Source organism: Carya illinoinensis, chromosome 15, assembly GCF_018687715.1.
Source record: "Carya illinoinensis cultivar Pawnee chromosome 15, C.illinoinensisPawnee_v1, whole genome shotgun sequence".
Taxonomy (NCBI): Eukaryota; Viridiplantae; Streptophyta; class Magnoliopsida; order Fagales; family Juglandaceae; genus Carya; species Carya illinoinensis.
In genome coordinates this window covers 9,638,952-9,699,899 of record NC_056766.1, presented here as the reverse complement: position 1 = coordinate 9,699,899, position 60,948 = coordinate 9,638,952, and the positions used below count along the sequence as shown (strand labels likewise).

The 60,948-nt window shown below is 37.2% G+C and overlaps 3 protein-coding genes and 1 long non-coding RNA gene across 4 annotated transcripts; 1 reads left to right on the top strand and 3 right to left on the bottom strand.

The window, feature by feature from the left end:
• Positions 1 to 1,591: 1,591 nt before the first annotated feature.
• LOC122297733 (uncharacterized acetyltransferase At3g50280-like) lies at positions 1,592 to 3,233 on the bottom strand. Its single transcript, XM_043107872.1, has one exon. The coding sequence runs from the start codon at positions 3,040 to 3,042 to the stop codon at positions 1,684 to 1,686; it is 1,359 nt and encodes a 452-aa protein (XP_042963806.1). The 5' UTR covers positions 3,043 to 3,233; the 3' UTR covers positions 1,592 to 1,683.
• Positions 3,234 to 14,402: 11,169 nt separating this feature from the next.
• On the bottom strand, positions 14,403 to 22,482 carry LOC122296036 (polyadenylate-binding protein 2-like). The gene is made up of 9 exons (XM_043105421.1): positions 21,819 to 22,482; positions 20,342 to 20,460; positions 19,297 to 19,953; positions 19,125 to 19,202; positions 18,966 to 19,055; positions 15,952 to 16,089; positions 15,324 to 15,500; positions 15,026 to 15,229; positions 14,403 to 14,905 (listed from the first exon to the last, which is right to left on the bottom strand). Exons 1-9 carry the CDS (start codon positions 22,069 to 22,071, stop codon positions 14,654 to 14,656), a joined length of 1,968 nt encoding a protein of 655 aa, XP_042961355.1. The 5' UTR covers positions 22,072 to 22,482; the 3' UTR covers positions 14,403 to 14,653.
• A 27,335-nt stretch (positions 22,483 to 49,817) lies between these two features.
• LOC122295709 lies at positions 49,818 to 52,199 on the top strand. Its single transcript, XR_006238229.1, has 2 exons — positions 49,818 to 50,212; positions 50,511 to 52,199. It is a non-coding gene; the product is annotated as an uncharacterized LOC122295709 (long non-coding RNA).
• On the bottom strand, positions 51,960 to 53,598 carry LOC122295708 (WUSCHEL-related homeobox 4-like). The gene is made up of 3 exons (XM_043104798.1): positions 53,247 to 53,598; positions 52,548 to 52,829; positions 51,960 to 52,433 (listed from the first exon to the last, which is right to left on the bottom strand). Exons 1-3 carry the CDS (start codon positions 53,481 to 53,483, stop codon positions 52,275 to 52,277), a joined length of 678 nt encoding a protein of 225 aa, XP_042960732.1. The 5' UTR covers positions 53,484 to 53,598; the 3' UTR covers positions 51,960 to 52,274.
• Between the last annotated feature and the right edge of the window lie 7,350 nt (positions 53,599 to 60,948).

Below are 60,948 nucleotides of genomic sequence, written 5' to 3'. Positions count from 1 at the left end.
GTTTTTATTTTATTTTTTTTTTAAAGTGCTACAGCCATAAATAGATTACCAAAAAATAAACTTATCACTACTAGTAATTTTTTATAACTAATTAAAAAATATACCACTAGTAAATTTGTCCAGCGGATACGTTAGATCCATTTTACAATAAAAATAATATTATAATCTAACATATCACACCAAGTTATGTTAGTCTGTGAGTATACTTTTATATATACCATCTTTGTAGCTAAAGCCAGCATTTCTCCTTAAAAAAACATAAATAAATAAAGATTTTTTTAGAACACTTTGGACTGCAAGCTCTCCACGACTACGATGCTAAGGACCATTTTTCTGATCTCGTGACTCTGATATGCCTATTATCGGTTGCAAAGGTTTTCATGATCGAAGTCCCTTATCACTTACATCTGTTAGCAACCCAAAGACTTATCTATCATAGTCTTTTCTCATGTTCAAATCAATGATTTGCTAAATATTACTTCACCAACTTTCTCGATATGGCCTTGTTTGGTTGTTAAACTTAATTGAAATTAACTCAATTCATTTTAATTTTAAACTAAGTCTAACATACAAATACTCAACTCTTAAATTACTAAATTTATCTCAACTCAAAACCTCTTTATACATGGAACTCACAACCTTTTTCAACTCAACACCTCTTTATACATGGGATCCATAATTTTTTTTAACTTTCTATAAATATCTTTAAACTCATATTAATATCTAAACTTATCTTAGATGTGCTCCTCATAACTCACTCCACCAACTCAACTTACTACCATTCATAAAAAATTTAGTACAACTTAGTTCAACATCCAAACGTAACTAATGTGCATCTTGATATCATGTACAGCATTACTGACCCATCTCACGCATTTTAATATTCATATCCACCTCTGATGGTCTCATATATTTGTCTCAAGCTCAATAAGTTCAAAATACATTAGAGAGCGTTGGCATGCAAGAAATGAGTAACTTTCATCATCCAAGCTTGCATGTGATCAAGTACTAGAGGAAAACGTACAAGTTAAGAGAGTTATGAACCTAAATTAAGTACCAGATAAAAGACAGAAATAATGTTTACACGGGCTAAACACGGGGAAATGCAAAAAATAAAATTGCACTGTTAATTGAATAAGAAAAGTGTTAGATATAGTAAAAAGAGATTCCACAAAAATAAGTTTATAAATTGACATGATTTCATACCATTTATTAGATCTTCTTTATAATAAAAGTAAATTTTCGATCTAACATACTACATTAGACTAAGTTAATTTGTAAATTTATTTTTACGAGATGTCTTCATGGTTAAAACATTTCTCATTGAATATCACAATAAACGGTGCCATTTTCTTGCCTTTCATGTGGCTATAAGTAGCTAATAAAAAAAATATATCTAATGAGATATTATTGGTAGTGATATTTGAATAAGCAATGCTGGGCATAAATTTGAAAAGTACAAGTCATGTACAAGCCTCTTGTAAAAGAGTGGATTCTGATTTTGTAAAATAGGCTTAAATTAACTGGCAAGATTTTCAATTTCCTTTGAGATGAAACTGTAGCAATATATATATATATTCAAGTAAGAAGATACAATACTTTGTTTTCATGATTTGCTTTGTTTCCCACTGGATGAATATTGAAGGATCCTCAAAAGGGTTAGTGCTTCGCAAACTAATGCAGCTAATCATGAGACACAGAGACGGCATCCATGAACTCAGAATTCGACTCGAGAGCACTCATTGTCTCTGGAGCAAGGCACACCTCGAAATCTATGCTTCCCCCACCTTCATTATTTCCTGGGTATGATGACACTTTCCCATCAAACTTGTTTCCATTCCCACCTCTTATTGCCACTGCTTTCCCCATTCCAAACTCGGTCCCATACATGTTGAATCTGGATGAACTCCCAATCAGTAAACTGTATCGATCAAAATACTGAGAAAGTTGTGGAACAGTAGGAGACTGCAGCCAGTTTTGAAGCCACACGCGAAGCAGCTTGTCGGTGTGGTTATTCACGGCCTGGTGTAGCTGCCACGCCGCCCACCCAAGATTGCCTTGAAGCAATTCGCCTGCCGTGGCTACGCCGGCCACTATATGAATCGAGTTCCCGAAGTAGTCCTGAGACCAGGGCGGATCCATTCTTGATCTATTGTTAATCATCAGCTTGCAACTTGTTATCTGATCTTGTGGAAGACGGCGTGCACGAGTTATGCACCTCCAGACAAGAGCCGACAAGGACTGGAAGGAAGAGATGTTTTCGGATTTGCACTCAGCGTTGACTTTTGCTTTGAGTTTGGCTATTGATTCTGATGAGAAATGGAAAATTCTCTCTCTGAGTTCTGGGGCTTGATATCTGCTGATGAACTCATCTTGGTGGGTGAAAGGGAGGTTGATGATTGGACCATAACCATCAGGAAACCATCGTTTATGGATTGGAGGCCGTGAAATCGAAATATCATCATCAGCCTGAAATATCTCAGACCAGGTGTTCAAAAAGTGCCAGAAAGAGTTTCCATCAGCAATGGAATGGTTCATGGAACACCCTATAAAGACGCCATCTTTTAGCTCTGTCACTTGAATAGAAAGCAAAGGCAAGGTATGGCCATCAAAGTTGACAGCTGTATCATGGTCAAAAAAAGATTGAACAGTGGATGGCACATCAATGGGTGAAAGAATGTCAGATAGTTTCATATCTACTGCTGCATGGATGAATTTAGCTCCAGGGCTGTTGTTGCAGTCGACGAAAATCAAGCATGAAGGCTGGCTTTCATTCATTTCTGTTACAAGGCGGCCGGAAAGTGGGTAGAAATGGACAAGGGCGAGGGAGAGGGAGCGCTTAAGCCTGTCCAGGACAGTTTTGAGGAAATCTTCTCGGCCATCTGCTGCCGGAGGCTTTCTGAAGAGAAGTCCTCTCTGGATGTAGTGTGCAGAAAGCATGGTGAGATCCCATGGCGCCAGGTACAAGGGCTGCTTCGACTCATCTGAATCATACTTTGGTTTGATAAAGAACTCTGAGATCCGTTGAACTTTGGGTTCCATCTCCTGAGTAGTATGTGCTTTTGAATAACTCCTCTGGTTTATGCAGTTGAAGAAATGCAGATTTCTGGGTAAAAAGCGGTGAACATGACTTGAATACTGCTTCAGAAGCTGGATTGGTAAGAACGATGCTTCATGGCAAACACGTAAAAGCAGTAAGACTTTGCTCGATCGTCTTCTCAAGTCTTATTGCTTAAACTCTCATCGGAGCTGCCATTTATATCCTTTTGGAAGCATTCCATTATCATGTAAACATCACCGCATGTTAATCCTGAAACAAGAGTTTTGTTATGTACGAGTAAAGTTGTATATTAATCTATATATTAATATTAATTTTTTTATATTTAAAATTTAAATTAATATTATTTTTAATAAAATTTATTTTTTAATCAATTAGATTAGATTAATACATATATAAGTACGCATTAATATTTACAACTAATAAAGGTCGAAGTGCCAAATTCCAATAAATCAATATTGAGATCAGGTCAAAAATATTGTGCGCCATCTATGTTTGATTTGAAAAGAAAATCAATATTCTAAACATCTGTACCCGCAAGCTCCGTAACAAAATAAAGCACAAAAACTTTTTTTTAATTAGTGTCTCATAAATAAACGCAACCGCGTTAATGCATGTCACTAATCTTCCGGTATACCATCAAAGAATATTATATATTATTTCATCCAAATATTAAAGTAGTAGAAAAAAACCCATAGTTATGATATAAACACTGTGATGACCCGCTTTTACGTATATTTTCACTGAAGGGTTATTTTTAATTTAATTAATATATTGGTTTATTTATTTTAAATTATTGTATTTTAAATTGATTTTTAATTTATTTGATGTTGTGTTTTATTTCTTTTAATTGTTTTGTGGTTTTTAATCTCTTTTCGGCGTGTTTTCCGGAGTGAGGATTGGACCTCATTTCTTTTCACATCTTTTTCTTTTTTCTCTATTTCCTTTTCCTTTTTTCTCTTTTCTTTTTTTTCTTCTTCTTTCTTTTTTCCTTTTCTTTTTCTTTCTTTTCTCTTTCTTCTTCCTTTCCTTCCGTCCCTAGCGTCTTCTCTCTTTTTCTCATTCCCGTTGCCACCACTTTGACCGGCCAGTTCTCCGCCGTCCGGCCACCGTTTGATGCACCGTCACCACCATTCTCTTCCCCTTCCACCATAGATCATCCCCACCAATTTTCAGAGCCATCGGACTAGCCGTTAGCTTTCGAGAGCCGCCGGAAGTCGCTGCACCTGCTCTGTTTTTGCCCCTGTCGCCGGAATCTTCTTCAGCCCAGACCGCCGCCGTTCGGCCACCGTTTGGCTCGCCGCCGGTCTCGTTCGAACCCCCTCCCTCCGGCGCACCTTCCCACCAAATATCTCCCCCATCCGGCCAGCCATTAGCCACCTAGAGCCATTTCTTTCCACACGGTTTTTGGCTCGATCCGCCGCCGTCGCTCCACCTCCGGCCACCACCTCTTTACCACTTCATCACCGACTCCTTGCTGTCCTAACCCACCCATTTCCGGCCTCCAACGACCACCGGAACAGCTCCTACGAGCTTAATTTCCGATTTGCATTTTCCGGCCATTTCGCCGCCACCCACGGCCAACCACCACTTCCAATAGCTTCACAATCATCCCTAGGCCATTCCCTACCAATCCTAAGCCCTGGTTTGTCCCCGTTCAAAAATGGGTAATTTATTACCCACGGACACAGTGTAAATTACACTGTTACGTTGCTTTTCCTCCGCCGTTTGCAACGCTGCGAGTTTTCTAAAAATACCGTATAGCGCTGTAAGTATTTTCCAAACCCTATTTTCAGATTTTAATATATATTGCTCATTCAATTATTTACTGTTGTTGGTTGTTGATTCCGGACTGAGTCCGAGGAGTTTCTGGGGTCGGATGGATGGAGGACGGAGTTGCCTGTTTATTTGATTTATGATTGTTGGATTATTTTATTATGCATTGTTATGGCATTACATGGTGCATGCACGTGTGTTTGTGGATTTATGTGAAAAGCCTGTGTATTGGCGTAAGTGTATTGCGGGTGCGTGTGTATCACGAGCCCAAGCCGGGATGGGTTATTATCTCGGTGGAGCTCCTCTGGTCACTCGGGAGCGGAATAAACTGAGTGATGTCCCCTGAGTTGTCGAGAGCGATGACGGGAGCGGGGCTAGGGGATGCTTGGCTACGAACGCGCCGGGCGCGGAACCGGGCATCGCCCTACTCACCGACTCCGTGGCCCTTCGCTGGCGAGGGCTAGAGGATGCTTGGCTACGAACGCGCGGGGCGCGGAACTGGGCATCGCTCGTTAGGTGTCACATGCGTGGTGGTACTCTACGGTGTGACACTGGAGCCAGGGTGTGCGGATGACCCCTAGGGGAGGTCATGGTGTATACGGTTAAAATTGGATAATGGTTTGTGAGGCCAAATGGGACTTTTGGCGTGGGCCAGATGGACTTCTGGCGAGATATTGGGCCGGATGGACTTCTGGCGAGATATTGGGCCAAATGGACTTTTGGCGGCCAAATGTGACTTTTGGCGTATTTTTTCGGAAAGGATATGTTTTTGGGCCAAATGGGATTTTTGGCGTGTGTGGAAAAAAAATTATGTTTTATGGGCTTTGTGCATTGGGCATGTTTCATGCATATTGTTTGAGTCCTATGTGTTTTTATCTGGTAGCGTTTGGGTTTACTTACCTGCGGAACCATTTGTGGTTCCGTAGCTTTTGGTGCAGGTGATGAGGATGAGGAGGAGGAGGCTGAGCCCGAGGATGCGGCTCCGCCGGGTTGCTGATGATATGTTTTATATTTGTTTAAAACTGTATTTGAGTTTTTGTAATATTTTATTTACGTATGTTTTAAACAGCTTGTATTACATTAAGAAAAAAATTCTGGTACTTAGTTATATGACTTTCGTTATCCGCTGCGTTTCCTTTTGCACATTTATTGCCTTTGCACACACTTGGCACCCGTCGATGGGATGGTGACCCGGGTTGTCACCATCCGGACGTCTCGATTTCCCCGTGTTCGGGCGTGGGGATTTGGGGGCGTCACAAACACATTATTATATTGAATAATGTTATCATGTCTCTTAGTTTATATCATTCATTTTGTTCCGTTGACATTATGGTATTGTGGTACCATGTGGCTTATTAAAAAATTTTAAAAAATATAGCATTAAGTTAAAAGATTATATCACATCATGTGACGATAAAAAAATAATGTAGAAAATAAAGATAGGTAGTATTCTCATGAATTGAATTGATATTATATAAAGGGTTTTGCTACACAACCTCCCAACACCCCAATATCTCACATTTTTTTTAATTTTTAATATTTTTTTTGAATTTATTCTTTTTAAATTAATTTAATTATTTTATTCATTATTTATATATTAAATATTTAATAAAAGATAAAATAATAAAAATTAAAAAAAAAAAAGTGGGGTGTTGGGGTACTGTTGGGAGGTTGTGTAGATTTTTTCTTATATAAAAGTAGTTCATTATTCATGTAGTCAAGATCTACAGCTCTCTTTTAAAAAGTTTTTGTAACCGGTTGACATAAAATAATGATCAAATGATGCGAATATTATGAAAGAATAAGATAAGCACCCCTCTATATGGTTACAATCTTGGGGGACACAAGGCGGTCAGCTAGATGGTAGAAATGGACAAGGGTGATAATATCGAGAGAACGCTTCAGCCTGTCCAGGAGAGTCTTGATGTACGAAGTCATCTTTGTCATGTGCTGATGGAGGGGCTATTAGGAAATAAATTAAATAATAAAATTTATTTCTTTTTATTAATTTATGTAACATCTCATTTTTAGAGATCCGGAAAGTTAATATCAATTTTAAAAATATATAACATAATTATAAAATTCAGAATATTGCATAAAATATTCATTTATTCACACAATCCAAATATTCACGTTCTTTCATAGAGATTACAAATAATTTATCAATAATATAAATTAAAAACTCCCCAAAAATCCAAAAATATCATTCACTCATCAAATTAACATATCCAAAAATAAATCAATTTACTAACTACGACTCTCTAATAAGCACTTGTACCCTAGGGTACTTATTCAACAACGATCATCACATCTTTCTAAAACTTCTTACTCTTGTTCTCTAGCAGAACTATCAAAATTATCTGAAAAAAAAATTGGAGATAAGGGATGAGTTATTAAAAACTCAATAAACAGAAAACATATACTAGTATGCAAACATGAGCAATTACAGAGTTCAAAATGCAAAAAAAAAAAATATTTTTACTTTCAGAATGCAAAATTAGAACATGTTACCAAAAATATCAGAACAAAAGTTTAAAAAAAATATTCTTATTCAAAGTTCACCTGGCACAGCATAATTGAAAAATCTTATTAGAATATAATTCCATGTTTAACCCCCGTAGTAGGGTTGTGCAAACCCTAACGGCCAATCGAGCAGAAATAGAATGTGAATCTTCTCTATATTAAAAAATTTTAAAAAATATAGCATCAAGTTAAAAGATTATGTCACATCATGTGACGATAAGAAAATTATATATAAAATAAAGATGGGTAATATTCTAGATGAATTGAATTGATATGATATAAGAGACGTTCATTATTGTAGTCAAGATCTACAGCTCTTTTTCAAAAAGTCTTTTTAACCGGTTGATATAAAATAATGATCAAATGATGCGAACATTATAAAAGAATAAGATAAGCACCCCTCTATATTTGTTACAATCTCGGAGGACACAAGGCGGTCAGCTAGAGGGTAGAAATGGACAAGGGTGACAATACTGAGGGAACGCTTTAGCCTGTCCAAGAGAGTCTTGACGTACGAAGTCATCTTTGTCATGTGCTGATGGAGGGGCTATTAAGAAATAAATTAAATAATAAAATTTATTTCTTTTTATCAATTTATGTAACGTCTCGTTTTTAGAGATCCGGAAAGTTTGTATCAATTTTAATAACATATAACATAATTACAAAATTCAGAATACTCCATAAAATATTTATTTATTCACACAACTCAAATATTCACGTTCCTTCATAGAGATTACAAAAAATTTCTCAATAATATAAATTAAAAACTCCCCAAAAGTCCAAAAATATCCTTAACCCATCAAATTAACATATCCAAAAATAAATCAATTTCCTAACTACGACTCTCAAATAAGCACTTGTACCATAGGGTACTTATTCTACTACGATTATCACATCTTTCTAAAACTTCCTACTCTTGTTCTCTAGCAGAGCCATCAAAATTATTTGAAAAAAATATTTGGAGATAAGGGATGAGTTATCAACAACGCAATAAGCAGAGAACATATACTAGCGTGCAAACATGAGCATTTACAGAGTTCAAAATGCCAAAAAAAAAATATTTTTACTTTCAGAATGCAAAATTAGAATGTTACCAAAAATTTCAGAACGAAAGTTTGAAAAAAATATTCTTATTCAAAGTTCACCTAGCACAGCATAACTGAAAAATCATATCGAAACAAAATTTCATGTCTAGCCCCCGTGGTAGGGTTGTGCAAACTCTAACGGCCAACCGAGTAGAAATAGAATGTGAATCTTCTCTTTATTAAAAAATTTTAAAACATATAGCATCAAGTTAAAAGATTATGTCACATCATGTGACAATAAGAAAATTATATATAAAATAAAGATGGATAGTATTCTCGATGAATTGAATTGATATGATATAAGAGACGTTCATTATTGTAGTCAAGATCTATAGCTCTCTTTCAAAAAGTCTTTGTAACCGGTTGAAATAAAATAATGATCCAATGATGCGAACATTATGAAAGAATAAGATAAGCACCCCTCTATATTTGTTACAATCTTGGGGGACACAAGGTGGCCAGCTAGAGGGTAGAAATGGACAAGGGTGACAGTACCGAGGGAACGCTTCAACCTGTCCAGGAGAGTCTCGACGTACGAAGTCATCTTTGTCATGTGCTGATGGAGGAGCTATTAAGAAATAAATTAAGTAATAAAATTTATTTCTTTTTATCAATTTATGTAACGTCTCATTTTTAGAGATCCAGAAAGTTAATATCAATTTTAATAATATATAACATAATTATAAAATTTAGAATATTCCATAAAATATTTATTTATTCACACAACCCAAATATTCACGTTCCTTCACAAAGATTACAAATAATTTCTCAATAATATAAATTAAAAACTCCCCAAAAATCCAAAAACATCCTTAACTCATCAAATTAACATATCCAAAAATAAATCAATTTACCAACTATGACTCTCAAATAAACACTTGTACCCTCGAGTACTTATTCCACTACGAGCATCACATCTTTCTAAAACTTCTGACTCTTGTTCTTCAGTAGAACCATTAAAATTATCTGAAAAAAATATTTGTAGATAAGGGATGAATTATCAATAACTCAATAAGTAGAGAACATATACTAGTGTGCAAACATGAGCATTTACAGAGTTCAAAATGCCAAAAAAAAAAATATTTTTACTTTCAGAATGCAAAATTAGAACATGTTACCAAAAATATCAGAACGAAAGCTTGAAAAAAATATTCTTATTCAAAGTTCACCTAGCACAGCATAACTGAAAAATCATATTAGAACATAATTCCATGTTTAAGCCCCGTGGTAGGGTTATGCAAACCCTAGTGGCCAACCGAGTAGAAACAGAATGTGAATCTTCTCCTCATTAAAAAATTTTAAAAAATATAGCATCAAATTAGAAGATTATGTCACATCATGTGACGATAAGAAAATGATATATAAAATAAAGATGGATAGTATTCTCGATGAATTGAATTGATATGATATAAGAGACGTTCATTATTGTAGTCAAGATCTATAGCGCTCTTTCAAAAAGTTTTTGTAACCGGTTGACATAAAATAATGATCAAATGATGCGAACATTATGAAAGAATAAGATAAGCACCCCTCTATATTTGTTACAATCTTGGGAAACACAAGGTAGCCAGCTAGAGGGTAAAAATGGACAAGGGTGATAATACCAAGGGAACGCTTTAACCTGTCCAGGAGAGTCTTGATGTACGAAGTCATCTTTGTCATGTGCTGATGGAGGGGCTATTAAGAAATAAATTAAATAATAAAATTTATTTCTTTTTATCAATTTATGTAACGTCTCATTTTAAGAGATTCGGAAAGTTAATATCAATTTTAATAATATATAACATAATTATAAAATTCAGAATATTGCATAAAATATTCATTTATTCACACAACCCAAATATTCACGTTCCTTCATAGAGATTACAAATAATTTCTCAATAATATAAATTAAAACTCTCCAAAAATCCAAAAATATCCTTAACTCATCAAATTAACATATTCAAAAATAAATCAATTTACTAACTACGACTATCAAATAGGCACTTGTACCCTCGGGTACTTATTTCACTACGATCATCACATCTTTTTAAAACTTCCTACTCTTGTTCTCCAGTAGAACCTTCAAAATTATCTGAAAAAAATATTTGGAGATAAGGGATGGGTTCTCAACAACTCAATAAGCAGAGAACATATACTAGTATGCAAACATGAGCCTTTACAGAATTCAAAATGCCAAAACAAAATTGTTTTACTTTCAGAATGTAAAATTAGAACATGTTACCAACAATATTAGAATGAAAGTTTGAAAAAAATATTCTTATTCAAAGTTCACCTGGCACAGCATAACTAAAAAATCATATCAGAGCAGAATTCCATATTTAACCTCCATGGTAGGGTTGTGCAAACCCTAGCGGCCAACCGAGCAAAAACAGAATGTGAATCTTCTCCTTATTAAAAAATTTTAAAAAATATAGTATCAAGTTAAAAGATTATGTCACATCATGTGACGATAAGAAATTGATATATAAAATAAAGATGGGTAGTATTCTCGATGAATTGAATTGATATGATATAAGAGACGTTCATTATTGTAGTCAAGATCTACAGCTCTCTTTCAAAAAGTCTTTGTAACCAGTTGACATAAAATAATGACCAAATGATGCGAACATTATGAAAGAATAAGATAAGCACCTCTTTATATTTGTCACAATCTTGGGGGACACGAGGCGGCCAGCTAGAGGGTAGAAATGGACATGGGTGACAATACCGAGGGAACGCTTCAGCCTGTCCAGGAGAGTCTTGACATACGAAGTCATCTTTGTCATGTGCTGATGGAGGGACTATTAAGAAATAAATTAAATAATAAAATTTATTTCTTTTTATCAATTTATGTAACGTCTCATTTTCAGAGATTCGAAAAGTTTGTATCAATTTTAATAATATATAACATAATTATAAAATCCAGAATATTCCATAAAATATTATTTTTTCATACAACCCAAATATTCATGTTCCTTCATAGAGATTAAAAATAATTTCTCAATAATATAAATTAAAAACTCCCCAAAAATCCAAAAATATCCTTAACTCATGAAATGAACATATCCAAAAATAAATCAATTTACTAACTACGACTCTCAAATAAGTACTTGTACCCTCGGGTATTTATTCCATTACGATCATCACATCTTTCTAAAATTTCCTACTCTTGTTCTCCAGCATAACCATCAATATTATCTGAAAAAAATATTTGTAGATAAGGAATGAGTTATCAACAACTCAATAAGCAGAGAACATATACTAGTGTGCAAACATAAACATTTACAGAGTTCAAATGTAAAAAAAAAAATGTTTTTGCTTTCAGAATGCAAAATTAGAACATGTTACCAAAAATATCAGAACGAAAGTTTGAAAAAAAAATTCTTATTCAAAGTTCACTTGGCACAGCATAACTGAAAAATCATATCAAAACAGAATTCCATGTTTAACCCCCGTGGTAGGGTTATGCAAACCCTAGAGGCCAACCGAGCAGAAACAGAATGTGAATCTTCTCCTTATTAAAAAATTTTAAAAAATATAGCATCAAGTTAAAAGATTATGTCACATCATGTGACAATACGAAAATGATATATAAAGTAAAGATGGGTAGTATTCTAGATGAATTGAATTGATATGATATAAGAGACGTTCATTATTGTAGGAAGATCTATAGCTCTCTTTCAAAAAGTCTTTGTAACCGGTTGACATAAAATAATGATCAAATGATGCGAACATTATGAAAGAATAAGATAAGTACCCCTCTATATTTGTTACAATCTTGGGGGATACAAGGTGGCCAACTAGAGGGTAGAAATGGACAAGAGTGACAGTACCGAGGGAACGCTTCAGCCTGTCCAGGAGAGTCTTGATGTACGAAATCATCTTTGTCATGTGCTGATGGAGGAGGCTAGTAAGGCATAAAATAAATAATAATATTTTTTTTTATAAGTTTAAGTTTTTGTGGTAAGTAGTGGTTTCAGATGATATGAAAATAGAAGTCTTAAGTTTGAATCATAACTCTACACTCTATCTTATTTAATTAAATATTATACATATTGAGTCATCCATTGAATGAGAATCTGACCCACACGTGAGGAAGAGTGTTATGATATAAAATAAATAATAAAATCTATCTCTTCTTATCAGGTTAAACTTTTAGAACAAGTGATGATTTTACAAAAGCTTTGTAAAGAGAAGACCTTTCTGAATGTAGTGTGCAGATAGCAAGGCTGAATCCCATGGCATCAAGAATCTTCAACTCTTCCAAAGCATGCTTTGGCTTGATGAAGAACTCCGGAGTTTAGCAGCGGAGCCAGAAATTTCCTTTAGGAGGGACCGACATTTTTACCATATGGCACATTTAGGTAAAATAAAAATAGATTAAAAATAATAAAAACATAACTATATATAAACTTATCTCAAATATATATTTTAGATTTTTGACAATGATTTTTATGGAATAATATTAATTCATTATTATTTTTATAATGAAATATGTAGTATTTATTTTTGTAAATATTATCAAATAATCTGTTAGAATGTTATCTTTCATTCTAGTATATAAGCTAATTTATCAAGTGTTAGATAAAATTTAGATATTTTCATATCACATTAAGCTTATAATGTTATAATTGAGACCTTAATAAATTTTTTCTTACTCAATGAAGTCTAGAGGATAAAACTTCTCATCTATTTTTTTTATATAAATCATTGATTTTAAATTATTTTTATTGTATTTTCATATTAAAAAGTCTAATATTGTTTAACAAAAAATTTTGGTATCTATATTAATAAGTTTATTATTTCTTCTAAATTTAGTTTTAATTTCATTTTGGTGAGGACACATTCCTAAAAATAGATAGTGTATAGAAATTATACAAAATTTTGAGATTACAGGAAGAAAATTGGAAAGGAGCATTCCTAAGTATATTTAAATGTTGAAGATTATAAATTTTTTTTTAAAGTATTTTTTATATTTATAAAAGTATAAATAAAAACTTGGAGATATTTTAAATTTTGAAAAAACTTTTTTTGGGGGGGGATGGCCCCTCCCAAGGTATACCTGGCCCGCCACTGCCGGAGTTTGGATGCTATGTATAGGTTTCTAAATATAGTTGCATGGAGCTAAAGTAATTATTATCTACGATGCCTGCCATCGAAAAGATAGCCTTAAATGCCCCTCTATTCCTTACAAGGGTTACTCCTTACGAGGTTTACTGTCATCACACAGGTTGAGTTGAATGGTAAATAATAATATTTTATAAATTTTATTGAAATAAGTTTAATTTTTTTAATTTGAGATAAATTTAATTTTTTAGATTAAAATATATAAAATAGATTGAAATGAATTTAATTTTTTTTTTATAGGAAGCTGAAAATGTAATGGATCCTATTATTGAATGGTTTGAGATGAGTTAAATTAGTTCAATAACCAAATACAAATGTTCAGCAAGACACAAATGTTCAGCAAGATTTATGTAAGTGTTCGTTTAATTCGTCACCAGGTCACTTCTGCAATAATCTACGATCTTTGTTTTATCTGCCTCGCTTATTGAGAACCAGGCCATGAGTCCTAGGCTTTGGGGTCTCCCAACCTTGTCCCCGGAAGGTGGAGGGGGTTGGGGGAAGATTCCTCCGTGAAAAGGCCCCCTTACAGTGGGTGCTTTTGGATGCAACTCCTTTTTAGAGAGCATTTCGCGATGAGGTTCCTCCTCGGCGAGCACTTTTGGATGAAGTCTATCCTTAAGAGAGCACTTCTTACCGAGATCCGTCCCACGCGAGTACCTTAAGGCAAGGTTCCTTTTAACAAGCACTTTACGTGGATCTTTCGCTGGGCTGCCCATTAATCCCCGACGCCCTCCTAACTTTGGGCTCAAGAGGCCGGCTTGGTCCTATTTGGTCTATTTTCCCTCCAACAGATAGAAACATGCGTTAACTTTTTGAATTTGCAGAGCCCTAACCAGGGAGGAAATCATCAATGAGACGGTAACAATAGCTTAAAGTCAAAATCATTCAAATTTTGTTTCCAAAACACAACTGATGTAGGAAGATAAGAATCCTACACAATATAGAAATGCGAAGCATAGCCAAACTCCCAAACTTTAAAATCTAAATAGAAGTAATAATGCCAGGAACAGAATCCAGGTGCCCCCTATTAAAAAAAAAATGAAGTCAATTCAAATGTGGCTGAAAACACATCAAATGTGCCGCCCCCTTCCAATCGACCAGCTCAAGAGACAAGATTGTCATTCAGAGACAATCCAGCTAGCTGATCAGCAGGACTGTTGGCCTGCTGCTGTGCAACATTTGCAACATTCCTCAGGACGTCCATGGCCTCCGCTACTTTTGCCTTCAAAGCCTCTGGCGACTCCAGCAGATGCAGGACCTCAGTCTGGTCCATTTCCAGGAGCATACCGGTAACCTTGGCTGATGACTCATGCTCCAGCTGATCCACTAGAGGGTATAATGCTTCACCCAGCATCTGCCCACCCATGAGAGAGAGAGAGCAGTTAAATTCAAAACCTCAAGAGTAAAGAATCATACCGCTGCCAACAGATGTACTGCAAACTAAAAATAAAAAAGAACTAAGGTCAGGACCCACCGTCCTCTGTTGTTCAGGCGTAGCATTTGCAAGAGCCGTAGCTAAAGCCTGAATGGGCATAGGCTGTCCTAGCACTGCATCTCGCATTGGTCCACCACCAATGTCATAAGGAACTGAGAGCATGCCTCCAGCTACACCAGACATTGGAACATCTGGCATGTTTCGACCAGGTGGATAACGATAGACACGTCCCCTAGGAAGCATCTGGGCAACAAAACAGAACCACTTTCATCGAGGCATGTGCAGGAACCAGAACATAAATGAAAACCACCATAAGGAAATTCGAATTTCAACCAACCTGCTGCTGCATCAGTGGCACAGGCTGCTGCGTATGCTGCACAGGACCAGCTCCACGCCGGCCTCCTGGGCGCTGGCCCTGCTGACCCTGTTGGACCAGTGGAACATAGAAATTTGGCATTGGAGCCCCTCCAGGCCTCATTCCAGGAAGTAGTTGCTGCTGGTAACCAAATCCAGCCTGTGAAATATTTTTGCCAATCTTAATGAAGTTTTTGTTACAAGAAAAATGAAATTTTATTGCCAAAAGAATCATTATCACCACTCAGAATAGCTGATGAAACACAATCAATAAACAGATACCGATATAAATATTACTGCAACTAATAGAACAGTCGTAATATATTTACATTTGACTTCCAGAAAGAAAAATTATGCTCCAGAGATAAATCCCTTAAATAATGTCAAGTGGACTAAATTAACAACAAACACTGAGAGAGAGGAATATCAAACAATACTAAAATTTTAACTTTTATATCAACCAAATAGTTCTAACAAGTGACAAATGATCAATCAATTATGAAGAAATGGTTACCGTCATTTTGGATAAGTAAACAACATATACAACAATCAAAACGAAACCTAGTTGAACTAATAAATAAAATATGCAACAGATAATGAAGTGTACTTACTTGTGGAGGAATTATAGCCGGGGGTGCTTGCCCGTACAAAAACTGTTGACCAAGACCTGGAGCGCCAGGAGGGAAAATTGGCATACGTGGAGCAACAGATGGTGCCATTGCAACAGGCCTCATCTGTGAAAATTGTGCCTGCATGAATGAAATTAAACAAATTCATTTAACACAACAAGGGAAGGGGGAGAGATGCATAGAAGTTCATTGGGAACCACAAGTCTTTTAGTAAAAAGACTAGAGCACAGAAGGTACATGAAACATTTATTAGCATTAATGTCTATGGTCTTTCTTTTCTTACATATTTTTAATTGTGATCATAATCAGCTTACCAACTCGTTGGGTCCAATCATACCTTAACTACTACCAATCTTTAGGTTCAAACCTCAATTGACATGGAATCCTTATATCCTCATGTTTCATAAATGATACATTCTAATAAATTCCATCAAATCTTGAGTTTTGGCTCATATCTCTATCCAAAATTACTTAATATTATAATAAACACGAATTCTCTTTTTCATAATAATTTCCAAAGACATTCTATGATCAACAAAGAAATCTCTCCACAAAATCCTTTCCTATGATCAAAATATATATTTAATCTCTTTTTCAACCATGTAAATCCAAAGCTTATCTTGTTCAACCCTAGCTTGTATCCTTTCTTCCTGAGACCTCAAAATCTTATATTTGTATCGAGAAATTGTCATAATCAAAGCCTACTTGCAATCATAATCTATTTGCAACCTTTAATGCATATAGACTTGGCCTCTTATAACAAAAAAATTGTCGTTGATCTCTCTGGTTTTTTTTTTTTTGGATAAATAAATCTTCAGTAAGGTAAAACCTAACGTATGATTGATCAAGCCTAGTTACTTTCTTTACTCCATGACTTTAATTTTGTGTTGTCATTACCTAACCAGGCATACTAGCACCAAAGACTATAACTCACATTAAAGTTCTATTTTATGGCCTATGGTACATTTCCTCAAAGAGTATATTCAATACTTATTTATCAAAATATACTTCTTGCAATACAACCCAATAGACTTATTCATAAATTTTGTCAACTTGATACAATTTGGAACAACCTCCTAAGGAAAGCTCGAGTTACATCTGAGTTCAATAGTCCAAAAGGACTATTCAATGTGACAATTCGAAATCCTTAGAATCATCACATAAGAATTTCTGCTATCTAGACAATGTGGGCTCCGTTCACCATCTTCCTCCCGCAGTATTACAAAGGCCCTCGCCTCTTGCTCTTATTTCCTTTTTGTATAAATAAATTTTAACGTAACTTACCAGGGGGAAGAGAGAGAATTTTATTAAAACAAGCGCAACTTATAAGCCTAAAAGATGAGACTATAGCCCTTATAAGCACCCTCTACTAGCACTTGTAACACACATCCCACATTATGAATATGAATAACCAGCATAGTAAAGGTATTTATGCATGCTAAGTACCATATCAGTCACTCACTAGGTGAAATTGAGCTATGGTGATTTTAAGGAAGATTCACAGATGATATTAATCCTTCACAAAAAGAAATATTCATGAAATGCCAGATTTAAAGAAAAATACTGTTTAAAATTAATACAGCTCATATCCACAGAAAATCTTGCTGCATACACAATAAATTTTCCAAAGGCAAGATGCAAATAATTAGAGGTTGTCATCAAACTTCGTTTTGGTATGAGAAAATGCTTTTTTTTTTTTTTCTTTTTTTAAGTGGTATAAGAAAATGCTTACCAACTACACAATTACAATTAGCATTGATTAAAAAAATGCATCCCATTAGCAACATGCATATATGTATGACACTTTGGATAAAATTAAAACATATTAGTGGGGGAAGTTTTGGAGATATTGGGGGGGGGGGGGGGGGGGGGGGGGGACAAATTCTTTGGAACAATGATTTTAGTGGGGCGGCACATGATTGGGAAATAATTAGTTTCGCAGACTTCTACGGCCTCTTATACTCTATAAGACCAAACCGGCAGCAAAAGGATAATATGTGGTGGACTCTAACAGGCAAAGGTACTTTTTATAAGGCCAAGAGTCCAATACCCAGTTTCCTTGGAGAAAGATATGGAGAGACAAGGCACCTCCCAAAGCTTCTTTGTATGGACTGCCTCCTTGGGTAAGATACTCCCCACTAATAACTTGAGGAAAGGAGGATTATTATTGCCGACTGGTGTTGCATGTGTGAGGATGGGGAGAATCAGCCGAGCATATCCTCTTGCATTGTGATACAGCAAGGATTCTTTGGAATGAGGTATTCACTCGATTGGATATGGCCTGGGTTATGCCGAAGACTGTGGAGGCAGCTTTGGCTATTTGGTCAAACCTAAGAGGTAGGCAACCAATTAAAGCAATTTGGAAGATGATAATTCTATGCATTAAGTGGTGCTTGTGGCAGGAGCATAATGAGCGGACATTCGAAGACCAGGAACAATCGTTGGAGGAGCTTAAAGTTTTATTTTTTAGAACTCTTTGTAGTTGGGCTGTTGCTGTGGATTTTAATGGCATGGCCCTTCATGATTTTCTTGCCTCTAATGTGCCTACCTAGTTAGGGCATCAAAGTTGTGTACTGGCTTTACCATTCTTTAATCAATATAATTTATTTATTTATCAAAAAATAAAAAATAAAACATATCAGTTCTGTATTCTGAAAACAAGAGTTTTGTATCAGTTCAATATACATATATATATATATATATTATATTATAGTGTTAAAACCAAACTAGTCCAAAATTTTCAATATAAAATCTAATCCTACTACAATCACTGATTATTATGATCCCAATTTGACTTTTAAAACATCACAGCAGAGACAGCAGCTTCTATTCTAAACCATTATAATCTTTTACACGAGGAAAAATTAATTCTCCCTACATTACATACATATTTGTTGAGAATTTGACTCCTAAATTAATGTAAATAACAATGCAGCAGAAAAAACTATTCATCGCAGAAAATCACAGGAAACATCCAAGTATGCTCCTCAACATACCTGTAACCTTGCCCTTCTCTCTTCTTTCCGCTGTGCAACCGCAACATAGAGAGGTTTGCTGACAACCATTTTACCATTCATTGCATCAAGCTGAAAGTAAACAATAACATGTCAGTTTCAGGCTGCCTATTCACGACCAACATCAAGAAGTAGACTTACAGCTCGAGAAGCTTCTTCAGAAGTTGAGAAAGCAACAAATCCAGAACCTCTACTAACCCCACTGGGATCACGCATAACCTGCAAAGGGCAAGCAACTTTTTAATGCCATGATAATAGAAGTCCAGGAATCAGAGTTTCGGGTTTTCAACACACAAGGAGGCTACTTACGAACCTTGCATGAAGTGATTGTACCAAACTCAGCGAACAATTCCTTCAGATTTTCATCACTAATACTATCATCTAAATTCTTAACATACAAATTCAACCCTTGATATTTGTCAACTGCTTCCTTCATACTCTGCTCAAATCTTCCTTTCAGTTCAAGTTCTCTTTCAGATTTTTTCTGGGCTTTCCCAACATACCATTCCTTGTCATCCACCACCTTTCCATTCAGTGCCTCAACTGCTGTGGCAGCATCATCTACATTTTCATAATTGACAAAACCAAAACCCTTTGATTTTCCATCTGCATCCCTCATCACCACAGCACTGGTAATTTTTCCATATTCACCAAAAATTTTCTTAAAGTCTTCATCAGTTGTTGCTTCTGATAGATTTTTCACATACACATTATTAAATTTTGTCTTACTCAATGAACTCTCTCTTTCCTGCCTACGAAGAAAGTGTGCGACGAACACTTGTTTGTCATTTAATAGCATTCCATTTAACTTGTCTATTGCATCCTGTGCAGACTCTTCATTTTCAAATTGAACAAAACCATAGCCTTTAGACTGGCCATTGGCATCAGTAGCTATCTTGCTTGATAGAATATTCCCAAAAACAGAAAATGTATCCTGCAATGCTTTGTGGTCAATTGCCTTGTCTAGATTCTGCACTCCAAGAAAGAAAGATACAGTTAACGATAAAATACAGTCAATGAATGATTTGCAAAGCAGAAAAGAGGGAAATGCAGCAGAAGTAACAAAACCACTATCATCAATCCACATGACTACACTGTCTGTTTGAGAGAGAGAAGCTATAACAATCCAACCCCGAGATGAAGTATTATGCCAAACCAATTAGAGTGCAGGATACTTAAGACCAAACAACCTACAAACTCCTTAACAGACTTGCACACAAAATATCCACCTTCCTTGGAACAAATCCCAACAGCAAAACAGTAAACAATACATTCTACAAATATGCCTACACTTACAGAAATATAGCAGAAACAGGGTGGATGGGGAGGGCACATAAAGATCAGCTCAATACTAATACCTTGATGAATATATTCGCAGTTCCACTCTTGCGAATGCTAGGGTCTCGATGAGAATACATGATTCTGATGGGCTTATTGTTCAATGGAGTGAAGTTCAGTAAATTGATTGCCCTTGCCGCTGCAGGTGAATAAGCAATTATTGAGAAATACAATGTCAAGTGTGGATGTACCAGATGAAATCGATACATTATAATTTCACACCAAAGAAAAGCTCAAGAATAACATTCTTTTATAATTAGAATAGCTCGAGAATAACTGCTAGAAAAAATGACGACATAACCACGAAGTACACCTTTGTACACACAGCCAAACCAAATTATCGCATGAACCATGATATAAAAAATATTTTTTTAATTCAAACCGGTTGTCCATAAAGGCATAAATAGCATCTCGACTAATCCCAGGAAAACATTTAAAAATTTAAATAAAACCATATGAAATTGTCGCGATGATTGCAACTTGTAAGGCTACAAGTAATTACACGCTAATGACTACCGTATGCTTGCACCATTATGTTCTGCATATAATGCTATTTGCTATGACCTCTTCTAGGGAGTCAGAAGAGGCAAGAAAGGGGGTTGCAGTCGGGAAAGGGATGACAGGATTTCAAAATGGCTCTGTTGAACTTAAGGGGATGAAGTGAAGTGGGAAGTGGAACTCAAATGTAGTGTAGAGAAGGGAAGAAATGCACCATTTGGCATGAGAACAAATGGAAGGAAGGCAACACACTGTTTTGGGCCAGAAGGAAGCTCACCGTTTTACTAGAAGCTGCTCGTGAAGTGCACTGTTTTGCACCTGAAGAACTTTCCCAATTTATTACTTGTATTTTTATCTTCCAGTTGTTAGCTACTTTACTATCCACGTGTTAGTCGGTTATTGGTTTAGTTTGTTACTCTGCTAGGGAATCTGGGGGACGTGAGCAGAGGGAATGGTCATTCTGGAAAATTGTAAGCGTTTGAATATTGTTCTTTTGGCAGGTCTGGGTTCCTCGAATACCCAGTTTATCTGTAGCAATCTTTGAATGAATGACGTTATTTCCATTTTCATTTCATAGATCTGCTCTTACCATTTTCATTACTGTATTACAAGCTCTATTTACAAAAGGGAATCATAACACTATTCCAAGAAAGAAAAAGAAAAAAACAATAATATTTTGAGGGTTTGATAAAACATTAACCGATCTGATAGTATATCAAAATCACATGGCCCTCGAACTAAATCTTCATCTAGACTATGAAACGAAAAAGAACTGCATGTAAAACGCAACCTTTGCCAGAAATTTAAAATCTCAACGAAGCATTTCCTTCAATAACAAGCACACATTTTGCAATCATATAGGATAACTACATGCTAACAAAATAGCTCCAACTCGTGAAATAATAGCACATAACAGTCAACCAGCAACTACGTCAATTAAAGCAAAAAATCACTAGATATGGTAATAGCAAGAGTTTAAGAGCCGAATCAAAGACTGACCATCCTGAGGATTGCTATAGTTGACGTAACCGTAACCGAGAGATCGCCGGGTGCTCATGTCCCTGCAGACCCTCACCGAAACGACTTGACCGACCTGGCCGAAAAGATCGTAGAGCTGCGAGTCCGTGACGTTGTAGTCAAGATCTCCAACGTACAGCGACGTCGGCACAAACTGGTTTGTACCGGCGCCAGAGAGGACACCGTTCGGACCCGAAACCGGAGTCTGATGCTGAACCTGAATCTGCGCCGCCATTTCACCAACACTTTGTACCCTTCTTCCTTTCTACTTTCTTTTTTTGTCTAACTTTTTTTTTCCCTCTCCTCTTGCTCTTCCAACCTAACCCTAGAGAGAAAAACAGCCACAACTCAGGGACCAGACTGAAGTTTTAAGAAACCTAAGGAACAGAGATCCAACTGGAGATAGACGAGAACTTGAGGAATTCTTTTAGGGGTTTTTCTATGGATGATAGAGAAGGATAGAAAATGGTAAAACCGGGATAAATCGACCAGAGATCCAAAAGTAGACTCGCCGGAGACGACGAAGAGAGGAAGCCGAAAATCTTTAGTGGATAATTTTTTCTGAGGTTTTTTTCTTTTTTTTTTTTTCGTTTTTTTTTTTTCGTGGGGGAGGGCAGAACGAACTGCACTGCACATCACCAGGTCGATGCTGTGCCGTTTATACAATGAGGTAGGCGGAAACCCTAAGTTTGTTAAGCAGATGGAACGTGGACCGTCAGATGGTATGGTTTTTGTCGTTAGCCCCACCTGGCAGTTTTGTTCTTGACGGGTGAAGGATAAATCCGGGTGACGAAGGAATGAGCGAGTGAGAGGGACCACGTGTGTACGCGTGGCGGCTTATCCACTAGCCACGATTTCGAAGGTTTTTCTTTTTTCTTCAACCAAGCTTAATTGTTGCTTAGAGGGAAAAAAATCTAGGATTAAATATGTAATCTAACTTCTAGATTTTGCCTAAATCTTAAAAGTTTAAATCAGAAAATATATATTGAAGATTGATATAATAATATTTATTAATTTATTTATATGTAAGTTGTAACACTCGTTTTTCTAAGGTCAGGATGTCACGTTCTTAAATGCTTATAGTTAAGCAAAAGATTTTATAATTTTTTAAATCAAACTGAATAAATAATCGAAGCCTGGAATTAAATCAAATGCTTCATCTAAACCTGACCTGTAGGACTGTTCATCCGGGTTCCGGGTCCGCAACCCGGATTCTAAATTCGGGCCGGAACCCAACCCGGATGAATCCGGGTCATACTTGGGCCGAAACCCGGATGAATCCGGGTTTTTAAAAACCCGGATTCCGGGTTCCGGGTTTGAACCCGCTTTTTTTTTTTTTTTTAAACGAGTCTGTATGTTATTATTTATTTTCCAGGAAAATATGTTTATAAAAAATCCCATATTTTATTACAACTTTTTCAAGAAATAATGTTGAAAAGCCAAAAAAAATTATTATATAAAACTCTATATATATATCATTGTCCATAATGATAAAATATCCAAATGAAAAATTAGATTTATGTTAAGAATAGCTAAGGCTATAAACAACTACTGAACTTTATAACTAAATGCATGCTAAAAAAAAAAAAAAAAAAATCCACTACATATTACATTGTCTGAAACTAATTTGCTTAGAACAATACAAAATACATACATTGTTTTAATTAAACACCAATACACAACAACAAATATGAACTAATTTACTACATCATCACGGAAGGACTTTGATTTTCTATCATCGTGAAAATAGTCCCATTTTGTTGCTATCCACCTGCAGTTCATCAAAAGAAAAACAGAAACAAACCACCACTTTTGATATGATTAGTAGAAAGGTTTAAAAAGTTATAACCACAGAATGTAAAAATGCAAAGAGAGGTCATTTACCACCACAAAGGTATATGCTGGTAGGAAAGAGTAAGATCCAGAGACAGAGCAACTACAACATATATTGGATAATATCTGTTTTCCAAACACATCATGTAGCAGAAAATTACACAAGAATTTAATGATGTAATTTTTTTTTATAGCTTAAAGATGATACCAATAATAATAATCCATGTAATTGTTTTATTGTGTGCAGGTTCGTGATGTTACAGATCCAGCTGTGAAAACTTAGGAGTTGATGCACTTCTTGCTATAGTTGGTTGGCTATCAAATGGGGAGAAGCATATTCAGAAAACAGGGATTTTTATGAAAGATCTGAAATCTGCAGTTCATGATCTTAGTAATTTATTTGATAGTTTTGAGAAAAAGAACAAGAAGACAAGAGCCAAGAAAGCACAAACTGCGACAGTGGAGAAACATATACCTCTTACAGACTTTTAAAATAGAGTCTCTAATAAAATACAGTAGAGAAGCATCTAAAAAGTTTGGTCCAAAATCCAACCCAATAAAAAAGAGTTATAATTTGACATATGTTTTCTCTGGTAATATTATCAAATAGCAGGGAATATTATCAAATAGATGCCATAAGGAAAAGGTGATCATTATCTTTTATAGTATATGATCTTTTACTACTTCAATCTTCAAGTACTCCTCATACAAATCTCATAGATATGCTCTGTCTCCCCCTCTCACTTCACAATCAACTCTTACCTAAAAGCATAATATTCAAGCACATGATTAATATTCTTCTTATTGATCCAACAATTATATATATAGTGTGCAGAAACACTTACCTCTTTTGTACATTACATATAACGATACCAACATCACCAATATTAATGCAATTCTAAACAACTCTCAAAATTTAAGAACTTAAAACTTCATACCTCTGATGAATCTCGACTAGCACTTCATGGGGACCCACTAAGGAATTCCCCATCTCCATTTTCCCTCGTCCTTTGAACTCCATACCCATGTCACTCGCCGATGTCCGATCCTGATTATCAACCTCACGGATCCCACCATCGCCGTCGCTAAAGATGATATATATTATACCCATGTTTAACAAAAAACAAAAAAAAATCCAAATCAATCAAAATAACAGCACATACTTTATATATATTCAACAAAACAACAAAAGAAACCCAGATCTACCAAAGCTTCTTCCCCTTTTCATTTTCTACACAAATGTACGAAGAAATATTTCGTTTTTTTTTTTTTCTCTTTTTTTTTTTTTTTTTTTTTTTTTTTTTTTCTGGTTCAAAGAGTTTGATTCTAACCTTTTTCTTATCGTAATAAAACAGACCCAAATCTAAAATATACCCAAAACACAGATAACAAACCTTGAGGTCGAGGATGACAGCGAGTCGGCGACGACGATGATGGGTCACGGGATGACGGGGTTTCTTCGATCGACACAGAGGGAGGGAGGCTAGGGTTTCTTCGATTGGCACTGAGGGAGGAAAGGAGGGCTATCTTTCTTCGATCGGCCGACTGCAGTGAGGGAGGGAGGCTAGGGTTTCTTCGGATTGAGAGAGAGAGACAGAGAGAGAGGGGGGGTACGCGGAATGGGCTACAGGTACGGGAGACGGGTGATAGATGGGTAGGGTTTCATTTTCCATTTTATACAAACCCGGTACCCGGTGTTTTAAAATGAAACCCGCTTTTCATACCGGATCCGGGCCGCATATACCCGGTTTTCAAGATATGGGTTTCAGTCCGGACTTAATCCGGACCGAAACCCGTAACCGGAAATCCGGTTTTCCGGGTTCCGGACTGGGCCGGGTAAAACCCGGCCCATATGAACACCCCTACTGACCTGTCTGTTTTTACTTATCATTATCCTCACTTACGTGGTTAAAAACATGAAATAAAATTAAAATTAGTCAAAGACTCAGTAGAAATCTATCGCAATGTAAACATAATAAATATAAGGATTTTCATGAAATTTTTTATGCAGAGAGCTTAAAATCATGACTAATTATATTGATGTTTATGTTATGCATGATGTGGCTTGATTTATCTGAATTAACTTACTGTTATGACTTATCTGACTGATAAGATTGACCAACACACTTAACTCTGTGTACGAGTTTGTGCACCAAACCCACATCCCTCGACTGAAAGAGGAGCCACTGAGTAGTATTCTGGCATATTGCAGTAAATCACGCTTGAGTTCATAACTTACACATTTACTCTGAAACTGTATTGGTACTATGTATCTGAATGATCATCAGATTAAATTGATCTGATCTTATCTTGCACTTGAATTTAAGAAAGTTTACATGTCTTATACAATATGAGATGAATGACATAACTGTAAAATGTTGAATCTGAACATGATACGTAAAATTAACATGATCATATGCTATAATGAATGACATGCTTGTATATATTATGACATGTGAGATAAATAAATACTGGCTTTCAATAATTGGCTTTAGTAATAATCTATCTAACTAACTAGAGTGCTTCTCCTAATTTGTAATCAAGCTACTTATCTCGCTGCACTGCTTTTTAAATCTGACTTTATAACTCATTACTTATACAAAGTATTAAACGTCATTAAATCTGTTTAAGCAAACATGCTCTGATATCCCACTTAATTAAATTTATATAGTAGAAAATAATCAAATAAATATTCTATTTAATACGAAAATCAATGAATGTCGATATCTTAAATTATTTAAATACTAATAGCATATTTCCCATTTCAAATTATAATTTAGTGGACTATTTGGGCTATATTCAATTCTATTAAAATAAATCGTGAAACCCTTAATTTTGCTTTCCTATAATTAACATAATTATACATAATTATTCAGTTTTGCAAAAAATCTAATAAATAATAATATCATTTAAATATTCTTAACATTTTTCTTTATTTTAAATTTACAACTTTAATAGCATAAATATATCAAAATCTATTACAATAAACATCAAAGATTCATTATATAATAGACTTAAAGTGTTAAAATAAAAGATTAAACACTTACTATTTACTATTGAAATCTAATTGTAAAATTAATAATAAATAATATAGTTTAAATTCCTTAATTATTTTCTATAGGAAAAAATAAAGTTTCTATAAAATAGATTTTATGGGTTAAACAATAGTAAACCAAGCCCAACTTAAAAAAATTTCTGGAATAGTTAAATTGAGTCCAACATAAGATTCAAGTATGTTGTAAAAACACAAACTAAACTTAAGAATAGCTCAACTTAATAGCCCATGTGAAAAACCCAAGTTTGCCTAAAATCATTTGCCCTATCTCACAACTAAGGGCATTATAAGTTGATTTAATCTATATAACACAAAAGCAAGTCTAACTATTCATTTAAAAGAGACACATAATTTTCTAGAGAAAACAACAGTCGTGTGATAAGGGCTAGCTTAAGGCTTACCATGGGAGAAGGTACAAAGGGCAACGACGGATCTTGGGGTGGCGTGAAGTGCCCAACGGCACTTTCTGTGCAAGTGGAGGTGACATGAAGGGGGCTGGTGACGTGTGGTGGCTTCCTAAGATGCAGTGGAAGCTAGTTTACATGTAGAAATACCCTATTTTGGGTGTAGTAGAACAATGGACTACCATTGGTCATTTCTAATGGCCGAGCGACGATGGATCTTGAAAGGAGACGTGTGACAGTGCTTTTCCAACTTTTGGTGCGAGGTGAGGCTCACGTTGGTTGCACGGTGTCAGCCTGAGGCAGTGGTGTCGAGGGATGAATGGTGCAACGCTCATGGTGATTGGCAGCTTGCAGAGGAGCCATGCTTGACGCAAGGGGCTGCTTGGACATGCATGAATCGCGTAAGCCATCTAACGTGTTCCTCTGCTAGATATGGGGGTGGTTGTGGTTTTTTTTTTTTTTTTTTTTGTTGTGTATGGCATGCTAGACATGGAGTTTCCATCGTTGACAATGTTAGTGTTAGCTGGGTTAAGGTGTTGTCCTAGTTTTACACTAGGTTGCTGCCATGGGGGCTCACGGTTGGAGGAATCACAAGGAGGGGTTGGAGTGGTGGTTGATATGTGCGGTGGCAATTTTTTCCTTGTGATGGTGGAAACCTGATGTGGAAGGCTTGCTTAGTGTGTTGTTTCCTTCAACTGCTACTTCGAGCAATGCAAAACTAGTAGAACAAACAAGAGGGCACGAAGAAGACGTGGAGGAGCTCAGTTTTGTATTTTGGGTTACTCTATGTGATCTTGACTGTCGTGGTGTTTCTTGCATGTTGTCGAAACCGCTTTGAAGGACTGAGAAGTTGATGCTATGTATAAGGATGTAATGTGTGGCAACCCTATATTATGGGGAAGATGACGACTTGTGCATGGCTACATGGTTATATATAAAAGTCGTATAGGTTTTCATTCGTGTGGGTCCGATGGTTACAAAAAGAAAATCAACTCAATCCAAATTGAGAGATGCAACGTATGTTGGTGATAAATAAGAAACCCTTCCAACTAAGGAATCACTTGAGAGATATGCATGATACATGCAGGAGCTTATAAATACATGAGTTTGGGATGCCGAGTAAATGGGCTCGGCTTTTTTCGTGGGTCTTTGGGTCCAACGAAATTTTAGGGCTTGTCTAAACATTATAGGCTAAGTTACCTAATAAGCCTAACAGTTGATTTTAAATTTTAAAATTGAGCCCAATTTGTCCAATAATTTTCTCTAGGCTTGTCAAATAATTATGGATCCAACTAAACTATTAATTGCAATTGGGTTTTCCAATATATCCCATCAATTGTGATCTTGGCCCAACAAAAATTATCCTTATAATTATTAGGTCGGATTGTTACACTATATTGTTCAAAGGATTCACATAAATAATAATAAATTTAGTAAATTTTTATTACGGCCTTCGAGGTGGAAGAAAGAAGTTGAGCTGACAGACAAAAAAAAGGAGTAATGCTAAGTACAAGTCTCAAATGTACAAGTCTTATACAAGCATTTTGTAAAAATGTGAGTACCATCAAGACAAAGTTAGTTTTTCACATTTTTTTTTTTTTTTTATGGTGGAGTTCACTTTTTTATAAACAAACTTGCGCGAAACTTGTAAATTTAGAGTTTGTATATATCATTTCTCTTAAAAGAAAGGAGCATCAACTTAGGATAAAAAGAATGGGAAAGGAGGTGGATGATGGAGTGACAAGAGGACCAAAAAAAAAAGAGGTAGGACAAGTCCAATCTATAAAAAGTCTTACTACACAAAGTACTTACTAGCTAAGTGAGAGGCAACAAAAAGTTGGTACCCACAATGAAGGTTAGAAACTCATGAATTGGTAAGAAGAGCCAAGTTTTGCCCATATCATTATTTGCAAAGCCAGAACATAGAAGATTGTTATGTGTTAAAGTCCTAAATAGAAGAAATGCAAAGAAATTGAGAGTTGGAGCCCTTTATAATGGAACACTGCCTACTTACAAAAAGAAATGAAAGATGAAGGGTTAGAAAATGGGAAAAGCGATATAGGAAGGACGGAGCTCAAAGAGTAAGCTTATGTTGGAGTCTAATACCCCAACGATGATGTAATGGTAGTGACTATACTTGTTGCAAATTACTCAACTGAAAAGATCCTAGTGGACAATGGACATTTCGCACTAGGAAGACTTCAAGAAAATGGGCGTTGACAAGGATTAGCTAAGAATGACCTCAATTCCACTAAAAATGAAGGGAAATAGTGTTGCTAGTAGGGGTAATAACGCTTTTGGTATTTACAAGGGCAAAGCATTTTCACCATAACCATTATAACATATTTCTAAAAAGTCATAGGATCTTTCTCCTTTAATATGATAATTGGGAGACCAATACTGAACAAGATGAAAGTTGTCACATCAACATATATCTAATGATAAAGTTTTCAACAAAAGATGGAATGGGAGAAGTACATGGAGCAAAAATCTTGACAATGGAGTGCTACATGAATTCCCTTAGGGGAAAGAAAGAAGAAGTAACGACAGTGGAAAGATGTGCAAGCTTGCAGAAAGAATTGTCATCACCTATAGAGGTAATTGACCAAACTAAAGAAACCAGGAATGAGTGGAAACAAGCAGAGGTGGAGAACATTTAAATTGGTAGCCCTAAACACTATTCAACTAGATAGAACTATGAGGATTGCTTAGAGTCACGAGGATATGCTAGTTATAAATTCGGGAATAAATGAGGATTGCTTGTGCGTGGATCCAAATGCCAAGTCATAATAGAGGAAGTTGGTAGGCTGCTAGACGTAGAGTTTATCAAAGACTTGCATTATCTAAAATGGCTATTGAAATGCTCAAATTTTTGTCGTGGACTCAAATGTGTATAGACTTCATGTCCAGAAGCAAAATGTTTAGATTTATGAACACCTATTCGAGTTATAACTGAATAAGGCTATGCAAAAATGACTAAAAAAAGAACTCATTCAACACTTGCAAGGTGATACCCTTTGGAATAAAGAATGCTGGGTTAACGTATCAAAAGTTAATAAATAAAATGTTCAAAAGGAAAATTGAGAGGAACATGGAAGTGCATGTTGATGATCTTCTAGTTAAAAGTGATGAGGAGACCTAGCACTTGGAAGAGTTGAGGGAAGCTTTTGCGGTACTAAGAAAATACAATGCAAGTTAAACATACATATATGCTCTTTCAGCATCGAAGTCAGGAAAGCTCCTCTACTTCATCATTTTTGTAACAGGTATAGAAGCTGACCTAAAAAAGATGTGGGCCATATTGGACATATGGGTACCCAAGACACTTCATGAAGTGCAGTGTTTAATCGGAAGGGTGACAACTTTGAACTGATAGATGTCTTCCCTTTTTTTGTATCTTGAGGAAAGCACAAGAATGAGACAAGAGTTGCAATGAAACCTGAAGGAATACTTGCGTGCCCGCCCCTATTGATCTAGGCATTGGTTGGGAAAATCTTGAATTTGTACACATTGGTGTTGCTAGAACTAGTAAGTGTTGCATTGATTTGAGAGGAAGGGGAAAGCAAAAATGAATATACTTTGTGAGCATGATGCTTAGGGGAGTGGAGGCACAGTAATTGAAAGTTGAACTTTTGGTGTTCATGCTAGTAGTGGCAATAAGGAGACTCTAGAAACTCGGCTAAAAGGGTATTGCGCGCACTGGCTAGATGGTTCCCATTAATTTGTTAATTGGACAATAGAGCTAAGCGAGTTTGACATGAAGTACCAATCAAAGAATATTGTGGAGGGAAAAACCCTCCCCGACTTTGTTGTAGAATTCAACGATTTCCTAAACAAAGAGACAATACAGCCAGTATTAAAGCCTTTGAAGATTGCCCATCATGTCAAAAGGTGTAAGTGGACGTGTATTTACTCACCAATGATAGCCAAGAGATGTGCTATGTGGTCAAACTGGCTTTCAAAGTAATCATTAATGAAAAGAAGTATGAGGCAATGCTGGCAGGTTTGCTGATTACCCACTCGATGGAAGCGATTGAGGTATTGGTTCATAGGGACTCGTACCTGGTAGTGCAACAAAGAGCGAGAAGCTACAATGTCAAGGGTGACAAGTTGGAGAAAAATGTGCAACGGGTGTAAGATGTGAGGATCATGCCCTTGAAAAGAAGAAACGAACCATTGATGGGCTAAGCTAGACTGAGTAAATGCTTAGCAAATTTTGGGAGTGAAGGAAAGCTCTAACAGAGGGTCAAGACGATCAAAATCTCTAGCAAGCAATCATGAGGTAAGCACGACCTTGGGTGGGCAAGGGTTTAGGTAAAGGAAAGATAGTGTAAGTAAAGGTTTAGGTAGGATTGAAATGGTTAACATGTCATTTGGCAAGTAAAGGTGTAGGTGAGCAATGGTATAAAGGCAATGTGGTGTTTTCTGTGAACAAAGACACAGACAAGCAACATGTAGCATGAATGCATTTTAAGGCGAGCAATAAACAACACAATACAAGGTTAGTCAAGCACCCAGAGAAGTGGCAAAAATAGGACGGGAGTGCTAAGAAATTGATATTTCAACTAGAAGCCCTCACAATGTTTTCTAAATGACCACATAGCAAAAAAGTCATGAATTCGCTATTCGTTCGATTACAAGCAGTGACTTTATTGCCATGTGAACAACATTCATCTTTTGTAATTTGGGAAGCCAACCAGCCCGTTAGAAGAATTTGTCATTCACTGGTCGAGCTTTTGAACTATGGCAGAGCTAATCATTTCAAAAGTTTGCCATTGTCCCAATCCAACATATATCTATACAATTGAGGAGCCGCCAACCAACGGACCAATCTCGTGACTAGCTACAGGGAACTTGTGAGAGAGATTTCCCTTTCTTTTGATTCTCCTCACCCAATGTCATCTTCACAAACTACAATCTCTCTCTCTCTCTCTCTCTCTCTCTCTCTCTCTCTCTCTCTCTCTCTCTCTCTCTCTCTCTCTCTCATTCCTTCTCTATTTTTGTGAGCCCTAACTTCCTAGAGATTGGAACTTGAGCACACACTTGGATGTTAGAAGGATACCATTGGGATTTCAATATCTCGATGATGACTAGACTTGGGAAAGGTTTATGCTAAAACATGTAAATATTGGTCATGCTGATACTTACAAAATGGGTGAATGATGGTGTAGTATGCAAGCAAGCCCAACATATATTATAAGGAGAGTCCTCATTACTTAATAGTGACTTATACCATCTCTTTGCTATGCATGCGATCTTACTCATATGTCATTCATACGAAGGTTTGTTTATGTATTTTTCATAATTTTTCCTACGAAAGAACTTTTACTTGGGATTCCTCAAAATATTATATTTGGAATTTTTGTTAACTTTTTACAAAAAGGATGTAGATAGTTTTTATTGGGGAATGTGTACATGTGTGTGTTATGACTCCAAGTCAAGTTGAGATATTATCTCAGTGGAGCTCCCATTCTTAGAAGTGTGCAATGATGGAGTGACATCCATTGTTTCGACACTGGGTATCGACAGGTTTGGACGGGATGGTAACACTCTCGTACCATAGTCGTTACCTATTGCTAGTGGACTCTAGAGAATGCCATGGTTAGGAACGAGGACAAGGAGGTAGGTGTCACTTGTAACAAACTCTCACGCGCGACTGTTACCTGCAATATAAAGAAGAGAGCAAAAGTGTGTGCACGATAGTATATGGGAGACCATGGCATATACGTTGAAAATGTGTGTAATGATGGATGAGTAAAAGGGCCTAGGCTCCTCAGTGATATTTGTTAGGGGTATAACCAGTCTGATTCGATCCTATTTTGAATTTTTGTGGAACCAATACAGTATACACTAGTTTTAAAAAGTTAAGAACCGACATTAACCATCAAAATCGAAACTTTCGATTTTTCCAGTTTCAGTCCAGTTCGATCCGATTTTTTTTAATTTTACAGATAAACAAAATCATATTCAAACAAAACTTTAACAAGTAATTGACTTATATCCCTCATTTTTTAATTTATGGCCAAAAAGTTATAAAATTAAAATTTATATGTTATATCAAAATTTAAGTGTTATATTAAAAATTATAAGATTAATTCATTTTATATCATAATCAAATGTTATATTAAAATTTATAAGATTAATTTTATATTATATCAAATGTTATATTAATTTTTTGTTATAAGATTAATATACATGAATAATAAGATTAAAATTTTATGTTATATTTATTAGCAATTAGCATATAATATCTATAATATAATATAAAAATAAATTATATATAATATAAAAAATTTAAAATATATATGATATATCTACCAGTCCAATTCGATTCGAACCAATGTTCTAAATATTAAAATTGAAACCCGATTTTGATTATTACGAATTGGAACTGGACCGGACTAGTTTGGAACCGGACTGAACGCACTGGTTTAGTTAGTTTTAGCAGTTCACTTATTTGTTTTTACAAACCCTAATATTTGTGGAGACCCAGGGTTCTAAGATTTATGGAACTTTGGAATTATGTTTGAAGCTCAGAATACTTGGATGGCTTTATTGCGTTAAAATTATATTATTTAAGATTGCTCAAAATTTTTATGATGATGATGAATTCAATGCTTGCTTTACGAATTTTTAAGACCTATGGGTTATGAATAAGTTATAATTGGTTTCCTCGCCTACTTTGAACTTTAAAAGCACATATGTAAGATTTCTTTCTGTCGCTTGAGGTATTGCACTCCCCGACTTGAGTTTTTAACTTTTTATTGCTCGGTTCCTTTCTTCTATAAGTAGATTTTGTTGTCTAGGATCTCTTGAGTATTTCTCCAGCATGTTTTATTTTTATCTATTATTTTATAAGTATCTGTATGGTCTTTATTTATTGAGATTTCTCGAACTCTTATCATGGTAGTCCCATTATGATTTCACCCTTTGAAACTATAGATTTTGCTATAGATATAAGTGATTAGGACAAGTATGAGTAGAGAGAACCAACCCAACTCGACGAAAAACATGGGGCCTATCCCCATTTAAGATTTTGAATTCTATAGTATTATGATATTATTTCAAGTGGAGAATGAACAAATTTTTGATGTATAATATTTTAACTATGATGGTGGTATTAATGTGACTTATGGATATTATTTTTGAAGATTTAAATGTATTTCTTTGATACTCATGTTTCTAGTTATGACAAGTATCTTAAACCCTTTTTGCTGCAAGTATTTTTAAACACTTATGTCGGGGCTTACAAGCATACAAGGTTCCATGGAACGTAAGGGGTGTTGCCCATGCGGTGTCCATCCTGACGTCGCAGATACTTGTCAACCCATAATTAAGTGAGGACAGATGGTTTCACAAATTACATGACTAATTATAAAATTTCGCCATCCAAAAAATCCCAAGAGAAGATAATTGGAGAGCTGACAAGTTAGCCCGTCTAGCATTGGGATTAAGGGAGCGATTGTCCCCGTAGGAAGTCAAGGCTTAGATACTAGAATGGTTAGCAATCGGGATAGTGGTCCCAAGGTAGAACTATCAACTCCCAAGTGGGCACAACCTTACTTGGATAGTTAAAGTAAGCCCAACACGTGATGATGAGATCCATAAAAGAAGTAAGTGGGAACCATTCTAGTGGGAGAGTACTAACGATGAAGACCCTATTGGGGAGGTTATATCAGCCCAATGCACATAAGGATGCTTCTCTATTGGCGGGGTTATACAAAAGCCCAATGAGCAGAAAATGAGCAGAAGGATGCATAAGTAGTAGTACAGAGGTGCAAAGAGTGGCAAAGATATTCACTTGTATTAAAAAACCCTTCAGATAAGCTAATGATGGTTTTGGCAATGTGTAAATTTGCTCAATGGGATATTGATGTTGTGGAGCCTTTGGCAACCAGTTAATGAAGGGTAAAGTTTGCTATGGTGGCAGTTCACCAAGTGAACAAAGATGAAAGGCAACAATCACGACAAATTACATCGTTATGTTACTATGCAAATTTGCGGTTTATTGATACAAAAAGGGAAGAAAAAGCTTCTACTCCTTGCCATGGCAAACACAAGCAAATGGACAAGTAGAGATTACCAACAAAATCCTATTCTAGATGATTAAAAGGTGTATGGGAGAATACTAAGGCTTGTGGCCCAAGAGCTACATGATGAGCAGAGGGCATATTGTATCATGGTCCTACCTTGAAGGGAGAAACTCCTTTCGCTTTGACCTTTGAAGAGGCAATAATATGTAATATTATAATAAATATTACAAACCCATTAAATACAAACTTGTTATAATAAATATTTACAATTTCATATGCTCTTATAAAAATATAATTATTATATAACATTCACCTAAAATAATTACCAAGTGCAATAGGAAAATGAATGTATGAAATACAAATATCAACCTTATGAAAAATAAATTGATAGTAAGAGAAATGTATGGTCTAAAGGATCTTAGTTAAATATAGATAAAGTTTTATCGATGTAAAAGAATGGTTTTGCTTCAATGCTAACTTTTTAAACTGCAAATAGTTTTTTTAAGTTTTTTTTTAACCAGATTACAAATGACCAATTGTAAACAATTTTGTTCAATGTTTTTAAAAAATATTTATTAATCTATTTCATTTCTCAAAGACTCTGTAAGAAATAATAAAAATGCAAAACATTAACTGATTTTACATTCTCACACTTCTCAAAATAAAATATTAATAATGACATATTATATTTTAAAATTATTATAAAATTATAATTTAATTCCTTATGAAAACTTTTAATTATACTACCTCACTTATTATTATTACTTAAGAGTCGAATGTGTACTAAGTATTATTATTATTATTATTTTGATAGAAACAACTATCTTCATTCAAGAAAACAATTATAGACATTTATCAATAGTCTAGAATACAATCCCACCATGTGATGATCCGCTTTCGCGTGTATTTTCACTGAATGGTTGTTTTTATTTTAATTAATATATTAGTTTATTTATTTTAATTTATTGCGTTTTAAAATTAGTTTTTAATTTATTGGATTTTGTGTTTTTTTTATTTATTTGTTTTACGGTTTTTTAATCTCTTTCTCGGCGGTTTTGTTTTGTTGTCCAAAGTAAGGATTGGACCTCATTTCTTCCTACATCTCTTTTTCTTCCTTTTTCCTTTTTTCCCTTTTTCTCTTTTCTTTTTCTTCTTTCTTTTCTTTTTCTTTTTTTTTTTTTCTTCTTTCTTCTTCTTTTCTTCTTTCTTCCTGCGTTCTGTCGACCCTCTCTCTCTCCTCTCCCACGCCGTAACCAACTCAGCCCCTCGACCCACCGCCGTCCGGCCGCCGTGCGGCACACCACCCCCACCGGTCGAAGCCCCTCCCTCCGGCGCACCTCCCCACCGAACCTCAGCTCCATCCAGCCAGTCGTTTGGCCGGAAAACGCCCTTGAAGCCCCCACGGTTTTTGCCTCGATCTGCCGCCGTCGTTCCACCTCCGGCCACCACTTCTTCACCACTTCATCATCGGTCCCTTACCGTCCTAACCCACCCATTTTCGGCCCCTAATAGCCACCGGAACAGCTCCCACGAGCTAGCTTTCCATTTTGGGAAATCCGGCCATCAACCACCATTTCCGCCGCCACCCACGGCCAACCACCACTTCCAATAGCTTCATAATCATCCCTAGACCATTCTCTATCAATCCCAAGCCCTGGTTTGTCCCCGTTCTAAAGTGGGTATTTTACAACCCACGGCCACAGTGAATTTTCACTGTTACATTACTTTTTCTCCGCCGTTTGCAACGCCGCAAGCTTTCTAAAAATACCGTATAACGCTAAAAGTATTTTCCAAACCCTATTTTCAGATTTATATATATTGCTCTTTCAATAATTTATCTGCTGGTTGGGTGATTCCGGACTGAGTCCGAGGAGTTCGGGGGTTGGATGGATGGAGGACGGAGTTGCTTGTTTTATTGATATATGTTGGTTGATTATTTTTGGTGCATTGATATAGCATTTACATGGTGCATGCACGTGTATTTTTTTTTTTTAATTGAGAAAAGCCTGTTTAATTGGTGTAAGTGGACTTACGGGTGCGTGTGTATCACGACCCCAAGCCGGGATGGGGTATTATCTCGGTGGAGCCCTCTGGTCACTCGGGAGCGGAATAAACTGAGTGATGTCCCCTGGGTTGTCACTGGGCGACGACCGGAGCGGGGGCTAGGGGATGCTTGGCTACAAACGCGCCGGGCGCGGAACCGGGCATCGCCCTATGCACCGACTCCGTGGCCCTTCGCTGGTGAGGGCTAGAAGATGCTTGGCTACGAACGCGCGGGGCGCGAGACTGGGCATCACTCGTTAGGTGTCACATGCGTGGTGGTACTCTGCGGTGTGGCACTGGAGCCAGGGTGTGCGGATGACTCCTAGGGGAGGTCATGGTGCATACGGATAAAATGGATAATGGTTTGAGATGGATAAAGGCCAAATGTGACTTTTGGCGTGATATTTGGAAAGGATATGTTTTTGGGCCAAATGGGATTTTTGGATTGCGTGGAAAAATATGTTTTTATGGGTTTTACGCATTGGCATCACTTCATGCATATTGTTTGAGTTATATATGCTTTTATCTAGTGGTATTTGGATTTTACTTACTTGCGGTACCATTTTTGGTTCCGTAGATTTTGGTGCAGGATTCGAGGAGGAGGAGGAGGAGGAGGCTGAGCCCGAGGATGCGGCTCCGCCGGGGTTTTGAGTCGAAGTTATGCTTTATAGTTTGGTTTAAAACTATATTTGTGTTTTTTTTGTAATATTTTATTTATGTATGTTTTAAACAACTTGTTTTGTATTAAGAAAAAATTCTGGTACTTAGTTATATGACTTTCGTTATCCGTTGCGTATTCCTTCGTGCATATTTGTTGCTTTTGCACACACTTGGCACTCGTCGATAGGGTGGTGACCCGGGTTGTCACCATCCGGACGTCTCGATTTCCCCGTGTTCGTGCGTGGGGATTTGGGGGCGTCACAGGTGGTATTAGAGCGGTTTGGCTCTGGGTAAAACCACATGTCCTGTAGGTAGTACCAGAATGCTTTTAAAGCTGTGTTTTAAAATTATGTTAAGTACAGTTATTTAATTTGTTTTATTTGCTTTATTTGTTTGAACTTGTTTGTTCGTTTTTGTTTATTTGGTTATGTTTTGCATGCTGATTTCTTTTGTTTCTTGCTGTGTGAGGTTGGTTTTGTTTTTTGTTGATTTTATGATGGTTTTATTTGTTTTCTTAAAGGAAGGTCAAGAGTTGTGTTGTGGCAGGAAAAATGGGGAGACCAAGGAAATCTACTCAGGAGCCACGGGACAATACCTCAAGGGATGACTCCATAGCCGAAGCAATACGGCAGATGACGGAGTTTATGCAACAGAATATTAGGCCACAACAGACAGGGCCTTGGCCACAACAAGGAGGACCTTGGCCACAATAAGGGGGCCATTGGCTACAATAAGGAGGGTTTTGGCCACAACCAGGAGGTCCTTGGCCACATCAGGGAGGGCCTTGGATGTACCCAGGAGGGTCCAGTAGCATGGTGCAAGCCGGATGCACCTATGAGCGCTTCCTGGCACATAGAACCCCACACTTCACTGGAGAAGAGGATCCACTTCAAGCTGGAAAATGGATCAAAGACCTGGAAAGAACATTTGAGGTGTGTGGATGCACCGAGGCGCAACAGGTACTCTACGCCAGCTATCTATTACAAGGCACCGCGTCTGATTGGTGGGATACCAAGAGGGTGATGCTGGAATCAGAATTGTGATCTTTCGCTGCTGTGACCTGGCAGCGCTTCAAGAAGGAATTTAATGACCGCTTCTTTCCCGCAGCGGTAAGGAAGCAAAAGGCAAGAGAGTTCTCAGATTTGGTCCAAGGGGGCGCGACAGTGGAACAGTACGCCCGGAGATTCATAGAACTTGGGCGATTTGCTCCCCACCTTATCGTCACAGAGGAGATGCGAGCTGATTGTTTTCAGGAGGGACTACGCCCTGATATACGCCGTATGGTGGTCAGCCATTGGATATCCACTTTTCAGGAATTAGTGGATGTGGCCACCCTTGTGGAGCGAGAAAATAATCTGAGTATGGGCTCCCCTCCAGGACATAAGAGGCGGAGTTTTTCTGGTGAAGGAAGCAGCTCGGGTTCGCCTCAGAAATTTGTTCAGCGGACCGGAACTCGACCTCAAACGTCCTCAGGTGTTCGTATGGGAGGACGGGTACCAATTTGTGGAGCATGTAATAGAGCTCATGAGGGCGAGTGTCGGCTGAGTAGTGGACCCCAGTGTTACCGGTGCGGCCAAATGGGACATATTGCTCGGGAATGCCCCGTCAGAGTTCAAGGAGGCCGTGGAGGTAGACACGGTGGAAGAACCAATCCGAGACAAGCAGTGCAAGCCTGGGTTTATGCTGTCACACCCAGAGAGGTGGATGATGAGGCACCAGCGATCCTTGATGCTGGAGTAATTACAGGTATGGATTAATTTAATTTTAAGTTGGATTTAATTTTTGGGTATTTTTGGTTTCTCCTTTGCTTTTTTGGATTTCATGGGTTAATGTATTTGGTTCAAGAAGAGTCCGTTTGTATGAGTTTTATGCTTGCACTTTGTTTGATTCCGGTGTGTCACAGTTGTTTGTATCTTCCACTTTTGCTCGGGTGTGTAATTTGGTCATAGAACCGTTGCCGAAATCTATGGTAGTGGTTCTACCCGATGGTGAAATGGTGTGGTGTTCCAAGGTTGCTTTGGGATGCCCGTTAAATTTTGAGGAAAGGTTCTTGGATGCTGATTTGGTGGTATTTAAGCTGTTGGGTTTTGATATCATTCTCGGGATGGATTGGCTATACCGATATTCTGCGAGTATTAATTGCAGAAGTCGGATAATTACCTTTCAGCTTCCAGATGGTGATTGTCTGGAATTTGCAGGGAGTAAGTTAAAAGAAAAGCCGATAATTATATCGGCAATTCAAGCAAGAAGAGAGATTGCATGGGGAGCGGATGCATTCTTGGTTCAGATGGTGTCCACGCCGTCTGAGGAGAAGTCTTTGGCAGACATTCCAGTTGTGGAAGAATTCCCCGATGTGTTTGTGGATGACTTGCCTGGACTACCCCCTGTGCGGGAAATGGAATTTGTTATAGACTTAGAACCTGGAGCGGCTCCTGTGCATAAAGCTTCTTATCGCATGGCACCGGCTGAATTAAAAGAGTTGAAGACTCAGTTGCAAGAGCTGGTAGAGAAAGGATTTATTCAGCCTAGTACTTCACCGTGGGGTGCACTAGTTTTGTTTGTTAAAAAGAAAGATGGAACCCTCCGTATGTGCATAGATTATCGGGAATTAAATAAGGTGACCATAAAAAATAAATATCCTCTCCTGCGGATAGATGATTTATTTGATCAGTTTCAAAGAGCAGCTGTGTTCTCTAAAATTGATCTGAGGTCGGGATACTACCAACTGAGGATCAGAGACAAGGATGTGCCTAAAACTGCCTTCAGGTCGAGGTATGGGCATTATGAATTTAAGGTGATGCCGTTTGGGTTAGCTAATGCCCCTGCTGCTTTCATGGATTTAATGAATTGAGTATTTCGACCTTATCTAGATTCCTTTGTGGTAGTATTCATCGATGATATTCTGATTTATTCCCGAGATGTTGAAGAGCACGTGTATCATCTTCGTCTGGTACTTGGGAAATTGAGAGAACACCAATTGTACGCCAAGCTCAGCAAGTGTGAATTCTGGTTGGAAGAAGTTAAATTTCTTAGGCATGTAATTTCCCGAGACGGAGTGGCTGTTGATCCCAGTAAGGTAGAAGCCATTTTGTCATGGCAGCGCCCGACTACAGTGCGCGAGATTCGGAGTTTCTTGGGCTCGCCGGATATTACCGAAGATTTGTGGAGGGTTTTGCTCACCTATCCGGACCTCTCACAGCTTTGACTCGGAAGAATACAGAATTTGTTTGGTCAGATAAGTGTGAGAGAAGCTTCTAAGAATTAAAGAACAGGTTGACGACGGCACCAGTGTTAGCGCTCCCGGAACCGCATAAGCCATTCGTAGTCTTCAGTGATGCGTCTAAGTTTGGTTTGGGTTGTGTCCTTATGCAGGAAGGACGGGTTGTTGCCTATGCATCTCGTCAGCTAAAGGACCATGAGAAGAATTATCCGACGCACGATTTAGAATTGGCTGCGATTGTTTTTGCTCTCAAGATCTGGCGGCACTTCTTGTATGGGGAAGCTTGCGAGGTATTTATTGATCACAAGAGCTTGAAGCATTTGTTTTCCCAGAAAAATCTGAACATGAGGCAGAGGCGATGGCTAGAGCTAATCAGTGACTATCAGTGTGAGATCAAGTACCATCCGGGGAAGGCTAATATAGTTGCTGATGCTTTGAGCCGAAAGTCGCACTTAGAAGATGAAGCCGAGCCGTCAGAATTGGATTCGTTGCTTTGTGGGATGAGAAGGCTCCTTATTGAGAGTTCGCAGCAAGAAGAGATTTTATCTTCAGTTCTTGATATTCAGGTAACTAATTTTGAAGAATTGAAGACTCTTCAAAGGAAGGATCCGAAGCTGCTGAATATCAGAAAAAGAGTCAGAAAATCTCAAGGGCCGTTGCATTATAGCATGGATAATGATGGGATACTTCAGTTCTGAGATCGCAGAGTGGTCCCTAAAGATTCAGAATTCAAAGAGCGGATCATGGCAGAAGCTCAAGCAGCCCCTTATTCAGTTCATCCCGGCAGTACGAAGATGTATCGGGACTTGAAGAAAAATTACTGGTGGGATGGAATGAAGAAGGATATTGCCTTATATGTTGAGAAATGCCACACATGCCGTCAAGTGAAGGCTGAGCATCAAAGACCTGCAGGTATGCTCCAACCCCTCCCTATTCCTGAGTGAAAATGGGATGACATCATGATGGACTTTGTAGTGGGTTTGCCAAGAACGCCTAGTGGGAAAAATTCTATTTGGGTGATTGTTGACCGGTTAACGAAGAGTGCTCATTTCTTGCCTGTTAATAACACCGATTCCTTGGGTAAGTTGACCCGCTTGTATGTCAAGGAGATAGTGCGGCTGCACGGCATACCAAAGAGTATAGTGTCGGATCGAGACCCAAGGTTTACGTCGCAGTTCTGGAAGAGTTTGCAGGCAGCTTTGGGTACTAAGTTGAAGTTCAGTACTGCATATCACCCGCAGACAGACGGCCAATCAGAGCGCACCATTCAGACCCTTGAAGACATGTTGCGAGCATGTGTCATGGAATTTCAAGGGAGTTGGGAAAACCACTTGCCACTCATCGAGTTTGCATATAATAATAGCTTCCATGCGACCATTCAGATGGCTCCCTATGAAACTCTTTATAGGAGAAAGTGCAGGTCGCCCCTGTGTTGGGATGAAGTCGGGGAGAGTAGGATAATTGGACTCGAAATAATTCAGGAGATGCAAAGCCAAGTTCGGATCATCAGAGATAAAATGGCGGCAGGTCAGAGTCGCCAGAAAAGTTACTCTGATACCAGGAGGAGAGAGTTATTTTTTGAAGTTGGTGATTGGGTTTACCTTAAAGTCTCTCCCATGAGAGGTGTTGAGCGTTTTGGTAAGAAGAGGAAGTTGGATCCGAGGTATGTCGGTCCTTTTCAGATTCTAGAGAAGGTAGGGTCCATTGCCTATAGAGTTGCTTTGCTAGAGTATTTTGGCGATATTCACGATGTCTTCCACGTATCATCCCTGAAGAAGAGCTTTGGACAGCAAGAGCCACGCTTCGTCGACCCAGAGGGTATTCAGTTGCAATCGGATCTCACTTATGAGGTTGTTCCATCGCAGATCATGGATTGGAAGGAGCAATAGTTGAGGTCCAAGACGATACCACTAGTTAAGGTGGCTTGGGGAGATCCGTTAGCTCAAGACTTCTCTTGGGAGCGAGTAGCGGACATGAGGGAGCAGTACCCGTACTTGTTTGAATAATGAAGGTATGTATCTTAATCTTGGTCACAGCTGGTTTATGTGTTTTTATGTGGCTTGTTTTAAGTTGGTGGTTGATCTTGCAAATTTTGAGGACGAAATTTGTTTTTAAGGGGGGAGGATGTGATGACCCGCTTTCACGTGTATTTTCATTGAAGGGTTGTTTTTATTTCAATTAATATATTAGTTTATTTATTTTAATTTATTGCGTTTTAAAATTAGTTTTTAATTTATTGGATGTTGTGTTTTATTTATTTATTTGTTTTAAGGTTTTTTAATCTCTTTCTCGGCGGTTTTGTTTTGTTGTCCGGAGTGAGGATTGGACCTCATTTCTTCCTACATCTCTTTTTCTTCCTTTTTCCTTTTTTCCCTTTTTATCTTTTCTTTTTCTTCTTTCTTTTCTTTTTCTTTTTTTTTTTCTTCTTTCTTCTTCTTTTCTTCTTTCTTCCCGCGTTCCGTCGACCCTCTCTCTCTCCTCTCCCACGCCCTAACCAGCTTAGCCCCTCGACCCACCGCCGTCTGGCCGCCGTGCGGCACACCGCCCTCACCGGTCGAAGCACCTCCCTCCGGCGCACCTCCCCACCGAACCTCAGCCCCATCCGGCCAGCCGTTTGGCCGAAAAACGCCCTTGAAGCCCCCACGGTTTTTGCCCTGATCCGCCGCCGTCGCTCCACATCCGGCCACCACTTCATCACCGGCCGAAAAACTCCTTTCGCTTTGACCTTTGAAGAGGCAAATAATATGTAATATTATAATAAATATTACAAACCTATTAAATACAAACTTGTTATAATAAATATTTACAATTTCATATGCTCTTATAAAAATATAATTATTATATAACATTCACCTAAAATAATTACCAAGTGTAATAGGAAAATGAATGTATGAAATACAAATATTAACCTTATGAAAAATAAATTGATAGTAAGAGAAATGCATGGTCTAAAGCATCTTAGTTAAATATAGATAAAGTTTTATCGATGTAAAAGAATGGTTTTGTTTCACTGCTAACTTTTAAATTGTAAATAGTTTTTTTAAGTTTTTTTTTTTTAACCAGATTACAAATGACCAATTGTAAACAATTTTGTTAAATGTTTTTAAAAAATATTTATTAATCTATTTCACTTCTCAAAGGCTCTGTAAGAAATAATAACTGATTTTACATTCTCACACTTCTCAAAATAAAATATTAATAATTACATATTATATTTTAAAATTATTATAAAATTAGAATTTAATTCCTTATGAAAATTTTTAATTATAGTACCTCACCTATTATTATTACTTAGAGTCGAATGTGTACTAAGTATTACTATTATTATTATTATTATTATTTTGATAGAAACAACCATCTTTATTCAAGATAAATAATTACAAACCTTTATCAAACCATAAGGCTTGAAAAAGAAAGTCTAGAATACAATCCCACCACATATCAATAGTCTCTACTCTCCAAGAATTTCTAGCAATTTGATGAGTTGCCCTATTACCCTCTCTATACACATGAGTAAAAGAACAACTTGTAAAACACCTAGACAACCTTTGCACTTTAGAAAATAAATTACCAAGCATAGAATTCGACATATTATTTTGTTGCAAAGATTGGACCAGCAGCAAGCAGTCGCTCTCAACCTCAATGTGCTAGATCCCCATAGAAGAACACAATTGCATCCCTAAAAAAATAGCAAGTAGTTCCACAGTTTCTAGCGTTTCCACTTCCTCTTCAAGCTTTGAAGCAATCATGATCACTTGCCTAGCTGAATCTTGTAAAATTACACCAATCCCTGGCTTATGAAAATCTAAAAATATAGTTCCATCAGTATTGAGCTTAAGGACCCTAGTAGAAGGAGTCTTCCAACTAAAATGATTTCGAACCTGCACCTGGGATTTAACCTAAATAGCTTTATAACTATGCAAAAGTCCCAAAAAATGAGAGATGACATGACGATGACTTAGAATAGTGTTATCAAATTCCAACTTATTTCGCCTATACCAAAAACCCCAAGTAAGACAGAAAAATTGAGCCAAGGTATTACGGTCCTTGCCAACAACAAGATGCAGTGCTAGATCAGAAAAACTAATGGGGGACAGAATAGCCAACGAAGAAAAGAACTGAAGCCAATGTTCTCGCAACTAGTCACATCTAAACACAGCATGCAATAGATCTCCAGCAGGCTGCATATAGAATCGGCAAGTGGCTTCTTGGATCACCTGTTTCTGCATCAATTTATCTTTCGAGGGTAGACTATCCTTGCATGCCCTCCATGCAAATACTTTAATCTTATTAGGGGCAGGCATTCTCCACAAGGCTTTCCATAATTGTTGTTGACTTCCAAAAGAAGAGGCTTTTGCGGCATCAGGCCCAGTTTGGGACATAATCGACTTATAACAACTCTTCATAAAAAACAACTCACTCCTTTATTTACTCCAAATCAACTTATCAGCAATACCTTCAGGAAACACCATGACTTTCATAATATCAGCCACTAACATTGGATTGAAAAGAGTCCTAAGCTTGTGAAAATCCCACCCCTATTGTCCACTTGAAGAACTGAAGCCACTACTTCCTCCCTATCCAGCACTTCTTCCCCGATTTTAATACCCAAAGGCCTATGACCTGGAATCCATTGATCATGCCATAACTTTGCCGTCTTCCCATCTCCAACCCTTCATATATATCCCTCCCTCAACCATCTCTTAACCTCCCAAATACCCCTCCACGTATATAATGAACAATGCCCCAAGCTAGATTCCATAAAGTTGGACTTAGAGAAATACCGAGCTTTGAGAAGTTTATGCAAAACAGATTCCTCATCCTGCATTAACCGCCACCCTTGTTTGGCAAGAAGAGCAAGATTGAAAATTTCTAAGATTCTCGAAGCCCATCCCTCCTCTACTCTTGCCCTCACACATATTACGCCAACTAACCCAATGAATTCTTTTTTCCTCCCTCTTTTGTCCCCACCAAAATTTAGACATTAGACCATCTAATTTCGAACAAAAACTTGAAGACAATAAAAAATAACTCATTGAATAGGATGGAATCAATAGTGCTACAGCCTTTAGTAAGATCTCCTTGCTCCCTTTGGACAACAACTTTTCCTTCCAACTTTTTAATTTTTGCCAAACCCTTTACTTGATAGACTGAAAGGCCCTTGATTTTGATCTACCCACTATAGGAGGCAACCTAAGATACTTCTCATACTACTGAATTTCCCCCATTACCCCAAAGTAATCGAATCTCATGTTGTAACTTCAACCCCACATTACTACTAAACACCATTGAGATTTTCTCTTTATTAATTTTCTGCCCAGAAACACTCTCATAAACATCTAACATAGCTTGCACCCGCCTATTTTTCTCCACATCAGCCTTGCAAAAAATAATACTATCATCTGCAAAAAGTAAATGATTAATATTAGGGGTATTTCTACAAATTTTCAGACCAGAAATATCCTTTCTTAACCTAATGGTAGTTAATAAAGCGGTAAGCCATTCAGTACAAAAAAGGAAGAGATAAGGGGACAAATGATCCCCTTGTCTCAACTCCCAAGTAGGCAAAATTGGTCCTTTTGGTTTACCATCGACCAAAACTGAAAAGGAGACAGTTTTAACATAATACATCACCAACAAAATGAAACCTGTCTGGAACCCCATAATCTCCATCACATTTTGAAGAAAACACCAATCAACCCTATCGTAGGCCTTATCCATATCTAATTTCAAAGACATATACCCTTGTTTCCCCTTCTTTTTATGCTTTAAGAAGTGCACCAATTCATAGGCATTTAACACATTATCCATAATTATACGACCCAAAACAAAAGCATTCTGACTTTCACCTACTAGGCAAAACAACTTTCAAACGATTGGCAATAACCTTAGAAATAAGCTTATAGACCACATTACACAAGCTAATGGGTCGATAATCAATAACAACAGTAGGGCATTTGTTCTTTGGAATGAGAGTGATGTATGTATGATTAATAGGAGGAAAAACACCTGAATTCAATGCCTGAAGCACAACTCCCTACACAGATGGACCCGCCACATGCCAATATTTCTGATAGAAAGTTGGAGACATTCCATCAAGTCCAGGAGCCTTAGATGGGTTCATTTCAAACAAAGTACAAAGCACTTCAACTTCAGTAAATCTCTAACTTAACTCGGCATTCATATCAGGTGTTACTCTACTAGTAAGAACTTCTAGAAAATTAGTAGAGCCCCTTGGATTAGAGCTCGCAAAAAGATTCCCAAAATAATCTGACAGGACCTGATCCCTCTGTGCACCAACCTGCCAAACCCCTTCCCCATCTTTTAAACTGCCCAATCTATTCTTTCTTCTTCTCTGAGATGCCTTCATGTGAAAATATTTTGAATTTTTATCCCCATTCTTAAGCCACAAAAGCTTTGGACCGTTACCTCCACATTACCTCATCTCTCTCTAACCATTTCTGAACTTCTTCACAGGCCCATGTATGATCTGTTTGTAATTCCCCTGCTGGATCAAAATCACTCAACAACTCCATATTTTGCCTAGCCAAGTGTAATTGCTTTTTTACATTACCAAAGCAATGTTTATTCCAAGTATCAAGTTGCTTCCCGCACTCTTTAATCTTATTCATAACCTCAACCATACTATATCCCCCTTCACCTCTCCTCCAAGAAGCCTTAATAATCTCCTCACATTTTGGCTCTCCTACCTACATTTCTTTAAACTTAAACTGTCTCTTGACACGAGTGTGCCCCCCCTTCCCCTTCAGTATTAACCCATATAGGAACATGGTCTGAATAGGCCTCCAAACCATGTGTAACCAATGCATTTGGTAAAAAACCCAACCATGGCTGATTTGTCAAAACTCTATTAAGCCTCTCACTAGTACACATAGCCTCTCCTCTTCAATTACTCCACGTAAATTTATTACCCTTAAACCCTAAATCCTTTAAAGAGCAGTCGTTGACCACATCCCTAAAAGCAGAGATTTGCCAAAACGATTGAGGCCTCCCTCCCCATTTTTCATTGTGGTGCAACAGTTCATTAAAATCCCCAATCACCATCCAAGCCTCACCATTATATCTACCCAACTGCTGTAACATTGCCCAAGTTTGAAAACGTTGGCTAACTTTAGGGAAACTGTAAATACCCATTAAAACTAAGACCCTTTATCAGGATCATCCTCAATCTGAGCATCAACATGACAATGAGAATAATTAAGAATTGACAATGAAATCTCCCTTCCCCACAACAAAGCAAGACCCCCCTTTCGTCCACGACAATCAACAACGAAATAGTTCACAAAACCCAATTTAAACTTACATACCTCAAACTCGTATGCCTTCAGACGTGTCTCCTGTAAGAACAGGATATCGGGAGCTTCCCTCCGCACAAAATCACAGAGGGTTTGAATGCCTCATGGGTTCCCAAGCCCACGGACCTTCTAGTTCAAAATTTTCCTTGGCTACGATGGGGCTGTTCAATAGCCGCCGCCGATCCAATAATAGCACCCTGAGAAGCTTCGGTTGCATCACCCCCAACTGAGGTGCCTCGCTTGCTGGGTCTTTCATCACCTCCTCCATCAATACATAGAGCCCTTCGGTTTTTAGGAAATGAGATCTGTGTAGTGCCCTCGATTTCAGAACGGGAAGCAACAGAAAGAGACGAAAGATGCTTCCATTTTCTACTTGACAACCCATTAGGCCTTTCTGTCTTCATAGGGCCCATGCGAACACTTCCGATCCCTCGAATATTCTCATCCGCTGGATCTGGCCCATCTGCTTGAATTGGCTCCTCAATTGGACCGACTCGAGAAAACCCCTTCAGTTGAACATCTGGCCTATTTGCTTGGATAGTTGGCCCATCCACTTGAACATCCTAAGGAAAAACCCAAGTACGTGATTAGCCTGAGATGGCGCACCCACTAAATGGGGCCCATTTTCCGTTGCAGCCGTTGAGGTAAGGATTTTCGCAGCAGAGTCATCGTTGACCATTTGAATTCCAACCTCAACGGTTCCTAACTTCTCGTCTCCACCTACAACTACTTCCACATTTGCAGCCAAAATACAATCCTCTAAATTTGCATAATTGTCAGAGGCATTTATCTCTAACCCTTTAATCTATGCCGAACAACCAGGAATCGTTACATCCACTTTTTCGGTCACTGCACTACCCCCTAAATTAGACTTCTCCAGTGGAGAATCACATCTACCAGTACGAGAACTATCTCGTTTGTCTCATGGGTGGCCATCACAAAACATATCACCATAACTAGTAGCCTGTAACCAAGCACCATACGAGAAGGATACTTCCATATCAACCTGTGCAAGATTCTTCCGTAAAGCACATTCTCTATCCCCATGGCCCAAGCAACCACATAAATAGTAAAATTTTTGATAATCTCTCTTAAGAGAAACAAACCCAACATGAAGCATCAGCCCCCATTGAAAATCGAGTTCCTTGTAGCAAAGGTTTCGACACGTCCAAAGTGACGCGAACATGCAGAAACTCCCTCCACGCCAACTCCCCATTATCCAGGTCAACCTCCACAACCCTTCCTAGTTTTGTTCCAATGCAAGCTCCAACTCGTTCATTACGAGCCCTAAGAGGGAGATCATGGAATCAAACCCAGAAGGTAGCTTCCCGGATCTGAATTTGTTGCACCTGTTTACTCCCATCAACTTCTTGGACTAATACTAAATGTTTGTCAAAGGACCAAGGTCCCTCTCTCAACACTCTCTCCTTACCGCGCATATCTTCAAATTCAGCAAAAAAGAGATCCACATTAAGATCACGAAATCTCACCCCTCACACCGGCTGCCATGCACGCTTCATAGTCACTAAATGTTTCACTCTCATTCTCGCCTCCTTCTCCCTCCCCTAGTTCCTTCTCTCAACTCAAACCCCCCTATTTTCTCTCTCTCTCTGCCTCACAACCCTTGTCGCCTTCACCAGCCATAGAGCACTCTGGACAGTAGCTCTCTTGACGTCTCCTACGTCTCCCTCTCGTAGTCGCCGTGTAGTCACCGTAAGGAAGACCCATCGAGCTGCCAATCAATGTTTGGAGCAAATCCAACCTTTGGTTCCATCTCGGACCACCACAAGCAGTGCCGGTGTCACCCACACAGTAAGTTCCACCATCAAATCTAGCCCTCAACTCCCTTCTCTCTCCCTTCCTGTTTCTCCATTTCTCCCATCTCTTAGTCGCTAGCCACAGTACTACCTACTGATGCATGTGATGCAGATAAATGTGCTAGTTTCATTGTCGAAGGCGAGGCCTTGGTGTTGTCGCTGTCTTTGGATATAATAATTTTGAAACTTTAGATTTTGCATGTGCTCTTGAGTGTGTTTGAAATTTGGGTTTTCATTTGAGTTGTGCATTTAGGTGGTTTTATTTTTTGTTCTGGGGTTGGTGGTGGATTTAGGTAGAGCTGCTGAGGATACTGACCAAATCGAATTCCAAAGCTACTTGGGGAAAGCTTCCTTTCCAATGTTCTTAGTTGGCAAATCCATGGAGAGGAAAGAATTTCTTTAAATCTACGTAGGTTTCCTCCCTCTCTCTCTGTCTGTTTCATTGAACACATTTGAACACATTTCCAATTTTTTTTTTATACAAATCTGAGTGCAAATTTGTGTAATGGTCTGTCGAATTTTTTTTTTTCTTTAGACATCTACACCCTTTATTTCTGAAATCGTTTGAGGAATTTTTTTGTAGATCTCTCTAGTTTATGAAATTGAAATTAGGTTTTGATTGGCTTAGTCTTGTAAAAAGACTAATGGAATTGCATGATAAAAGTAAGGGCAAAAGAGGAAAAAAATTGAACACAGAACGATAGAAATGTAAAAAGAACAAAAAGTTAGTCGGTGAGCAAATAATGAAAGTAGACAAAACGGTGTGTTTTGGATGAAATTTACTATTCATCCATCGATTGACACTTATTTAATAGAAACACACACACACATACATATATATATATATATACATATATGTATGTATATTATATGTAAATTGATGGGTTTTGAGGGCATATATATATTGGTTATACTTAAAAACCATTTATTAAGTAAATGCAAGACAAAATGATAGAAACCAAACAGTGCAGCCAAACAAATGGATTTTGAGAGCTAGAAATGAAACAAATTTGGAATCCTAATTTAAAAAAAAAAAAAAAAAACAAATAGAAAAACTAAAACGAAGATTAAAAATAGAGGCCAAGGTCCTTTAGACGAGATGACATAAAGCTTGGTTTTCAAATAAGAGAACTTGGCTCAAACCCGACCCCTGTATTTAAAAAAAAGAAAAAAAAAAAAAAAAAAGAAAGAAGAAGAAGAGAGAAAAAGAAAAAAAACCTAAAAATGAATGACGTTCCAAAATATAGATGCCATTATAGAATACCATATATATGTTTCTTTTTCTTTTCCTTTCTTGTCGAAGTTTTCTTCATTTTGGAATTTGCATGCGTACTTACTGGTTCACAAACGTCTGTTTTACCAGCTGTAGTAATTGATTCAAGAAATAGCTAAAATATGCAACCCAAAGTACTTGAAGTGGTAACTAAGTTGAGACTTTAAAAAATTACCACACAAGCTGAAATTTTTGTGGTATATTAATAAAAGAGTAGTAGTAGTACTGTGCCCACCCAACACTAGCTGTTACTACTTTTCTAATAAAAGTTGCATGTCAATCATGGAAACATAAAAAAATAAAAATAAAACAAGGAAAAAAAAAATGAAAGAATCGTGATAGTTGATGCCCTACTTTATCAAAGTCTCATGATCAAGATGTGAAATATACCATAATCTTGTAGGCATTAAGGACAGAGGATATGTCCGTTTTCAAACATATAAAAATATGAAGGGATCGCAGCATAGGCTTAAGAGGAAGTAAGTGCGTGGACTTCAGTGTCCATATGTTATTCCCTTTTAACCTAAAAGCTTCGATTCAACAAGTTCCCAGTAGTCAAAAGAAAAGGCTCAGATCTTCGAATAAAGAGCGTGACTAGCCCTTTGGTTATGAGTCAGGAATAATAAGCAGTAGAGTACAAAGAGGAAAAAAAAAAAACTTTGTCTTTCTTCTTTCCCGAAACAAAGAAAAAGAAGAAAAAGAAAGAAAATAAAAAAGCACATCAAAGCAGCTTGCAGGACTGGAACAAAAGCTCAAAGAGAAAATAAAATAATTTCAAACCCCTTCATCTGCCTTCCGGGTGTAATGGGAAGAGCTCCAGAGTTCTATCTCCCTCCTGATCTGTACATGACTTGCTTTGATCTTCTTCATCTAAGCTTTCAGATGTCCAGCTTCTGCATTTTCTTTTGTATGGACTATCTTCCTGATCTCTTTCAAATCCCCCCTGCAATATTATTCGAATTAAGATATGAAAATCCTTGCCCATGACTTGACTTCTTTTTGAGAAACTCAAGAAGTTTTGAATAGTTTGAAATTGAGCTTATGATCATGCATATACCCTGGTCTCCAAAGTGATAGTGGTGATGGGGACAGGAGTTCTCGGACAATGGCCAAGACCAAGACTGCTGCGCTTCTGCTTCTGCCTCTCCCTGGCTTTGTGATTTTGAAACCAATAGAACACATTCTTCCCTTCGATCTTGCCGTACTTCCCAAGCTGCGCGGTGATTTGTTCTATTTGCTGTGCATTAGGAGTGCGCATGCCGCCCTTGTACAGCATCTCCAATATCCCTATCTGTTCTTGCGTTGGATTCCACCGCGTCCCTCCTGGGTGGGTTTCCACCTGCATTAATTTTTTTGGCAAATATTTTTGGCGTAAGTGGTGTCACACGGTCGGGCAGCCAATTCTTAAAAAATTAAAAAGATACACTCAAGTCTTTATGGTATTCGACGTTGCATCCCACATAACTGTTTTTAGACTTTAACGCTCGCATGGAGCAGTATCATGACATACTGGTTTTCATTCCCATCATTCCTTTATCGATCCTTACATGTTCTTCCACCATTTTATATGAAGTATGTATATCTCATGGGATGATCGATATGTCGATGCAAGGTTCCTTTTTAGTTATGAGTAGCAGTTACAAGAATAACATGCATGAATCAATAATGATTGTTACAGCAAATTGCATGCATATGTATGATTGTCATGTACAGAAGTATAAGCAAGTAGATCATATCATAAACTTGGTTGTAGTACCTGGGGTGAATCTCGCTTCTCTTCAAAGGAACCGAATTTTGATCTGGGGCCACTTTCAGGCTTGATGAAGCTCTTGAGATCAAAAGCCGCAACACCGGCAGTTGTAGTGGTACTGTCGACGGTGTTAGCCAGCTTGGGAGCAAGAGAGCGTAAGCGCTTGCAACCAAGCGTGAGGGAGGGTTCGTGCTCCGGCCAGAATCCACGTGCGAACTGATGTACCTTCATGCTGCTTCCCATGGTGAAGGGATGAGATGATAAGAGTGCGATAATTATATAGAAGAAGAAGACGATCAGGGAATGAATTAAAGTGATGATGATGAAAGTGGGAAATGAGGTGGGTGCGCGTAAAGAAACAAGACTAAATGATGAGGTGAGGTTGACTTGGGTTTTTCCATGTATAAAAAAGGGCAAAAAGAGGCACGAATAAAGAGGTAGAGGGGGAGAGATTGAAATGGGGGAACAGGTGAGAGAGAGAGAGAATAGAGAGAGAGAGAGAGAGAGAGAGAGAGAGAGAGAGAGAGAGAGAGAGAGAGAATTTGTATGAGCGTGTGGGCGTATGTGCGTGTGTGTTGGCCCGTCAAATCGGGTCGTTTTTTCTTGCTTTCATGATAAGGCGTACATGCTTTTCGGTGGCCTCTCTGGCTGCCTTTCAAGCTTTTTCACTATAAAGTGAAGAGGGGGAGGGAATGAGAGAGATTCTTCCAATCCCAAAACTTGAAAATGGAACTCTTTTGCTTTCTCAAGATACGGATATGGGAGAGAGCCAGAACATATAACTGATGAATGCCGTCGTCTTTTCTTTTTATGCCTTTGATCAGAGCATGTTGAAATAATAAATAACTAAAATCCTACTCACTCACTATGATTGAAAATCAAACCAAAATACTAGTGAAAGCATGCTTATGTACGTGCACAAGAACAAATTACTAATGTACACATTATATTTTTCCAGCTAACTGCATATTAATCCATCGTTCTAATCATCAACACCCAAATTCCTTTTTTTTAACCCTAAAACTGTGGCTCCAATTTCGCAAATAGTAAAGCTGATAAACTACAACCTAAAGTCTCCAACAAAATGATATTTGTGTCCTTATGTTTTATGGCATATACCTTCACTTAATTATTATTACTTACCTAGAACTAGTGAAGATTAACATTGGAACCCATGTAAATATTGGATCTCATTCACCATTTTCATTTACGCTATGTTTGAAACTTGGACTGAACTAATTTGATCTCAATTTAGTCTAATTTTAAGTTGAGTCTAATATTTAAATACTAAACTCTCACTCAAATCAATAAACTCATCTAAACTCAAAACCTCTTTATATGTGGGGCCTGCAACATTTTTCAACTCAACACATCTTTAGACGCAGGACCCACAACCTTTTTTAGCTTCTTATAAATACGTTTAAACTGCTTATCTTAACATCCAAACACATATAAACTTATTTTAAGTGGACTCCAGATACAAAACTCATTTCACCATCTCAACTCACTACTATTTATAAAAAACTTAACTTATCTTAACTCAGTTTAACATCAAAACGTAGCCTTAGTAGTCAATTCAGACTATTACAACTTCCCCTTAACTCTGCAAGGACAAGTAAATGTTACTACCCAAACCCTTTGTACCCATATTATAAAACTCAATTCCACCCAGTATGCTAAATGCACTTTTATCATACTCCATTAACCTCTATCATATTTTTTTCACCCAATGCAGGACTTGGTGAGACATAATGCGAGTGTGTCACACTTCAATCTCCAGTGTCTTTACAAAGCCAAAAATTAGACTAGTTATGAATTTTTACTTCCATGCAGTAGAATTATTTATAAATTTAATTAAGTTTCACATGATAAGTAGGTAATGTATGACTTAGCATTCATGATTACTTTTATAACATACAATATTCTGAGTTATTCTTTCTTTCTAGAACTAGAGTATTACAGATTCCCCCTTTTAAATTTATGGCTTCCTAGTGAGGGCCTCATAGAAGTACTGATAATTGACACATGGTTTTGAGCTTAATTAGCGGGTTGGGTAATCTGTGACCTGTCATCGATCTGTAGTCAAAAAGCCAACTTGATGCATTTATTCTGAATTTTGATGAATTTCACGAAAGACTTGGTATTTTGGAGGTCTAGCTAGGTTGAGCCATGGATTGAACACGGGAATGGCTCAATTCAATTAATTGCTGGTTCATTACGAAATATTACTTCTGGCTGCATTTTGACAGATTGCTTTACAGGTAAATTGCACCGTTGTTGGACATGAACTCCTGGAGACTCTGAAAGGCTGATTATATATAGATGATTCCAAGTCTCAGTTTTCCTTATGTGGTATTGATTCATCAATTGTTTCATGCGTACAGCAAGCAGCTCCTAGCTGCATGCTAGTTCGTTTGTTCTATTTGATGTTGTCTTGCGCTGTCTTGTTTTGTCTTGTTTCTTATGCTTGGTCTTGTAGCATGCATGATGCCTGCAGGTTTCGTAGTTGCAATTTTGTTTCAATACGTGGCATTTGTATATTAATATCCTGGAGTATGTCCCCATGCACGCGGCAATCTAGCTACTTGGGTACTCTTTTCTTCAATGAAAATATTGAACTTATCCAAAAACAGAAGAAAGACCAGAAAAAGGGAAGAGAGAGATGGTGTTTGACAATATGCATTTTGCATTATTTTTTAATAAACCGTTTTGAAAAACAAATCCAGATATTTATCTTTAATTTTAATTTTTCCTTTTCTCAAGCATTGCAAGTATTCTTGAGGATAAGAAGCTTTGATGCAATATTTCCACCGTTTCTCACTTTTCTAACATGAAAGTCTCCTCTTTTCTAGAAGAAGTTAGAAGAAAAAGGGCCATATTTTGGCAAAAACACCTTCTTTCAATTATTTTGATCTTTTTTCCTCTTGAAAGACACCTGATGGTCTATCATTGTTGAAGCTAATTGGCAAAAAGTTATTACTCCTAAAAATAGCAAAGAACAAACTCGTGAATATGCCTTTGTACGTACTACTGTTACTTTCATGCAATATCTGATTGTTATTCATGATCATCAATATCCCCGGCCGGTAACTTAGAAATCATGCATGGTAACTCTAATATCATAATGATGATTCGGTTGTCATCATCCTGATGATGTGACCCATTCTCCTCTCATAGCCTAAAAGATGATCTCATTCTTGAATTTGTGTGGGGGATCTTATGAAAGATTATGTTGTTGCGTGATATTTGGATCTTAATCTGCTCGACAGCTCACTAACTTTGGTTTCTTCATGCAGATATATACTTTTGCTGCACTAATTTCTTTGACGACGAACCTAAAAAGTCATATTGTGTAGAAATTTGCTTCAGGGTATAGAGCAAATTACGCAGTTTTATACCGCGTGTTATATATATATGTTATATATAATTAAGCTATATGTAATCTGTATTACGATGAACGGCCTTTTACATCTTCGTGCAGAGAAACTGAAAAAGTAAAAAGAGTACATGAATTATGATAGTGGCCACTCCAATCATTTTGCTGGCAGAGAACCTTTTGCATCTTCTTATATATGAATCTTATACTTAATTGGAGTTTTGGGAAGTTTCTTTTTTTTTTTTCTTATTTGGACCACTTCCATACTCGTATGAACATCTTTTTAACATTTTTAGCATGATGTTAACATGAACTTGTGTGTAGTACTCCAAAACTAAAACTGTTTTACGAAATGGTAGTTGAATTTTCTCGGCAACCGTATAATATACTCGAACAGAAAGAAAATTAAAAAAAAGAAAGAAAGAAAGAAAGAAAAAGATGGCTCGCTTTGAAAGGTGGCTCCTTTTCAATTTAAATGCCATTGGACAGATGTCATTCTAGCTTGACGTCAATGCGTGGGATAATGATGACAATGTTGACATTTGGGATCATGAGCTTGATGAGTCCTTTTTCTTCTACTTTTTATTTTTTTTATTTTCTTATTCTTTTTGTTTGTTTGTTTGGCCTCAAGCAAGCAATTGCAGATATATTCGATATCTGGTTTCACCAATCACATGATACCTCCTCCCTCTTTTGTTTCGGTCGTGACCAATAATAACGCACATGACTCCTTAAATCACGACCCAAGGGCCAAGATCAAGTTTTCACTTTCAGAAATCTTACCCCTTGAGAGGTAGGCACTCATGATTCTGAACCTAACCCTTCTTTGTCCATAATCGGATTGGTATACATGATGAAGCACCTTTATTGTTGATCACTGAAAGAAATCATTATATATAGCTTGGACAGATATCCAGTGCAAAACCTACGTGTGTGTCATGTGAAACACAAACGTAGGAAAAACGTGAAATTTGATGTTATTTGGATGTTGGTGAAAGAGAATTAACTGGAGACTGTTTGGTGAGAAATGATCACAATTCACAAGTCCAAGGAACCACATATGCATGCAAAGACCAATTTATGATCATAAGTGCATGCAATTACTTAAAGATCTGCAACGAAACTTGATCCTTAATCACGCTTAAATCCAAACTATGATACGTTAAATCAATTACAGATTTGGAAGTAATATTTTTGGACATATACTGCGAATATATATAGATTTTGGACATATACTGCGAATATATATATATATATATATATATATTGCTTTCTCCATTAATCAACAAAAGCATTAGTAATTAATACAGGATTTAAAAGCATCATTAATTGCCAGTCTAGAAGCCATGTTAATTATGATTTTTTTCGAAGGAATGATCATCGATCTGTCTATTACAGTTTGAGTGAACAAGAGACTTGACTGGCTATCCCAATCAACAAGAACCATGCACACAATTATTTCATGGGACAAACTTTTCTGCATGCAGATGATCACATGCATACTAGCTTGTTGCAATCTCTTTGGATTTTTTTACACATGCAAGCAGCCTATTGCCAACGCATTATTCATGTCATGTACGTCCATTTTCTCAGGTTTAACAGGACTGGAAAAATGGTATACATGCATGGTATTTTGTCGGTCAAAGTAAAAGAGCAAAATTATTTGAAGTTGGGTGGCATGATAGGAGTGGATCCCACACAGTGGAGGAAGCGGTGGGAATCCATCATTACCGGAAGACAATGCCATCATTTGCACGTGTCCATGGACCACATCCCATTTCATAACCAAAACTATAGCTTTAAAAGTGAAAAAACAAAGAGTACTGGAAAATACGAAACTGTAGCTTTAAAATTCTCCATCTATCTATCTATCATGTATACGGTTTTTAGCTACACACATAGAATAAATCAGTCAGGTCCGACCCTTGCAGAGGAATTCTCAGTTCCTGTCTGAACTTCTTTTGTGAGTAAAGATAATATTATCATGATCATCTGGTAGAAATCACTTTCAACCTTTGATCATTTGTAGTTCTTTTATTTTACTGTCTGGATTCTTATCACAATGCCTCCATTTTGGGCAACCTATGATCTTCCAAACACTCATACTTTTATACGGTTGTATTTATGGTCACTGATCACCACTTGAATTATAACTCAATTCATAAGGTGTTTAATCTCAGGTTCCAATATATACGTACCCAAGTACATAAACAAATATTAAAGTTTTGTGATTCAATTTTCGGTATAGTTCATCAAATATATGTAATGGATAGAGAACTAGAGAATGAACTGAATGGGCAAAGGAAAAGAAAACTGTTTATTTGAGCCTTCAACTTCATCTAGGGCAGATTGGACGAGACATGTTGGTAAGGAAAAAGTAATCCATCACCTACAAAGAAAAAAATAAAATAAAATAAAAAATCGCAAAATCGATATGTGTGGATGGAGAAAGGTACTCTTCACCTACTTTGTTTTTGTTTTTGCTTGAGACTTTATATTTCTATACTCCGGCCCTCATTTTGCTTAGAAGCCTTTTTAGCTTGGAAATTGATGGAAAAGGATTGATTCTAATGTCACTGATCACCCTTAAATGTATAATGTCAAATAAAGTGAATGCGGGTAGCCATCATTGTTTGGATTGAAATATATTCCCAACTAGATTTAGATGGCCGGGAATCTTTATACAAACACTTATAAGCGGTACATGACTTTATGTTCTACAGTGGTAGCTCCCTTTTCCTTTTCACCCTTCTTTTCCTTTTTTCTCGAGAAAGAGAAAGAAAGTTGAGGGATGGGAAGAGAAGCATGATCACTTGGTGAGAAAAATAGTCATATTGTGTAAGGGAAAGTGGGTGCAAATATGTGGGAAAGTTATGTTGTTTGGGGGAAGTAAATGGATGACAGTCCAAGCACAATTGAGTGAAGTGATGGCACTGAAAGATCCTCACTATCAAACTTTTTCCTTTCCTTCCCTTTTTCTTCACATATTCCTTTGTTTTGTTTTAATTTGCTCCTTTTCCTTTTTCTTTCACATGTGCTTTTAACCCCCTTTCTGGCATTTATTGCACAAACTCGGAAGAGTTAAATCTTGACTCCTCTTACAAGAGTCTAAAACGTCTCTGTCTCATCTTCTTCTCCATGCTAAAGATTTAAGCACAAATTTCCTAAAGTACTACGTTATTCCCAGCGTCAAAATCACTCTCAAATTGGAGGGACTCCAAGTCTAACATGTCCCACACCCATATATAATGTCATCTCATGTATCCCAAATTGATCTCGAATTAATCTGCAATGAATTTCTTGGCTTCCCGCTAAAAGAAACAGGAGATAGAGAGAGTATAGACAGTGTGTCCAATTTAGGTTTGTAAAGCTCGATCACCAATTATCATGACCAATGATCCACCTGTATGCATGGTGTTGACAGCTTCTTTGCAGCTTTATGATCAAGTACTTCCTCTTGGGAGTACTTGATCTCAGCCCTTCTTTAGGCCAGTACTCTTGGCCATTCATCATGCATATATCTATTGGATATGTCCATGATCATATGCCAGTATCATAAAGATTAATGTTAAATATAATCTTAGATTTGCAAGTTTAGTGCACTTATTTTTTTTTTAAAGTGAGTTTTACTATTAAAAAAATAATTTTTAATATGCATTCTAGATTTATCTAGCTACTTGTACATCCTAGATCTACAAATATTATTTTTCTATCATAACCATTATGGCATTATCATCAAGCTGTGCTTGTCATTCATTTTAGCATGTATACATGTCATCTCCAAATACATATTAAAGTTTCTATTTTAGAACTATAATTTATTGGGATGGATTAAAGTAGGTCAACCCAAAAAAAATCATGCACATTTTTGCAACTATCCACTCATATACAAGCCTCTATACAAAAGCAAGTTGTATGTGCTGGCCCCTAGCTAGCTGATCTCTCTATAACACCTTTGCCGAGTCATCAATCCTTGGGCACAGCACCAGGCTCCTTAAGAATTGGATACTGAACCTATAGACCTAAGAGTTTGGCTAGAATTAGATGATTAAGTTGATAAGTTTGAATTGGACTAGATGACTAAAATGATAGAGTTTATCTTATAATTAATTTTGTATTTTGGATGAATGTAAATTATATATTAATTTTATCTATAACGTAACAGTATTAAGTTTATCTAAGAGTTATTATATATAAATTATTTTAGATAAGTCATATGTGTGAAAGTCGAGTCCCAAGGAATCTGCACTTATCCAGAGAAGAGGTTTAACTGAAATCTGTTAATGCGGAGAAGATTTATTGCAAAATGTCAGTATTCCGTCAAGAGACTTC

Bases quoted from the DNA above. Each gene is read 5' to 3' on its own strand.
- LOC122297733 (XM_043107872.1), bottom strand. From the start codon at position 3,042: ATGGAACCCAAAGTTCAACGGATCTCAGAGTTCTTTATCAAACCAAAG.
- LOC122296036 (XM_043105421.1), bottom strand. From the start codon at position 22,071: ATGGCGGCGCAGATTCAGGTTCAGCATCAGACTCCGGTTTCGGGTCCG. The intron at 19,203-19,296 runs GTTCGTAAGTAG...TGCCCTTTGCAG, and splicing joins GTACAATCACTTCATGCAAG to GTTATGCGTGATCCCAGTGG. The intron at 15,230-15,323 runs GTTGGTTGAAAT...TTTGTTGCCCAG, and splicing joins TGCCACTGATGCAGCAGCAG to ATGCTTCCTAGGGGACGTGT.
- LOC122295708 (XM_043104798.1), bottom strand. From the start codon at position 53,483: ATGGGAAGCAGCATGAAGGTACATCAGTTCGCACGTGGATTCTGGCCG. The intron at 52,830-53,246 runs GTACTACAACCA...AAATTAATGCAG, and splicing joins AGAAGCGAGATTCACCCCAG to GTGGAAACCCACCCAGGAGG. The intron at 52,434-52,547 runs GTATATGCATGA...ATAATATTGCAG, and splicing joins CTATCACTTTGGAGACCAGG to GGGGGATTTGAAAGAGATCA.